General features: G+C 35.9%; 7 protein-coding genes across 9 annotated transcripts in view; 3 read left to right on the top strand and 4 right to left on the bottom strand.

Moving 5' to 3' along the window:
- Positions 1-3,725, top strand: part of LOC122322536 (odorant receptor 94a-like) — a 6,557-nt gene extending 2,832 nt beyond the window's left edge. Inside the window, exons 4-7 of the mRNA XM_043215221.1 lie at positions 2,345-2,596; positions 2,664-3,181; positions 3,236-3,602; positions 3,672-3,725. Coding sequence (XP_043071156.1) covers positions 2,345-2,596; positions 2,664-3,181; positions 3,236-3,602; positions 3,672-3,725 — 1,191 coding nt within the window. The remainder of the gene's footprint in view (positions 1-2,344; positions 2,597-2,663; positions 3,182-3,235; positions 3,603-3,671) is intronic.
- A 983-nt stretch (positions 3,726-4,708) lies between these two features.
- On the top strand, positions 4,709-5,920 carry LOC6568013 (odorant receptor 94b). The gene is made up of 2 exons (XM_001993916.1): positions 4,709-5,803; positions 5,867-5,920. Exons 1-2 carry the CDS (start codon positions 4,709-4,711, stop codon positions 5,918-5,920), a joined length of 1,149 nt encoding a protein of 382 aa, XP_001993952.1.
- A 13,486-nt stretch (positions 5,921-19,406) lies between these two features.
- LOC6568014 lies at positions 19,407-34,863 on the bottom strand. 2 transcript variants are annotated; one of them, XM_032739891.1, is made up of 5 exons: positions 34,724-34,863; positions 29,741-30,097; positions 27,304-27,393; positions 22,588-22,759; positions 19,407-20,769 (listed from the first exon to the last, which is right to left on the bottom strand). In XM_032739891.1, exons 2-5 carry the CDS (start codon positions 30,059-30,061, stop codon positions 20,165-20,167), a joined length of 1,188 nt encoding a protein of 395 aa, XP_032595782.1. In that variant the 5' UTR covers positions 30,062-30,097; positions 34,724-34,863; the 3' UTR covers positions 19,407-20,164. The 2 variants fall into 2 exon arrangements, with proteins under 2 accessions (XP_032595782.1, XP_032595783.1); XM_032739892.1 differs by lacking the exon at positions 19,407-20,769 and adding an exon at positions 20,915-20,978 and having other exon boundaries at positions 34,724-34,828.
- Positions 34,864-36,534: 1,671 nt separating this feature from the next.
- Positions 36,535-39,199, top strand: LOC6568015. 2 transcript variants are annotated; one of them, XM_001993918.3, is made up of 4 exons: positions 36,535-36,839; positions 36,915-36,983; positions 37,743-37,865; positions 37,923-39,199. In XM_001993918.3, the coding sequence occupies exons 1-4, from the start codon at positions 36,669-36,671 to the stop codon at positions 38,502-38,504; spliced, it is 945 nt and encodes a 314-aa protein (XP_001993954.1). In that variant the 5' UTR covers positions 36,535-36,668; the 3' UTR covers positions 38,505-39,199. The 2 variants fall into 2 exon arrangements, with proteins under 2 accessions (XP_001993954.1, XP_032595842.1); XM_032739951.2 differs by lacking the exon at positions 36,915-36,983 and having other exon boundaries at positions 36,561-36,839; positions 37,923-38,875.
- A 6,172-nt stretch (positions 39,200-45,371) lies between these two features.
- Positions 45,372-50,782, bottom strand: LOC6568016. Its single transcript, XM_043215220.1, has 3 exons — positions 49,283-50,782; positions 48,140-48,301; positions 45,372-46,622 (listed from the first exon to the last, which is right to left on the bottom strand). The coding sequence occupies exons 1-3, from the start codon at positions 50,780-50,782 to the stop codon at positions 45,690-45,692; spliced, it is 2,595 nt and encodes an 864-aa protein (XP_043071155.1). The 3' UTR covers positions 45,372-45,689.
- Positions 50,783-59,260: 8,478 nt separating this feature from the next.
- LOC6568017 (estradiol 17-beta-dehydrogenase 11) lies at positions 59,261-61,759 on the bottom strand. The gene is made up of 6 exons (XM_001993920.3): positions 61,577-61,759; positions 60,814-60,969; positions 60,578-60,745; positions 60,446-60,518; positions 59,478-59,784; positions 59,261-59,414 (listed from the first exon to the last, which is right to left on the bottom strand). Exons 1-6 carry the CDS (start codon positions 61,730-61,732, stop codon positions 59,330-59,332), a joined length of 945 nt encoding a protein of 314 aa, XP_001993956.2. The 5' UTR covers positions 61,733-61,759; the 3' UTR covers positions 59,261-59,329.
- A 5,965-nt stretch (positions 61,760-67,724) lies between these two features.
- The window catches only part of LOC6568018 (epidermal retinol dehydrogenase 2), a 4,554-nt gene continuing 1,346 nt past the window's right edge, over positions 67,725-70,932 (bottom strand). Inside the window, exons 2-7 of the mRNA XM_001993921.3 lie at positions 69,791-69,946; positions 69,547-69,723; positions 69,411-69,483; positions 69,163-69,340; positions 68,063-68,188; positions 67,725-67,989 (exon numbers count right to left, since the gene is read on the bottom strand). Of these exons, the coding sequence (XP_001993957.1) occupies positions 67,902-67,989; positions 68,063-68,188; positions 69,163-69,340; positions 69,411-69,483; positions 69,547-69,723; positions 69,791-69,946 (798 nt within the window). The 3' untranslated portion in view covers positions 67,725-67,901. The remainder of the gene's footprint in view (positions 67,990-68,062; positions 68,189-69,162; positions 69,341-69,410; positions 69,484-69,546; positions 69,724-69,790; positions 69,947-70,932) is intronic.

Below are 70,932 nucleotides of genomic sequence, written 5' to 3'. Positions count from 1 at the left end.
ACAAGAGTTCAAAGGCATTCAGTTCAACGCCACCCATGGCGTTTGATTATGCGCACCATTAGCGGTGTAAGTTGCGGCAATGAGTTTTGTGGTTTGCAACGTAGCTGAAGTTGCCGCTGCTCCTGCTGCTTGCATCACAGCATCCTTGCAACCCAGTTGCCATAAGTTTCCATGGACGGCGGCAATAACTGTCGTCGCAAATGTCGCCAGCTCCAGTGCCAAAGTCGATGTCATCGCTTTCGAGGTATGTGTGTAAGTGTGTTTTTATGCAAAATGCGCCCAGGCACACACACACACACAGTCGCACACTCACACACATGGGTAGATAGTGGCAGAGTCTGTCGCATATATGATAGCTTTTGAAGCCTTACACTATCCGATGATATTGAAGTGTCGGGCTCTCGCGTTTTGCGCCATTAAATGCCCTGATTGAGTGCGCAAGTGTTTACTGAATGAGCATTTTTAGTCTGCTGCGCTCGAAAGTATGCTCAATCACACTCAAAACAAAAGTCGACTCTATTGCATACATTTTAGGTTGCTGTTTATCTATTGTTATGATAAATTATGATAAATATAGCATAGAAATTATTAGTTTCACATTGTAATTTCAACGCTAAGCAGCACGGAAGCAATTATCGATGAAATCAAATCTTGATGAGAGATTATATTCAAAATTTAAAATTTGTAGCTCTTCTAGTCTCTGAGATCTGATTCAGAATACATATACCTTATGGGCTTTCAGATGTTTCCTTCTGCAAAACTTATAACATTTATATATAGATAATAAACCCTTTTTTACCCATTTTTAATGGGATTAAGGTATACAAATAATTTTAGTTGAATTTCGTATTTGAGGAGGTTCAACTTCCATTCAAATAAAAATCGTTAAAAACTACAGCAAATCAAAACTGTACTCAAAACTCCTCCAAACATACTATATCTACCAGAAAAACTGGTTACACTTAAAAATATAGTAAACGTATCAATTCTACACAAATATTACTAATTCTATGGGTTGCTTTAGCTGTGATTAGAACTTTTAGAAATTGTTCAACCATGATTTCCGTTCAACAGAACGCCCCCCATTTTGTTGGGTGTACAACAACGCTCGAGCTGTTCTGCAATTCTGAGATGTACGTGGCGTCGCCAACAATTATGTGGTGTCTATTCAATGCTTACCGCATTACGCGACGGCAAATAGTGCAACAGCATGCCATATAGATAGCCAAAAACAAGTCCAATACCAATGCCAATGGGTCCTTGCAATAATTTTTGTGTCAACGAGCCTGAATGAGATAGAATGTGTAAGCAAGTGAATATAAATATATATATATATAAAGAGAGAGAGAAATGTGTGAATGTTGTCTGGTTTGAGGGACGGCACGTACTTGTGGAGAAAATGATGCTGATTATGACGCCAAACATGAAGATGGCAACGACATCATTGCACGTGGTCATCGCATATATAAGTGTGTGTATGCCGCTATTTAGACCCAAACGATCCTCTTTCAGCTTTAGCATTACGGTGACAACCACATTGGGCGAGACGGCTGTAATGACCAGACTTAGTGTGACAAAACAAACGATGTGATTAATTTACATAATCGGCACACTAACTCATTCAATACTTACCCCAGCGCAATGCCCCACAGCCAGGGCATCGACAATGTGAAATAGGCCAAGACAGCGATTACGGCCACCTCAACGATGGTTGGCACCAGCGTCAGACGCATAATCATAAACCATAAGCGCCTAAATGCGCTGCCATCGAGTCCCAGGCCAGCCAACAGCATAATATTGATTAAAGCCATTTCTCTGCAGATAGCCAAAAGTTCAACTTAATATTTACGAAAATATTTCAAATATATATGAAAACGTACCTTAAAAATAGTTCAAATCGCTCATAGCCAGCGAAATTGGCAAAGCCAGCATTTGTGTAGATGACGCCAAAAAAGAGCATGCCCAGCATATCGGGCAGATGGATAAAGCCAACCAATATGCCCGAGATTTGTGCACCGACAAACAGCAATACAATCCGCATGATGACCGTATCTGGTGTCGCATATTCCGGCAGTAATGCCAATGCCAATGTCCAAAGTCCCAGAAATATCATCAGCAGTGCAACATGCTCGGACAGAAGAGACCAATGGAGTACCAAGTGACGCCACCTTCAAGTATTCAAATCAACAAAAACACATTTGAACAAACTGTTTGAATCTTTGTCTAGACAACAATAAGCGTAAATTGTCCCTCCGTGCTGCCGTGCTGATTAATTTATGAACATCTAATTGCCGCTAATTGCCTCAGGTTACCACAAAGGACTCTATAAAAACACATTGCACAGTCCAAACCAAGACTAGAATCAAACATAATGGAAACCCAATCGCAACGCACACAAGGCATCAATTTTATCCTGAGTGTTATGCAAGTCTGTGGATTGTGGCCATGGCCAATAAGAAACAAAAGTGATTCGTATCTTTTGGTGTTTCTCAAGAGAAACTTTCGCTATTTCTTGCACTTGCCAATAACATTTACCTTCATTGGACTAATGTGGCTGGAGGCATTGGAATCAAACAATTTGGAGGAGGCTGGTCAGGTGATCAATTTTCTTCGATTTTATATTATCGATATAATATTAAAGTTGTAATCTATCTTACATAAAGGTACTCTATATGTCCATCACCGAAATGGCGTTGATTATAAAAATACTGAATATCTGGAATCGCAGCACAAATGCCAGGCAATTAATGCTGCATTTGCAGGACTCGCCCGAATATGAGTTGCGATCAGAGGAAGAGGACAACTATTGGCAGCGGGAACAGCGTTACTTCAAGTGGCTATATAATGTGTATCAACTTGTTAGTTTAGGCGTTGTCTACAGCAGTTGCGTGGGAGTGTTGTTCCTCGAGGAATATGTGCTGCCATTTCCCTACTTTGTGCCATTCGAGTGGCAAAACGAGCATGGCTATTATTATGCCTTTGGCTACAATATGATCGCAATGACTTTGACCTGCATCGCGAATGTATCCCTTGACTGTATTGGCTGCTACTTTTTGTTCCATGTCTCCTTGCTGTATCGCTTGCTGGGCACGCGACTAAAGGCGTTGAGTGCAGTGCATGACGAGATGACATTTAATCAGGAGCTGCGTTGCATCTTCAAGCTGCATGATCGCACACGCAGGTCTAAAAATCAACTTGGATGTCGTATAGTAATTAAAGTACATTTTCTTTGCAGATTAACTATCGAGTGCCAGGCGATCGTTTCGCCATATATCCTTTCGCAAATCATTTTGAGTGCGTTTATTATCTGCTTTAGCGGCTATCGGCTGCAGCATGTTGGCATCATGGCCAATCCGGGCCAATTTATATCAATGCTGCAGTTTCTCAGTGTGATGGTTCTGCAAATATTTTTGCCCTGCTACTATGGAAATGAGGTCACTTTCTATGCCCATCAGCTGACCAACAAGGTCTACAACACCAACTGGATGCAGTGCGAGAAAAGAACGTGCAATTTACTCATTGCTTACATGGAGCACCTAAAGCGTCCAGTGAAAATTCGTGCAGGTTATTTCTTTGAAGTTGGCCTGCCCATCTTTGTGAAGGTTCGCTAAGATTTGTCATTTTTGGAAAGATTAATACTTATTTCAATAATCGTTTTATTGTTTTTGCAGACCATCAATAATGCTTATAGCTTTTTCGCCCTTTTGCTGAATTTCTCCAAATGAACGCTTAGAAATATTCTTAACATTTACTAGACTAAGTTGTTTTCTTGTTAATGCTCAAGTTTTAAGCACTTTTCAATAATAATAAATACTACTAGAGTAGAAAACCACTGTTTGTTTATAAATTGAAGCACACATTTGTAAATAAATAAATAAATACTGGTAGAATTCACAAATCAAATCCGTAAGGGCTCTCAAATACTTACAAATAAATATAACAAATTATGGAATCTCAATCTTTTATTGTTATATCGAATGTAAAATTGTTCGATTTTATTAAATTACAAGTTTGTCGAACTTCAGCATAGTTCTTAGATGGGGCTTCAACTTTCTGAAAAATGCCAAGGGCAAAATGAGAAAATGAAATCTGAATTCAAATCTCAAACAGATTTTCAACTGTTGACAGTTGATATCCCTGCAAGAGTTAGCCATAAACTGAATGGAATTCAGAGCCAACATATTTGAAATGTTTCGGATAGCCACTTGCGTGACTTGTTCAATAAACGAATGACAACAAATTATCGCAATTATTATGTCATCGGTTTAATTATTGTAATTGCGTTGGTTTTAAATTTGTAAATATGTGCAACAATTAGGTACAAAAAAAAAATAAAAGGAGAACAGGGCTGGGCTACATCTATACAAATCACGAACGAAATGAACTAGTTCTTTGGTAGCGTAACAATAAAAAGCAATGGAAAAACACTCCAAAGAGGAAGTGCTTCAACCGTAGAACTAGGAACCAGGAACTAGAAAATGTAGAACTTGGGAAAAGGTGAAGGGTTCGAAGTTAGCTTCTACACATATACATAAACATATATACATATATACATATATATGTTTATATATATATATATATATATATATATATACGTAGTAGATAGGAATTATAAAATTTTTATGAGATTCGGTCAGAGGAAAGTCTATAAAAGCAGCTCCAATTTTGACAGCGAGCCTATAACTGAGTTTTGATAGTTCGACTTAAGATGACAGAGACAGAATCAAAGGACCTCATATCCGGAATAGGAGCTCTCCTTCAGATCCAACGCTGGCTGGGCATTTGGCGGTGGAGCGATGGCAACTGGCGGCAATTGAAGAGTATTTACCCATTCGTATTGCATCTGCCATTGACCTTCACGTATATAGCACTTATGTGGCTGGAAGTTATTGTCTCCGATGACTTGGAACAGGCTGCGAATGTTTTGTACATGTCACTGACAGAGTTGGCATTGGTCGTGAAACTCATCAACATTTGGTATAGGGGCGAACAGGCGCTCAACTTTATGAATGCTCTCGATAGCTATGCCAAGTGTAATTTGCCAAAATCCGAAGATATTCAGTTTTGGCAGCGAGAGCAGCGAAATTTTAAGCGCATATTCTACACGTATATTGGAGGTTGTACGGCTGTTGCTGTAACCGGATATTCGGGTGTTCTCTTCCAGGATACATACGAGCTACCGTTCGGATTTTATGTGCCGTTCGAGTGGCGGAGACGGGAGCGTTACTTCTATGCGTATGGCTACAATATCCTGGCGATGACATTGTGTTACCTTTCGAATTGCCTGCTGGACACGATGGGCTGCTATTTCATGTATCAAATCGCTGTACTCTACAAATTGTTAGGTCGTCGTTTAGTTGCCTTGCGCGATATGCCGGAGAATGTGGCAGTGCCGGAATTACGCTGCATCTTTCAACTACACAGGCATATTCGCAGCCTGACAAAGCAGTGCGAGGTCCTCGTGTCGCCCTATGTCCTCGCCCAGGTGGTGCTCAGCGCGTTAATCATCTGCTTCAGTGGGTATCGCCTTGTGCAGATTGGCTTTCAGGGTAATCCGGGTCCGTTAATCACCATCGCTCAGTTTGTGGCCGTGATGATACTTCAGATATTTCTGCCCTGCTATTGCGGCAACGAGGTCACACTGGAAGCGAACCGACTCACAAATAGTGTATTCAACACCAATTGGTTGATGTATTCCGTATCTACGCGCAAGGTGCTCAACTGCTATATGGAGTTCCTCAAGCGGCCTGTTAAATTGAGAGCTGGTGGATTTTTTGAAATCGGATTACCCATATTCATGAAGGTAGGGTTATCAAATAATAAGCGGCAACAACCGGAAGATTATAATTTATTTTCTTGTCAACAGACCATCAATAATGCCTACAGCTTCTTTGCTTTGCTTATCAATCTGTCCAAATAAACGAAATGCAGTACTTCTAGTCAACTGTTTACTAAACTTCAATCATTGTTATATCCACATCTAAACACATCTCTTATGCTAATAAATGGATTTTAAGGGGGCATCGATACAGACAGATACTATTGTCCAGCAATTGTTAACGCAATAACTTCAGAGGAGGCAGCAGTCAAATGTAGCTTTAAAATACTGTTGAATATAGAGTTTAGCAAGAACCATTTATAACTTTAAAATATATGCTATTATAATGAATGTTTCCAGCTCGGAAGGCATGAAAGCTGGAGGAGTCTAGGTATTAGAGTTGATGGAAATGTACAGACTCAAAAGGTGCGAAACAGATCTAACTAGATTTCAGTGCTTGAAGCCTCTGATAATAATAATAAAGCCATAAGGGTTGCCGAAGATTTGGCCAGAAGGAAAGCCTATCTTTGTAGCCGTTAGAGTGTTTTCTTTGAACTCGGACATTGTCCGCAAAAAAAAACACAACGTGAAATTAAAACTGTGTATTTTATTACAAACTGAAGAAATACGGATTTCATTTTAGTAATCTATGAATCTTTGAATCTATAAAAATAAATCTCAAACAAATTTACTTATTTATTTTACAGAACGTTTCCAACATTTTGATTTGTCAGAAGTTTGTGTGAACAATATCGAAACCTTTAATTAGAGGCTTGTTAGCAAATCAAAGCAGACAGCAAAATATATTTTTAGCCATTAGCAGACGGAGACTGTCTCAGATAGACATGTACAATGTGAACTCTAAAGAAATGAGGAGATTGAAACTGGAGCATATCATTGCATACCTGCATATCGAGAGAAACACAATAGATCCAACCAATAATAATAAATATTGCCAGGTACAACAATCACACTCAACGCTCGCGCAGCTTGGAAGAAGGTGCCACCACAATAAAGCTATGCAGGCAGGCAGTGCATCAGGGGGAACCACTTAATTTTGGCCCCAGACACTGGCGCAGACTGTGCTTCCTGCTGTCGACAGTGGCCGTGACGACACTGACACTGGCGACAATGGCAACATTGTAAGCACACACACACACACACACACACACACACACATACACACTAACACACATACAATAGAAAATACAATGCGAAAAATGCAATGTAGAACAAAAAATAAATAAAAAAATATAAACAACAAACTCAGCTCAGCAACAAAAAGATATGCGAAAAACGCGTGCAATCCAAGTGTGAATGTGGATTTGGATGTGAATGTGAATGTTGATGTGAATGTGAATGTGGAGGTCTGCTTTGTCTGTGCCGGATATGCATTCAAAAGGGTTAAGCAAATGCGCATACAAACACAGACGCACACACACACACACACACACACAGACACACACACACACACACACACACAGATACACACACACTGACACACACACACAGATACACGAGTTTCGCTGGCCAGGCAAAAATGTTTGGGACCCGCCCCTGGCCCCTTATATGCATTTCACTTACCATTTTGGTCCTTTGTAGTGCTCGCAATGCGCTGGATAACCCTTTCCATTGTTGCCACTGTCTTTGTTGCTGTTGTTGCTGTTGTTGTTGCTGTTGCTGTTGTTGGTGTTGTTGGAGGGGACACCGGCAGCGGGAGTATTTGGCGGTGTGTTTGTTGAATTTAATGATGTCGGCGTTAAAATGATTGCAGTTGTTGCATTTTGTTGTTGGCCTGTCTCGCCCACATTCCCGCCGTTGACTCCAGACGACCCAATATTGCAGTCCTCGGAGATATCCTGTATGTCTACTTTAGTGTGTGTTGGCCCTGTTGGATTAGCATTAGCACTGTTGCCGCATAGTGTCAACTTATTCTCACTCATCGCCGTTGTTGTTGTTGCCTCTCCCGATTTGTTGTTGTTGTTGCTGTTTAGCTGCACTTTTTGGTGCTGCAGCTGCGTGCCTGCTGCAAGTAGTCGACAGGTTTAAATGTTTTAAATGTGTCTGGATGCCACCTTTGTGGGCACGTATTTACACTGCGCGAAAAGCCATGAGCTAAATTCGAGTATAGGCTAAATTTAGTTCTAAGAGAATTTAATATTGAACATTGTTATTTAATTGCTGATTTATTGCTGACCTATTTTTATAATTGCATTATGTATTTCACTGCCGATGGCTAGAAATCAAGTGAATTTTATTTTCGTATCCCGTTGTGGGTTTAAAAAATAAAAATAAAAAAACAGCGAAAGACATATTTAAATATGCTTATTTAAGCAAAAGTCAGCTTACATTTCACGATCAAAGGAAATGTAAATAAAATATTTTTAAATAAATTATTTAAATTCTTTACTTAAAAAAACTTGAGCACTTTGAATTAGAACTAAATTTCTTTCAACTGGAAAATTTGGATATATTTATGAATATATTTTTAAGAATATATTTTATAATTTTCTTAAAAAAATTTAATCTAATTTAATTTAAAGTTGAGATCCCCCTGCGATATACGCCCTTGTAATTACTTATGTTAGGGGTTTTCATGATAACAAAAAAAAGGTTTTTGTAATAAAATTTGGTAATCTGGTTCAAGATTAACGCTCTCTATTTTATATCTCCCAGTGTATGGATGAATGTTTGCCGCAATTGCCGATGGGAATCTCAATTATGTAGCCTCATTGTTACTGTGTTCTTGTTGCCACTTGCCACTTGGCTATATATATATATATATATGCATACGTGCGGAGTCGTTGTCAGAAGCAGCATTTATGCCACTTTGCTTACTGCTGTGCAGCTCATGCATAACTCAAGTGGCAAAAGCATCGACACCTGCACAATGTCAAAGGAAACGTCAGCTCTGCAACCTGCTTCCCAGATTCCTTCACAAAACTCCCTTCGCCTGGCAACTATTACATTTAAATTGTAAAATGCAGCCGCAACAGCCGTTATGCTCAAGACACACACACACACAGGACTCAGAAACGTTGCAAGTCGTGTTGTCGCAACGATAGCGCTGCCGATGACAAGCCAAGCATTGCCACAAAAGATTGACAATCGCTGATTGCGCCGGAGAGTGGCAACAACTGAGATGGCGCCAGAAAAGTTGACAAGACAACCAGGACCAAAAACGACAGGATGTTGTCCTCGGTCTGATTTTGGCTAAAGTGCTAAAATTGCCCACCTGTCTGCGATGTTGTCGACGTACCCATAATTGGCATTATTGCTGGCAACGACAACTTGCCACCTTTTGTGGTGGCAATCATGTATATATATATATATATATAGAGAGAAATATTGCCAGTTATTGTCTATTCTAGGCGGATAGCTGCCACTAAGTATTCATTTTCATTAGCTCAAGGCAAATATACAATTAGATTTAACTTGCATTTGCATTTCAAGAATATTTTTCACATTTCGCAGAATTAGTGAACTGCAGCTTACTTTGTGTAATTCCCGCTTGATTTAATCAGACCGGTTTTTCTTTTCTTCTTTTTTTTTTTTGTTTGCTCCCCAGTATGTTTTGGCAAAATAAAATTGCTCGCAATTTGTCACCAGGCAGCCACATGTTAATTGTGTGTAAATATTTGGTGTTAATTAGCGCCAATTTTTTTCTTTTATTGCACGATCACGTGTCAATAATGGATCACCTGCCAAAAAATAATATTGGATACTGATTGTCCCAAGGTGTGTTGATTATTCCAATTAGAGCCATCTGAGTGCAACAGAACGGAGACAAAAAGTAATTGAAATATTAAATTGATTACCCGTTAATCGTTTACACAAATTGTGTAATTTACAATTATGGAAATTTCTTTTTCTTTCCCTTTACGAATAACAGGTAACAATAGCCCATATTGATAATTGGGTAAATGCATAAATTATTATGATCAATATTATGTATATACTTAACTACATTTTAATCATTTCATGTTGCTTTTTATGCATTTAATGATATTTAAAACAATTTTAATAGCAAACTATGAGAGCTGTAAGACTTGTTAGCAATTTTTAATTGATTATTTTTTTATATACATTTTTTATTTAATTTATTATTTAACATGGGAAATCACTCAATGTCTGGGAAACCCTTCACATTAGCAGAGTTACACAAGCTTGTATTATTATGAGTTTATTCTTTGTTCTACCAATGCTCTCGCACATATAACTTCTAGTTAATTTTCACAAAAATCACTCTCATCAAAGACTATAAAGTAGTATCTATAGTATTAGTATTATTATTTCTATAGTTTATGATTTTATTTACCACTCAGTTCGCTGATGCGACGAAATAACAACTGCGTGTAACGAACGACTTTCCGGCGACCTACCTCAGCGAGACGATGAGATTTAATGAATAAGAAAATAAAAATTTTGCTTATCTCAAATCAGATGCTCAACCGGTGGCAGTCGACAACTGACAAAGAGCCCCATGCGAATCATTTAGATTTCATGGGAAGCAGCGACCGTCTCTATAGATATGGGAGAACTTTTACGCTCCTTAATGCAAAATCTTACGCTAATAAAATAGAAATAAATATTAACCGTCCACGTCTCCCTCTCTCTCTCTTACTCTCGCTTGCGATCACTCTCTCTCTTTCTCTCTCTCTCTTTCTTGCGCAGAAGCTCTCCCTCTCTCTCTCTCTCTCTCTCTCGCTCGCTTGCACGTGTGCCACTAGCAGACTCTCCAACAGTCGATCTTTTTACTTTGTTCATTAAGACATGCAGCGACTGCGAATGAAAACAAGCAGCGACGAGCGCATGTTAAAGATATATTAAATAAATAAACGACTATTTGAATATCAGCGCCAAATTAAAGTCACATGCATATAAATATATATATATATATATATATATATAAATATATATATAAATATACTTCTTAATTTATAAAATAAATATAAAGGTTTTATACTAAAAGTTAGCGTCATTAAAAAATAAAATGGAATTTCTAAGAAATATAAACGCTGCATCTTATTCGATAATCCCAAATATAATTTCTGTTTTTAATAAACCCTAAAGTTTAAGCTATAATTCGCTTTATATAAAATACAGTAAAGCAAAATAAATAAAATTTCTTAAAAGCAGAAATGCTTTATCGGCAATCCCAAAAATATAATTTTTTATTTAAAGTTTCCCCAAAAAGTATGTTTTTAATAAACAAAAATGCAAGCCCCTCTTTGAGTTACCTTACAAATTAAATTCGCCCTGAATATCAGATCTTTATAATATATTTTTTTTAACTTTTTAATTTAAACAGAAAGCTTAATGTATTTGACTATAATTATAAATATTACTTATTTGTTTAATAAGAATTTATGCAAACAATTATTGTTCCAAACTTTAAAATAGTTTAACAACGTCTTTTAGCAACAGAAAATCGTTTGTTTTCGAAATAAGTTTTCTGATATCCTTAAAATATATAGCGAATGCTGAATACTACCTTAATTTCTAAGTGTACCCATAATTGAACATCATACGATGGTTCTTTGTGAACTTGTTAACTTGTATTTTGAATAAAAATAAAGCATCAACAGTCAATTAATATAGATACTCTAAATACGATTATGGGCAGATCACACAAAACGTGTCACAAACTGAATGAAAACATATAATTTTAACAGCAAACAGAATCCATTTAAAAAAAAAAATAAAATGAGAAATAAATAAATATATAAATATAAATAACATTATAAATGCCTGACTTTATCAATTGGTTTGAGTTGTGGCCAAAAAGAGGCAATTAGTTAAGATGCTGTCGCTTCGCAGTAAGAGCACAAGGCAATATCCGCGTTAAAATGATGTTTACAAGCATTTTGCTTATCAATTAATTAGCCATAATCAAGAGTAAATATTTACCAATTCAATTCGGCACGGTTCAGTTGGACTGCTCTTGGCCCTACTATGTATTATATGTACATCAAATATTTACTGGCTCAATTTGAATTTGTGCGTTTGAAGTGCAACAAATATTTAACATTGCTTAATTAATTTTAAATGTCTCCGCCACGCTGAACCCCGAAGGTTGAACAGTTGGATTGGGTTAGGTTGGGTCGCCAACTCGCCGACTCCAACTCAAGACTACTTTTTGCGCATTTCACAATTATGAATAATGCGGCGCATTTAAAAGTTTTGCGGCAGGACCTTTTCTATATTTTTTTGTTCTGTCCAGACTTCTTTGCTTGCAAGAAATTTTGGGCATAAATTTCACAAGGTGTCAGCAAAGATAGTGGCAACAGGGCGTGTCCCACACCCAACATGGCATGAATGGGGTAAGATGGTGGCTTCCTCGGTTTCTCGGTGACAGCAATGTGCATTTGAATGTTTTCTTTGTGTGTGTGTGTGTGTGTGTGTGTGTGTGAGTGTGTTGCCTGCAACTGTGATATTTCACATTCATGGACTACACGCAAAAAATAGTTATGTACTTTTGGGAATGGTGCAACTTGCCAAAGTCATTATGGCTTTTTCAGTCGCAGCAACTTGAGGAAGTACGCTCCTGAAATCTATTTATTTTTATTTGTTCTTTTTTTTTTTTGATTATTTTTTGTGCACCTACGGCTGGAGAAATACTTTGGGTATTACTTTTGACAGAACGTTCGCTTTTGGCCATTTAAACTTGCCTTATTTAACACAACTGGCCAAGATGGCAAAACAAAGAAAATATTTGAAAACTTTTTGCATAGATGAACATAAATTGTTAGTTTCAATTATTGCAAAACTTTACACACAAATAATAAAACTAATAAACGAATATTAAACAAAGAGAAAGAGACAGAGGCAGAGAGAGAGAGAGAGAGAGAGAGAGAGAGAGACTGAGAGAAAATGAGACTTTTTAGTTGCCGACAATCGTTTGGAATTGTTTTTCATTTTGTTGGTTGCAGTTGCATTTGATAAGTATTCTCTGCATGTTTACGAAGTATTTCCGAGAATATCAAATTGCAGTGCATCATTGAGATATGATTGCATACACATTTGATTCAATTTCAATGTGCGGCAAAGCTTGAGAATTTCTGACTTCAAATAGTAATTTTGCCTTAACTCCATCAGACCCAGGCAGAAACCAGGCCACCCACAACACAAACTGGCTGCCAATGCTTATTTATAAATAATAAATAAAATATAAAGCGATATGGAGCACACTGAATGAAAAACAATTTCGAAAGTGAAGCACATATGCTTGCCGCAAAAGTATCTAAACAACGTCGTACTAAATAACAGCAAGTAAGAATGCCCTCGACTAGGAGATACCCTCAAGTGAAGTATCAAGCTTACATCTTAGATATTCAATGCAAGTCTTCCTTAAACGATCTTGATGAAATTTATACAAATAAACCAAATTGTGCTAAGGTTATATACCTTAAACGTTTAGAAAGAAAAATTCTTAAAATTGTGGATTTTATTGATACAGGAAATCGATTTATATCGATCAAATGAAATAAACTTGATCTGCCTGTGGTAAAGGAGAACATCCATCTCAAATCGATTCATCTGTTACATATATATATATATATTTATATATATATATATTTGTGTATATAATATCGAGTCGAATATGCTGCCCTCTGCAACTTCAATATACCCTTCTTAACCAACTTCAATGGTTTAAGGATATAGAACGCTATTTAATCGCCGTTCCTTGGTAATTGGCTGCTGCACAGGTATCACATTTAGTGGAGGCAACTCTCGTAAAATGAGCTGACTCCGCTTGTGTGGGGATACACAAACAGTGCTACAGGGCTATAAGCGAGCCTAAGCAAATGGCTTCAAAGTGAAACCGAGTGAAAATCTACAAAAGTAGAACGAATGCAAAGTCGAATGAAATGTTGAGGCAGACGCCTTGACACTTAACGCAGGTTTGTTCAAATCTCTGTGTGTGTCTGTCTGTGTGTGTGTGTGTTTGTGTGTGTGAGGGGCTGAAAATTGTCCCATTCAGTTGGCATAAGCTAAGCCAAAGACCCACACCCAAGCCCCATACAATCCACATTCACGTGCAGTCATTTATAAACGTTGCAATGCGGCGTATACGTAATATTCATATGTGTACTGGGCTGGCATATATATATATATACATATATATATATATATATATGGATATGTTTATGAGTGAATCGTTGCGTTGCCACGCTTCATTTATAAATGGTGGATCTTTGTGCAATGCAAATCGTATTTCTTGCTGCAGTTTTAAGTAAACAGAAATGCGACAATTTTCTTTTTTTATCCTTTCTTAGTCAAGCTTTTCATTTAAATCGCATTCGGTAAATAAAGTTGCATTTAAGTCTTTATATACATCAACTTTGCTTAACTGAACTGCAGCGAAATCAGTTGTAAATCAAGCCTTCTTTTTTCTTATAAATTATTTATAAAACATTTGTGAAATGCATTGCGTCTTGAATAAACAAAATTTATCTGCATCAAATTTAATATATTTGTCATAATAACTTCAATTTTGCATATGAAAATATCGACATAAAAACATATATATATACTTTTTTGAGTCTCAGCACATTTTACTGAATTTTGACTCTGTATTCCGCATGTGAAGCACATGAAAATGTGCAAGCCAAAAAGCAAAAAAAAAAATAAACAAATGCCCAAAAATAAGAAAAAAAAACAGCTAACTGAGTTAAGCAACGCAGTGTATATCCTTACACACTACAGACTGCAGCTACTCACTTAAAACATTATAAATTATTCACTTTAAAAATCAACAAAAATAAATAAATAAATACACTAATAACAGAACTAATTTTTCCAATGATTATTAAAAATTAAATATGATCAATAATATATTGAACTTAATGCGTTGCAAGTCATGTTAGTAAATTATGTTAGCTTCTGAAAGGGCATCAAAAAATGAGATGCGAAAGCAATGTAACAATAATAATAATAATAATAGTTGGTTTTGCTTAAAACAACAAATGCCTCACATCGTTCTTTCGCTGGAAATATGCGCGGCTGTAACAGCAAAAATAACCTTAGCAAAAAGTCAAATGAGAATCATAAAAGCTCTGTTCACAAAAGTGCGCAACTAGCAGATACCACGTGTAACAATCAAGTTAACTGGTATATATATATAAAATATGTTATTTCCATTTTATGGGCAAGACGCGTCTGCCAAGCATTTAAAATATTTCACACAAGAGTCAAAAAAAAAAAATTAGAAAGAAGAGTGCGTTGCGGAAAAACACTTTACGCCCTGAGTTGCTGTGCATGGAAATTTTGAGATGCAGCAAAAAAAAAAAACGGATCTGAACGACGGCACACAAGAGTCAAGGATCAGACTCAATTTGCTGCACCAAATGCTGAGTGAGAGGCGAAAACTTTCAATAAACACGCGTTTGCCTCTCGGTGTGTGTGTGTGTGTGTGTGTTGATGTTTTGGGTGTGGAGAAGCCAACAAGGATGGCCAAAAAGGACGTAAGCTCTGACATCGAACGGGAAATGTGTGTTGCTTTTTGCCAGTTGCAATTCGCCATTTGGCATTCTGGCGCCGATGTCTTGTTTTGTAAGCAGCTCGCTCTCATATTTGCATCTGTATGTGCAAGTGTGTGTGCGCAAGTGTGTCTGTATCTGTGTGTGTGTGTGTGTGTATGTGTGCTTGAGCAGGAAAGTCATTTCCGGGCAAAAATAATTTGGCTTTCGCTAACGTTGCCAAGCGTTGCATTCGCCAAAAAATATTTATATGCACACAGTCTCTGTTTCCTGCTCGTGCAGCGATTCAGTTGAAACTGAAACTATTTGCTCAGATTTACTCTGATTTTCACATATTTTTAATCGATGCTCTCCGAAAAAAAACATTACTAATTTTATTCAAATACAACTCAAGTAAAAAATAAAGTAGAAAATCCAAATCTGAAGAAACTTTTCTAAATTGTAAATATTTGTGTATGTGAAACTGTCTTAGCATAAGTTAAGGGCAACTGTACAATTTTATATATATCCGTTTACTATTTAAAATTGTTTTGTTATTATTTGTTTTCTGTTTATCACACACTTTACAATGATCAGTTATAGCTCAAGAATTATTTGTATTATTATGCACCAGAGTAGGTACAACTATCCACTTCTTAAAATAAGAAATTGAATTTGAGAGCGATTTTTTGGTTATCCCCTTAAGTAGTTAGCTTTTTTAATCGGGACCGATTGTTACTCTACTCTACTCTAAATTAAAATGTGAATTTTTAAGTATTTAAAACGATTTTGAAGACTGAGTACAATATATTCAAGTACGATGTATATATACGTATAAATATAAGAATTATTGTTATTTACAATTATGCTTCTGTAAGAAGACCTTGATCACTTGAAGCAGATTTCTACTCTAAAAAATCCTCATTCAACTTTGATTAAAATATTTATGTATTTATAACGTTTCGGATTACTTAATAAAATACATTCAAGAACTATGTATTTTAAATAACAAGATATTTTTGTTTTTCGGCTTTCAAATAATCCTGATTCCTAATCGGTACAGATTTCTACTTTTCAGAAACCTCATTCAACTTCAATACAAATTTTAGGTGCTAAAAATCGAAGTATTTAGAACAACATTCTATTATTTTCAAATTCGAAACCAGTTGTACTAAAATTTAGCACATCCTGTTTTCTCTGTTTGCATACACATACAATCACATACATACACACATACACATATATGTATGTACGCAGATGTTTTTTTGTTGAGTCACCATAGAAATAAACTCACCATTCACATTCGCATTATCATTAACTGAGCTATGTAATTTACCCTTGGCATTCGGGGATCGAAGAGGTGGCAGCGGACGCTTATTGGCTTCATTCTTAATCCACAGCGGGGCTGCATCGCTCAGCAAATGTTGCGTCTCCGGCTCCAAGTCGCTGAGAATGCTCTTAGTGACAGTCACACTGAGGCGACGCAACAATTCGGTATGCGTTCCATTCGATTCAGCTTTCTTCGCTTCCCTCGCATTGTAAAGTTCATCGGGAGCTTTTTGGCGATAGGCGTTCAAAGTCGGCCCATCGATGGCCGCCACAATATCGTTGACCTCTAAATTTGAGTAGTATGTTAATAAATAAATATATATATATATATATGTTTTTATATATAAATTAATTAAAATAAGATTGGATTCAAATTGGTTAATCATTGACTGACAACTGATAATATAAATAAATGAACTCACCACTTTCGCTGTTCATAATTAGCTAGAAAAGCAACAACAAACGACAAGCAAACACATGCAAACACATATGTATGTATGTATATGCACTTGTGTGCATGCACTTATCTAAAAGCGTCAGCTGGACGAATGTGACGCAATAAACAAACTGATCGATGGGCGAACGTAACGAAACAGAAGCGTAGACAATAAACGAACTTGACGACGCAAACGGAGTACCGTTAATGAATGCAATTGCCACTGAAAATGCCGGCTTCAAAGTCTATTATAGCTTAATAATAATACACTCTTCGCTCTAATCTTGTTAAACAAATTAATTGCCAGCCGAATTCAAACAAATATTGCAAGCACAAAATGTACATATTTACAAACAATATAGATACGTATGTACATAGGTACACATGTACCAAAACGTGTAGACACAAAGAACGCGGAAGAGTCGCCGCTTTTGCCGTCAACGTTCATCGACAACTAATTGCCAAACACACATAAACAAACTACTTACGAATAGAGAAGTCAAAGAGCACAACAAGAATCCCAATTGGCGAATAGGCGGCTAAAAGCATACCGTGTACATTTAAAAATGAGAGCAGCGCAAATTTTCTCAAGCGTACATGGATAGACCACTTGTCTGCTTGATAGCAATGCTTATGCTCTCCTCAACAACAAAATTTAGAGGGTAAGTCAAATAGAGAGCATAAGCGATTGACGCAGAGAGGGGCAACCCTATAGTTCTACAGCTAATAAAGATTGCGGAAGGCTGACAATATACATACATATGTATTTAAACGTCTAGGTACATTTAAATATTTAGTAGATCAGCGTATATATTTTCAGTTTGATAGGTCACATTTTGTTATTCTGTACGTATTTTTAATTTGTACTCACGAATTGTTCGCCATAATTTAAACACTGTGTAAACATCACTTGACAACTCGATACACACACACATATATAGACAAGATACAAACACTCATCGCTGACAACTGCTCGTTTTGTTAAATATTGCAGTAGCAGTAGGCACATGTTTACCCATGTACATGTATGTATGTAAATATATATAAATATATGTGTGTGTGTGTATATGTGTATATATGTAAATGCGCAATGCCAAAAAAAACATTAATTTGCGTGCATGTCAATTATCAGCCGGCAACGGAAAGCTTTTTGTGCTTTTGTCGTAGTTGCTGTTGATGTTGGCTTATGCAAATAGAGAGATGCATGGAAAACAAAAAAAAAGAATTGAAGAGTGTGGGGCAGGGGAGGGGTGGTTACCTGGCATGCCAGGCAAGCATATTTCTAAATGCGTTTAATAATTAAAAATTCGGCTGACTTAACAGATTTTAAATTGCCTCTGCCATATTTGAAATAAATTTTATGCTACGCGCCGCAAAAAAAAATGCAAATACAATTTACAAAGCAAACACTTTACAGTGAGAGAGAGAGGAAGAGAGTGTGTTGGAGAGAGAGATAGAGTGGTGAGTTTGAATTTATATTTGCAGCAAAATCAAATTAAACACATAAGTTATGCAAATTATTTTTAATTGACACCATGCACTTTGGATTTGATATCTGCATATCTGAATGTTTACACCCTAATCCCATTTGAAATGCATAAAGGGGTATAATGGTATACACATACATATATAATATGTATAACATGGAATAAAAGTTTCACATTTAAGATCAGTTTAATTTAATTTTTATCGATAGTTTCAACCGTTTCGCGTATATCGATAGACATTTAAATGAAATATACAACCCGTTGACATATTGTTGATCAACTATAAATTTAAGCAAGTTTAAACGATTTTTCATATTAATCGTATTGCTCGGTTCGAGCTTGCGAATAAATATATGTGAGCTGCCTTATTTTATTAGAGCACTTCCATGTGCAAATCTCGGACAGAAAATTTGGCAAAAAAAAAAAAATATGCAAATATATTTAACAGTTGATTTTAGAGATTTTCGTAGTCGAGCTCGACTGGACTAAATAATTTTGTGAATATGCATTCGGCTTGTTCCACTTTATCTATCAGCTAAAAATCAGGACACATTTGTAGCCTATCTATATATATATGAGAAATAAAAGCACTTCCGTGCATGCTTCTATTTGAGTGTGCAAAGCTTAATAAAAGAAAATTATGCAAATAGCCACTGGAATATATTTAAAACTCGACTAATTCTTATTGGTTTACATATAAATTTGATTTTATTTCACTCTATTTATCAGCTAAAAATCAGTACACATTTTTTTTATCTACATGAGAAATAAGAGCTTATCTACAACTTATATTTGAGCGTGGAAAACTGCATAAAAGAAAAGTTAGCAATTAACAACTGGAATATATTTAAAAGTCGAAGGCGAAAGTGATTCTCATTTGTATATTGCATACGGTTTTATTCCACTCTATTTATTAGCTAAAAATCAGTACAGTATTTGTTGTTGCCTATTTATCTACTAATATCAGTTGGAATGCTATTTTCTCTTAATACATAATAATTTCAAAGGCGGTGCAGCAGTTCCTCGCCGTGTTGGACAATGTGAGACATTCGCCGGTGGCGCTGGTCTCCTGTCAGCTGCGTGTTTGTGGCTGAGCGGTGCCAAGCCACTTGACTTGACTGCATTCCGACTCGATGATGGTCTGAAAGTGTTGCGCCTCCATTTGCTGTGCCCCCGCCACTTGCCACACGAATATAGCATAGTTGTCAGCCTCAGCCTCAAAATTTGTGTGTGTGTGTGTGTGTGTGTGTCCCACTCAGTCGGAGAGAAGCCTGCGTCTGTTGTGGCCCCAACTGGACATGCCGAAAGTGCCACAAAAGTGCAGCTGACATTTTATTGATGACCCGCTAAAGAACTTTGCTCGCTGTGCGCTGCTCTCCTCTATTTGGTTGACTGCTGATAAGATTGCCGCATTATTGTTGCTGTTGTCTGTGGCAATACCAGCAGCAGCAACAGCCGAAGTAATTTCAGTGGCTGCAACACTCTGCCACAAGCGCTTTTCGTTGACCGCAGACTCCGTGGTCTATTTTTTTTTTTTGACGGTTGACAATTTGTTGCAAAGTTTTGCCGCGTTTCTGCTGCTGCTGCTGCTGCTGTTGCTGCTGCATGATTTCCCAGTCGTGCAATGATAATTTTAATATTGTTGTTGGCCTTTGCCTGGCTGCAACACCTGCCGCTCCACTCGCAGACGCTGTTGGCCATTATTTATGTTTGCAACTTCATCGCTGTGCAATTCGTCTTGATCTCGGCCTGTAATCTGCCAACTTTTCTTACTCAACTTTAACTTTGGTTTAACGAGCATATTGTTGCTACTGCTGTTGCTGCTGCTGCCGCTGCTGCTGTTGCTAATGTTGTTGTTGCACTGCTGCTGCTGCTGTCGCTGGGCTGCAACGTTGACATTATTTTTTAGTATTTGCACACTTTGGACATTTCCCTCCGGCCTGCCCGAAACTTGCCTAACGCACTCCATTTCCAGCTCCAGCTCCTTCTCTAGTCCTGTCTCTGCTTCTGCTCCAGCTCCGGCTGCAACTCCTTCCACATCAGCAGCATCATTCATAACTGAAATCACTGCGGATTGCATCTGTCTAGCTGTTTTTCTTGACTTTTTGCTGGTATTTGATTTGGCCAGTGCCATTTTTGGTTGATTATGATATTCATTTGTGCATTTGTCGCCGCTTCTGTTGTTGTTGCTGTTGCTGTTGCTGTTGTTGGCCACATCGGTAGTTTTGCTGGTCTTCACTAGAAATGGAAAGAACACAGCAATGGAATACTTATTTCAATGTATAACTCGAGCACAAAAAAAGCAACAAACAATTTGGAATCGAGCTACGCACTTGCTTAGTTTTGTCTGTTGCTGCTGTTGGCCAGGTTTATAAACACAAAAGTTTCGTTGCAATTGAAATTGTCCCTTTCAGCTCTCTGTCTCTCTAGTCTTTAGCCGGCAAGCACTGGCGAATGCGACAAAACAAAAACAAGTACACATATAAAGAAACACAGTGAGGCAAACAGTTGTTGATGATAGAGAAATTGTGTATAAGGAATCCTCTCTTAATTTACAAGCAATAATAGGCACTAAGTGCTGAACGACATGGACATGGCAAAAATACCAAGAAAGTTCAACAAGTAAAACAGGCAACAAGAATGTTTCTTCTATTTGATTATGTTGCAATTGTTGCAATTGTTGTTGTTGTTGCCGCTTGTTACCTACGTTGTAAACTTTACATTATCTGCAACAGTCGCCAACACCACCTACTCTAGACCCTTATGGAAATGCTCAGATTGAAAGAGAAAAAAATAATGATAGAGATACGGCAAAGTTCTTTGACAGATAAACTTAACAACTTGTGCTCCACTCGGCAGCGCTTGGCTAAAGGAAACCATGTCAACTAATATACCCTGCATAAATAACAAAACTTTTCTATGGCTAAGTACGCTCATAACCAGCAACTGACATGCACAACAATTGTAATAGTTCACCTATTTTTATTCTACACAAACTTGTTCAATTCAAAGCAACAACAACTCAGTCTGAAAGATAATGCCTAGAGTCTAGACTCTACAATAAGCACCTTGGCAACGAAAGAAGAGCAAAACTTATGCAATTTGTGCAACGTAATTATTGTAGAAAAAAAAAAAACAAATTCCACAACAATAAAAAAATCATCAACAATGAAAAGTAAGTATTAACTCAAGTGGCAACAGGCGATAGGAAATATTTATGTTTATTTAACCAATTAAGTGATACTCCTAAAATAGGCATTTCTCGTTTTTAAGCAAATTAAAACGAAACCCCTTAAATGAAAGACCGATAGCCACAAAAATGCAAATTTTAATATTTATGACTCGCCTTTTTCGTATTAGTGAAGCAAATTAATAAATTAAAAACGAATTTGAAATATTTTTAGCATTTATGGCTTATCTGTTTCGTAGATTTACTCTATTTTAATCATTAAAACAAATAATTTAAAACCTCTTAAATTGAAAATTCTATTATTTTGAATAAATTGATTCGATTGAGAGAAATTGATTTGGGACAGGCAATAAATAAGACATAAAAAGCGAGTATTCTTTAAGCTCGGTTTCTATACCAAATTACTTTGCCAATTGCAATATAACTAAGACTTCTCAAACTTAAGCAAAACATTGATACCTATTTAATTTTATTTTGAACTGCTGTTGCTGCTAAGGTAAAACTTTTGAACAAAGCCCTTGACAAATAGCGTTCCCCCTCGAAATTATACTTATTTTTATACACACTTAATGTTAAGCATTGGGTTCCTAAAGTTAAAACTTTGCTCAAAATTGAAAGACATTTTCATTGGCGTGAGACTTTAGGAGGAGGGTCCCAGGCTGGGGACACTGTACTAATGACAACGCTAATCTAAGCACCATTTTAGGCAGATTACAAGGCAGATATCCCAAAAGTTTGTCCAACAACTGACGCACTGAAGACATATTAATAGATTGTGCCAGCAACAACAACATTTGCCACGCTTGCCTATTGCCAGTTTTGACCATTAAGAAGAATGGGTGGCAGTCGGTGCTACAACTACTTACCACCATCACAGGGGAAATTCTCGGCCAGCAGCGTGAATAAGTTATCCGACAGCAGGCAGCGTCCCCGTGGTCCCAGCGGCACTCGGCAAACGGGACACTTTACAGACCGGTTACGGCAATTATTGCAAAGTACGTGTCCATTGCAGCACTGCCAGCTGGGTGGTTTAATAACCTGATATTCACATTGCACCATTGCAGTCCATTTTGCCAAAGGCGACACAACATCAACATCAGCAAAATGCCATACAAAAATTGATTAAGATATGAAAATAAGCAAAAAAAAAAAAACAGAAAATTTATTGTAATTAAAAACAAATATAAAAAATGCATGTACTTAAAATGTTGTACATAAAATCAGATATATGACACTTACGGAGAGTGTCTGATTAACATGTAATGTTCCTAGAAAGTGGAAATGCAAACCATTGTCTACAAATAAAATCAATTCGGAAATTCAGAAAATAATTGTAAAAAAATTTCAACAACTCAATTCATGAGTTATGAAAATGATGAATTATTATTGTTTTGCAAATGTATTTGTATGCGTAAATAATCTAACCAACTCGATTGCAGCACAATTAACAGTCGTAATACCATTTTTGCTAAAACCTTACCTATTTTGTATAATCTTAAAATGACCAAAGCACTTGACAATCTTTTATTATTTGATAGTTTTTTTGCAATCTCGATTTGTATGATTTGTTATGAAAAACACATCAAAGCCGAATACTCTTACGTGAAAGGGACATGAAGTTGCCATATAAATTGAATATACAATTGAAAATATATCACAAGCGGATTTCAAATAATACAACCGTATTTGATGCGGGCACAAAAACAGTTGTGCGCTTTTCAAGCTACCAGTTTGAACCTACAAAAACGTGCAATCTCAACCACACACACACACACACACACACACACACACACACATACACATACTCATACACTCATAGAAATCATGAGGATTATCTCAAAAAATAAAACAAATACAAATCTATACAGAAATTCAATTGATGCATTTTGCCTGAATGGATATTTATGTATGTATGAATGTATGTATGAATGTATGTATGCATGTATGTATGCATGTATGTATGAATGCATGTATCTACATACGAGGTTTCATAACGTTGTGCACATGGGCAGCTATAAATATGCAGCAATAAAGATACAATTTTGTGCAGCAGCTTGGATTGTTTTTCCCATCATTTTTTACAAATATGAAACTGAAGTATTACAAATGTAAAGCAATTTGCCAGCAATCATTTTTTGTTTTTTTTTTTCTCTTTTGTTTCTTCTGTTTTTGTGTGTCCAGCCCGCATTATAATCGCACAAAATCGACAAACTCAAAATACATATAGATACTGCATCTTTGAATACAAATCCCAAAATTAAATCAAAGATGCTTTAACAACTATCAACTGTAATTTAACAACTCGTAGTAAAAATATTAAAATCAATTTGAGTGTTTAAAAGTGTATACAAAATAAATAGCTTTTCGAACATTTTAAGCAAATTCTGTTGATAATTTGATAAGTTTGTCTTTGTCAAGCATAAAAAAAATGCAAATTTATGCATTTTTAATTGAATTCAGTCTGGAATTGTTTGGTATTCAAAGTCAATAGGAGATTGGCAAAAGAGCAGCCACAGTTTATCTCCGCGAGAATATTTATTGGATTGAATTTAACATTTGATCCAGCAGACATATGTACATATGTACACACACACACACATACTTACACACACACACACATACTTACACACACAAATGAGCGAATGTAGGAAAATGTTTTCTTGGGGTAGGAAAATCCCTTAATAACTTAATGGACTTGTCTGTTTGCATACGCAAATAGCATAACCAATAAACACATACATACCTCAACTTATACATATGTGTATGTATGTGTATATGTGTGTGTGTTTGTGTCTATGTGTGTATATAATCTCCATTTATATACTCTTAATATTATGCAATTTTCGTGCCTTAATAATCATTGCCAAAATATGATATTGAAGTTTTGTCTGGCAAAGCAAGACACATTCCGAATTGAATACAAACTTCATCCTTCTCTCTCGCTCTCGTTCTATTTCTGTCTTTGTCGCACTCTCTTTCCCTGTCACCCATTTCTGCATAATCTGATTTAAGGTTAATAAACAAATTATGTATGCAGTGCTGCAAAAACAGGAGCCAGCTGTCCTTCCAGGCAATGCCTTCAGCTTAGTTGACAGCTGCTGCTCCAATGGAGCCAGCGAGTTACACTTATTCACTTAGACACTGAGAGAAAAACCTTGTTCGAGCATCAAGTGCAAACGATTTAAAATTCATAGCATTCGTGTGTCAAATGTCGAGTACAATGTTCATTCTAGTTTTGCTTTAACTTGGCAAAAGAGACTAATTAAGTAGCATAAATAATTTCAAGCATTTTTTCGATACAAGCACAAAATATACATGTTTAAAAAATATTATATTAAAGAACCTAAAATCTTAAACTAATCTTACTTCATTAAAATTTCTTCTTATCTGAACCCCAAATAATTTTTGTTATTGTCTTTTCAATTATTTAAAACTAAATTCAGCACCTTACTTTTTTTTTGCAAAGGAACAATCTAGCTTGAATAGCAATAGTTATTGCTTTTCAAAATCTGTGGATGCCACAAAACGTTCTATAAAAATATTAAACAATCATATTATTCCACAAATATTAAGCTACGAAAAAATATTTAGATGTCATCAAATTAAGTACGCTCTACAAAGGTTTGTAACCTTCTCAGCCCATCTTTCGAACGATTGTTCCTAAGGCAGCTGTATGAAAGTCTATTACTGCTGATCAAGAGTATATATATCTTATATATATGAAGGGTATACAAATGCATTTCCATTTATTTAGTTTCTTAAATTTACTCAGTTTGTTTTTCAGAGTGTACATAATTGTGCGTCCCTCAGCAGCTTTGTTCGAGCGACAATTGCAGCTTTGAGTGTGCGTCCGTCTGCACAAGTTTGCTACCACGCCTCGCGTCCTTTGCCCCAGGATGCTTTATTTATGGTGAGGCCGGCATCAAATTCTTACATATTACATTCCATCGGACGATAACTTAACAATTTAAGTGGAAGGCAAAAAAAAGGGAAAAAAACTTGTTCATTTTGTTGCTGTCTAATTAATTAAAGTTATGTGTTTGCTGACAAGCTTGCCATAAATAAATAAATTTACAGCTCAGCTTAGTTCAGCCAACCACTTTTGGCATTTTACAACTGGCCGCAGCTTGAACAATTTAAATTGAACAGCTGGGCGACTTTTGTGTTTGCAGAGCGTTAATGGGGAGCAGCGTCCGCAACAAGCAAGTGATTGAATGACCTGGCCATGCCCCACGTGCCCCATGCCACATTCCATATTCCACATTCCACATTGCCTGTCATGATGCCTAATCGACAATATTTGACTTTCAAATTCTGTAATCAATCATGCCCAGCATGCTCGATATATTTCACCAAAGTGCCGCCAGTCACCAGGACAAAGCTAATCAAATCACATGCAATGGCAAACATTTATCAAGCATACGGAATATATAAATATATATATATATATATAAATGTATATACATATATGAATTTTGGATATGTACACATTAAAATAAAATGTTAAAAATTGAGTGTGTTGCGATAGTGTGTGCCTGACCGAAAGATATCCTGTTGCTGTTGAAAATATCGATGTTAAATGTTGTCTCTTTAGCTGGAAGATCGATATTTATCGATTTATATTGATCTGATTGAATTATTGACAATTATTCAAAAATTATAAGTTAAATTTTATCTTCTTGAGAAATATGCTCGAAGAAAAATTAAATATATGAAATATAATATTGATCGATATTTGTAACTAAAGTAAGTTATCGATCCTTAAGATATGCATGTATGGTCGATGAGGATGCCTTCCAATGTACATAAATGCTTTCTACGTATTTTTCAATGGGTGCCGGATATAAAAATTAAATTGCCTACATAGATATATATGTGTGCATACATTTTTACAAGCATAAGTTATATTTGTCCGGGTGCACAGCACAACTAACGGGTATTAACTAACAAAATCGGCAGTTATTTGTAGTCATGACAGCGTCAGGCTGTGAGTAATTGTGTAAACAAAACCACAGCAGCAGCAGCAGCAGCAGCAGCAGCAGTAGTCTAAGGTCGGGTGCGGGGGCGGAGGCGGAGCGTGTGGATGGGTTATGGGTGGGGCACACGCAATCAGAGGTACAACAGCTCGACGTTTCAACTTTATACACGGTCAAGTGATTAGCAACAAACTTGCTCAGCAAAATCAACGCAAAGCCGGAAGAGCAACAGTGACGAGGGGATCTGCCCGGTATGGCAGGCATATGACGTTGATGGTGCAGGCGGCTCACAAAGGCAAACAAGCGGCAACTGCCAACTAAGTTTTGCCATCACAGTTGAGTTTTAGTTGTGCTGAGTTAGATAATGACGAACTAAAACTAAAAGCCAGCTACTGGTAACTAACAACCCACGTTGCAAGCCAAAACAGTCAACAGTCAAGCGACAAGCGACCTCATCGATATGCAACACACATCTGCTTGGCTAGAAGAGAAGACGACGCTGTCGAGGCTGCAGCAGCGTCCACTTACCTCAAGGCATACATAAATTAAACAAAATAAAGCAAAATCAATACATATATATGTTTGAATACGTATATATATGCTTACCTCACAACAAACAGGACACTCCAGTAGTTGGGCAATATGTTGCAGGCATGTTGCAAACTTTTGCAGTGACTGTTGATTAATTCCATGCTGCTGCAAATATAGTTGAAAATAAAAACGAAATCTCATTTAATTTAAACTCTTGCATTTTGCATTATGTTAATTAAAAACATGTTTTTTCTTTTAAGAGTACAAAATTCAGTAATTTAACTTTTAAAAAATTTTAGTTTCCTTTTTTAGTGTGATTTAATGATAATTATTTAAATATAATAGTTAAACTTGACTTTCAATAATTGAAACGGAATTTTTTGTTAAAATAATGGCTAGCATTTCCTCTGAATATTTTCTATTAATAAAAAATACATTTCTAGAAAATATAATAAAATGGTTTTCTGGTTTTCAATGCGTTTTTTCTGATTTTTTTTCTGATTTATAACGCAAATCTAAAAATGATGTTCATAAAATTAATTCGAATTTTGGCTTTCACTGAATTGGAAATTTTTGTGCGATTTTGTATCGCTGAAATAAAATGTGTTTATAAAAAAAATCGGACTACAAAAATGTATGCAAAAAGGTTTGATTTTCGAATATCTAAATGAAATTTGCATATGGGCCACAAAACGTGTGAAATGATTGATTAGTTTATGCTGCCAAATGATGACCCCAAAATAAAAACGTTGATTTCATTAACAGGTCCAGAGTGCGTTATTGGGAAAAACACTCAAACTATTACTGATTGCATATAGATCAACATGTATGTGTGTGTGTGTCTATAAAATGCTGGCACAAATGCCAATTTAGACACATTCATATATGTGTATTATGTGCTTGAACAAATAATCGCTAAGTCCCACAAACTGACACTAAACCATAAGCATATCCATCAGTATTGATTGCAATTTATTTGAATATGTTGTGCTGCAGCGTGGAGGCAGTTAGTCATTGGGAGGCAAGTAATCCGGTGTGTCATCCATTTTTGATGTTTACATCGTTGCCAAATATTTGGGTCAATTGAATTTGTAGTGATGTACTGCACACACATATGATGTGTCAAATGTAATAAAATGCTGTGTAATATGACACCTCGGCAAGGATGCAGTCATAGATTATATTGCAGCATTGGCCAAAAATCAGAGCCAAACATTCAAGAAGGATGGATAGATTAGTTGGCTAATGGGTGTCGGTGTGCCTAACAAGCTAATTGACAGCTGAGTATTATGAATAATAAGTGCTTGAGGCAGAGTCGAACTGAGTGCTTAAATGATTGAGTGATATTGCATAAGATTATGACATTGTATTATTATTCGAAATGCAATTAAATTGAATATTCATGACAGCTTGCAACATTTAGGCTAATAACTTACTAATATTGAAACACTTTTGTTTAACAGAAGTTGATTTGTTTCTGTCTGCATTGTTTGCAAAATTAAATATTTGTTAAAGTTGACCCAGTTGCAGAAGTTCAGGTAATTGTCAAGTTGACGAATCAACAATGCGCATCGAGCAACTTGCAACATGCATGTGGCAGGAGGCAACGGGCAACGGGCAACGCGCAACTTGCAACAATACACAACCAACGGCAAGCGTAAACATATCGTGCGTTAAAATGACCCAATTAAGCAACGCTGAAACTCACTAACGAGCCACTGTTTCAGTGGGTGAAGTGTTTGCAGCACAACTTGCTATATATATATATGTATATATATATATATATATATATATATATATATTACTTGATCTCTGCAACGTTTTTAAAAATATTGTATATATATATAAATATAAAAAAAGCCAACCTCTCGAAAAAAAAGAATTTGTTAAAGCAAATCTTTTTAATATACCAAGTTATTTTGGTCAAAAGTAACCAAAACAAAAAAGTGGCTTTTGCAATATTTTTTAATAAATACGTGCTGAGTTGGGAGTAACCGGCTGCGGAATACTCTGACAACAGGTGGCAAATAACCATTTTGTGGTGGGACCACTGAGTAATCGTCAATGTGCCCTTTGAAGTTGATTTTTATAACTCTAAAATTGCAGAGATTATAAGCATAAGTCTGACTTCAATCTTCTGAGGAGGTTCCTAGAATTCTACCTACAAAGTTTGGTAACTTTAACTGGCTAATTGCAGGGATACATAGGTTTCTTTGTGCTGTAGTGGATACATCTAAAAGATGATCATACCACTCTTTGCAGGTGGCTTCTAGGAATTAGCTGTCATATATCTTTCAAATTTGGTGACTCTTGCTCCCAAAAAATATGTGGTTTTATCGATTTACACAATCAGGTTTATCGGTTTGGGAGGCTGCATAAAGTTTGACCTTTGATAGCAGAGTATAAAAAATGTAGTTGGAAAATATTTAATCTCTCATATAATTTATGTTTCACCAACTGCATTATGGTATTCAATTATAATTCTTGGTGCCGCATAATCTAAGTTACTTACCACAGCGTGCGCCGCCTCCATGGGATCATCTGTGGCGGCAGTTAAGCCGGGGCTGGGCTCCTGTCGCCACATCATCAGGGTGACCTGGTCAGCGCCAGAGAGCCAATGTTCGCGTAGTCGCGTGGCCAGCTCGCTGATTCTCATGCCGAGGACATCTCGGCCGTTGAGCTGCAGCAGTGTGTCACCAATGCAAACGCCGCCCAACTGCGCATTCGACTCCGCCTGCACACCGCTGACCCACGGATACGGGTCCCAAGGTGCACGACTCAAATTTAAGCCTAAGGCGCCATTGGGCGCCTTTATGGTGCATTGCTGCAGCATTTTTGTACTTATTTTTGTTTTTCTTTTGTTGTTCAGCTGCAACACAGAAGCGAGAAAGTTGAATTTGACGATTTTGATTTTGATTTCAATTGAATAATTCGCTGTTACTCGACTCCACATTGTGTTGAAGTCTTCAAGGGCGCACGTTTCAGGCATTTCATGTTATTTATATGTCAGACAAAAGCCTACGCACAAATACACACACACACACACACACACACACACACACACACACACACACACAGGCACACCCACCGTTAAAGACGACGCTGGATAACATAAATTTTGGGCCACTTTCAACACTTGAGATGTGCCCCAGACGTGCACAGACACACACACACACACACACACACACACACACACACACACACATACGCACGCACACACACAGAGACCCACATGCATACGTAATTATTATTAACAGATATTCACACACATGCATATTATTGGCATACCCTGTAACCATTACAATTGGCTTAAATAGGGTATCATGAACAACAGTGTGTAACAGAAGCCTGCACTCATTAATTAGACAGACTCTAAATTTAGAAACTCTCTCTAAACAAAATGCAAAGAAATTAAAACAAAAAATATAAACAGACAACTGAGTGATCAAAAATATTTATGATCATTGGACCATAAGCGTAGAAGTTATTTGGGCATCAATTTTATATTATAAATTGAGAGGATTGTGTTTTTGTAAATGAAATCGAAACAAATAACGGACTCAATTTTCAAATATCGCGGTAAAATTAAAATCGACATGGAAACTACAAAAATTCTTGGTGAAAACCAGTTTCATAAGAAAAACTGTTTACTATTTTTTAGAAATATATTTCTCAATAAAAAAAAAACGCCTTTCTAAAAAGTAGAAATGCAATTAGAATTCAAAAAATAATTATTTAAATATATTGTCTGAATAATAAGAAGAGCTAAGCTTGTAGTTAAATGTATGTTGATATTTCTACGGTTCAGTGGAATTTTCTTTTTCTGAGTGTCAACTGGAAGGATGACTGCTAGTCGTTCACAGTCGACTCGTCAAACTTACGAGTTGTTGAAAATGGGTGGCAATGTACTACTTATAGCTAAGTGGGCGTGTCATCGACACCCAACACCCCTGTCAAGTCCCACGCTTCTGCATGCCTCGCACGTACGCATCGCTTACGCTTACGAAAAGAGCTCAGTTGACGGGTCGGTTATTTTTGGCGAGGGCACTGGACTTTGATATTGGCACTTATAATGTTCGCACCTTTCGGCAGCGATTCTTTTACCTTTTGGCAAATGGCGTCGAAACAAAATTAATTAGCAGGCTGTTGAAAGTTGCAGAACCTGCCAAAATGGGCCCACCCAAGAAAACTTTTGCCAACTGGTTGTAATTAAGCATACGTCGCGTTCACCAACGCGTTCACAACCAAAATAGCGTTAAATGTGCGCACATACATCAAAAGTGGTGGCAAAAACTTTTGGCATTGCATTCACTTCAATAGCAAAGACCGCACAACGAATTAAATCAATTAAGATCACAGTTCTATATATATATATATATATATATATATATAAGTGTGTATATATGTATAACGGTAGAAGTTCGCCCCAGCCGGAACTGTATGAGATTCACATAAAACGCCGTCTAATTTCATGAATGAGTTGTGCGTTGAGCGCAAGTTCAAGTACATCAAGTATACGCACTGAGGCCGTGAGGCTGTGAGTCTGTTAGTCTGTGAGCAATATCCGCGAATGTTTTGTCGTCAATTGCCATGGCAGCATAGAGCGACACTATTTTGTTGTATTTGAGCACTTTCACATATTCGTTGTCATTAATTTGGATTCGTATTTGGTCACCTCTCTTTATGAATTCCCAGCAGTCATTTTTTTTTCACCCATCTAATCAGAAAACAATTAGTGGAACGCTTGTCGTGGGTGCTCAACTTCAAGATACCCTTTGTTCAGTTTGTGAATTGCCTTAAAATCGCAGATGAAATAAGCTAAATTTTATATTAAATACTTCTGCTTGGCAAATGTACAGATGCGTTCAAAAATAATAGCAGTGCTGTTGGAAAGAAATTGAAAATAGAGTCTCCTTAAAAGCAATGTGCATTAAAGTCTCAACAAATGTAGACAAAAAAATTCTTTTGAGTTTTAACAATTGAAATTGAAAAAAGAGTATTGAAAATGAATGAGATACTTATTTTCAAAAAACTAAGAATTATTAATTTATGGGCCGCAAAATATGCTAATAGCATTTACAAAAGTTCACCATGCCCTTTTTTTTGGCGAATTTGTAATAATTAAAGGGTATAATTAATAATAATTACATATTTTGCAAGCGGAATCATTTGGAATTCGAGTGGGGAGCTCGCATCCGTTTAGAGGGTCGCAGATTTGCAACTTATAATTGATGGAGAGACAAACTATCTACTATACTTATATATATATATATATATATACACACATACACACATACAGGCGGATACAGTGAACTTGATTACAGTGAAACGAGTGCCCACTTCACTTCTGACTTGGCTGGCATTGGCCATGAAATTCGTTGTGTGACGTCGAAAACGTTAAGTATCCGGAGTCGAAAGGCAAAGCGAATGGCAAAAATTGTATTGTAACCAATCGAAAATGAAGCAAATTAAAGCCATGGCTAATCACATCCGTCTATATGGTAAATCATTAATATTTTTACAACACTCTTTCGCTTTTCGTTGATTATTTTTAATGCCTAGAAAAATCACACAAGAATTGCGAGCGCAAGTTATTCAATTAGGAACAATTAAGAGGACCACAGCAAGTAAATGGCTAATCACATTCGCCTATATGATAAATCGGTGATTGTTGTATAACAATATTTATTTATTTTTATTTTTTTTTGCTAATGATTGCAAATTATTTTTAATGAAAAGAAAAACCACACAAGAGTTGCGAGTCCAAGTTAAGAACAATAAAGAACGTAACAAGTAATTGGTAAAACACCTTCGTCTAAATTAAAAATCACTAATTATTTTACAACAATATTTCGTTTGTTGCCATGATTACATTTGTTTTTTAAGGCCAAGAAAAAACCACAAAAGAATTATTTAAAAGTTTCAATTAACAGCAATAAAGAAGTTAAGAAGTAAATGGCAGTTGACTACCACTTCGTTCTGCTCCAATTATGAATTTGATTATTAAATAATGCAACATTCACCGTTTTATTTTATATATACAGATATATATACAGATATTTCACGACTATTCTTGGCTTGAGGAAGCAGCAGCTTCGTTAAACGTACTAATCAAAGACGCGTGCGGATAATCACTAAAGCAGCCGATAGTCAACAAGCGCTTCAACAGCTGTGCGCTTTTGCAATGCATAACACAGCAACAACAACAACAACACTATCGACAGCAACAACAACAACAACATATTTGTACACAAGTGCATACATAAGTACATTAGTCTATGTGTATGTGTGTTTGTGTGTTTGTGTGTACAAATGTACAATTAACACTGGTTTTTTTTACCGCTTTCGTTTTCAGCCAATAGCCAACAAGGCGAGACAAAAACAACCTCACACACGAGAATTGCGTCACAATTACACAAATGCAACAGCAAACGAAAATAACAACAACAATCGAAACTCAACAACAACAAAATAACGAAATGTACGACAGAGACCCAGAAACCCCAAACCCAAAAAAACAGCCAAAAAGTTGCCACCGCAATCGCCATCTACTTCAACAGCAATTACACAAATAAACAATAAACAAATACACACATTTCTGTATATATTTACAATAAATTTACATAAATATGTGCATACACATATTTATTAAAATAAACATATAAACCTACCAGCTTCATCAAGTGAGTAAATAAATAAAAATATTTGTGTTTTTTATTATTAAAAATTATTGTTATCGATTTAAGCATTGATCAAGCTGCTTTCAGGCTTTAGTTTTTTCTCTAATACGTCTTTTAATGCTCTTGCATGGTATATATATATATATATATATATATATATATATATTGTCATTGCTTTGATTTAACAATTTTGTAAATTTGCAACACTTAGTTGTTCCTACGCATTTTGCAATTTTGCAATTAGGCTCAGGGCAGCGATTAAGCACACTTCGAAAGCTCTCAGATAAATGTTTGTATATGTTTTTTAATTATTTTTGATGACAGATTACATTTATCTTCTATTTTTTTTTTATTTCGAACAACTTCCTTGTTTTGAAAAACTACAAAGTCTTGCTTCTTACGATGCGATTAAGTTTCTTTACTTGTACAGCATTAGTAGATTGGACATGCTCGCGATTAATCATATCAAGTTATTTTATACTATATATACATAGATTTTTTAATTCTTAAGCTGGGTCTTAGATTTGTCGTGTTTATTGTTTTAAATTGTTATTTTTTGCTATAATCGTAATTTCAGTCGAGCTTTGTTTGGTTGGCCAACGTTTTTCTCGCTGTGTACAAAACCTTTTGTGTTTAGCCCTTGCCGTCGTTAAGGTCGTTTGAGCCATTACAAATTAAACACAAATTTAAATTGCTCGCATAGCATTGAAGATAGAGTCAAATAAAATGATAGATATGAAATGCTAAATATGCATGAGCTGTCAATGGCCCTTTGGCCATACACAGCACCCCCAAAGCAACTGACTTCAACTTACATATTTATGTACTAGTTATAATTAGTATGGACTTGATTCACGGCGCCCGTTAAATTAAAACGCCGGCACCGCACTTCCACTTCGCGATCACGGAACTTGCGAGCGACACCTGCGCAAACTCAAAGAGCTCAAAGCAAACTGCGGCATCAAAGATCCAACAAATTACTACCAAAGCCACGCTGACCTCAACTTCAAAGCGCCATCTGCTGCAAGCTTTGGGAACACTTATTGAGTTGAGCTTTTAAGCCACACAATTTCTAAGCACTTTGTGTGTATTATTATTATTATTTGCATTTATATTCGTATGTTTCTTTGTTTGATTGATCAATTTTGCTTTTTCAATCGTTTTATAGCACATTAAAAAAGGCAGAATATTAGGTACACTCGGAAGAAATCATTTCTCAATTCTCAAAGTTGTAATTTTTATTTTTTGTATATTCATTTCTGGATTAATAGAACAAATTTTATATTTTATTATAAACTCACATATTGAAAAATATGCTGCGTTTCTTGGCCATTGTGGTAATTATTTTTTTTTCGAGTGTACTTTCGATAATTTGAAGTTTCCCTAGGCGACTTCACTTGCAATTAAGTAGTTGTTTGCCTTCTGGTCAAGTATTCGGGTATCGATGGAATTAATAAAAATTCATTGTTGTTGTTTTGTTGAGCCATGAAGCAAGCGTTTTGAACTCCATTCAACTCAAACCATTTTGATACACTAATTGAAAACATGAAATTTGATGTTATGAGCTTCATAAGTAGCTGTTCTCTTGTTAAATTTGACAGCACCCCAACGATAAATATAGCTGCTGTTGGTACAACACCCAAGGCGAAGAGCAATCAGCAGCCATAAAGCCAAATGTTTAGCTTTAAATTTCCTCGATTAAATGGAACAAAGCACAATTGAACGAAATTAAAAGCCTAAATCAAAACTAAATTTAGCTGAACCGGACCCATTTAGAAGCTACCTTGTTGCCAAATGAGTTCTACAATAATAGTCGATTTAAATGCTTGGTTGGCCTAATCGGCTCGTGCCCGTTTCCCAATGAATCGAAACCAATTTAACTGCGTATCGAATCAAAAGTCAATGTGTTTTCGTTATTTACGATTTGAATTGCTTCTAATAGTGCAAATACTTACCAAATAATCTTTTTTGTTATTCTATAAATGTATTTGTTGGGAGCCGGCAATAAAAAGGTAGCTGGGCAAATAAGTACATTGATTTCGAAACGTAAATTTATGTGACAATAAAATTAGCTTTTTAACAGAGAAAAGTTTCCTTTAACGACATTTTTTGTACTTTTAAAATATAGGTTTTTCAAATGAGTGTGTAGGTTATATGTATTTGTGAGATTATCGATTGAGGGCAAGCCTTTTTACAATAACGAAGTGCGCAATTTGAATGTGAAAGTCCATTAATATATCATGTGTCAACATACTAATTGATAAAGTTCATTTTTAACACTTGCCTACTGCCGTATTGATGAAAACACTCAACATGGTGTACAGTCCAATTGTGCAAATATTTTGAATCATATTTATTATTCCAAACCCCATGAAAATATCAAATGGTTTGCTTATGCTCTTAGTCATGCAACTAATTCGCTCTCTTAGTCTAAAATGCTCAATTTTGGTGGCAATAGCTTTTGAAATAAAAATCTCCAAAATAAACAGCATGGCGAGTGAGCAAGTCTGCCGTGATGCCGATGCTGTGAGCGTCAGTTAACTTGGCTAACAGAGAGAAACTGGCGACCAACTCTGGATTCCGACTACGAATCGCTTGCTTAGAGTACAAATTTCAATGGCAGTTTGTTTGTGGGGAGCGCGCGTTGAACACGTCTTTTAATACTCCGCAGCGCAAGTTTCTTAAACATAACAATAAATAAACACCAACAAAATATCTAATACAACATTCGGACAGAGTTGAGCTCCATACACGTGTACAATGCAATCGCATCAAATTGCACTTGATCCCAGTCTGGATGAAGAAGGGGTCCCAAAATATCCAAAATATCAGAAGTCATCTGTGCGTCTTTTGAAAATACCACGCGCTGCCCCCAAAATTGAGGAGTATGGATTTCGCTTGACGCGCAGCAAATGGGATCCATATCCGTGGGTATGATGTCACTCCAACTCTCTATCCAACAATTTTTGTTTTGTTCAACAAACACATTTCATTTGTTTGATGCAGGTTTGTGAAGTGGCCGTAGGCACACCTGCCTCGCTTTGTGGCCTTAAGGCCGGTGACTGCATTCTCAAGGTCAGTTGGTTTTTGAACAAACATTTTAAGAAAAAAATCAACTGTGGAAAGACCAGAGACATTTATCATTGTGTTGACAATAATTATCTTATCAGTTCACTCATCTTAATTGGATGGAATGTGTAGCGGACAAAAGACAGCATCTTAAGTCATGTAGAAAATGATCATTAACGCTCTTTTATTAGGTATTATATTGTTTAATATTATAATGCAGTAGCCATTAACATTTGCCTGAAATAAAATATTTCTATTACATATGACAGATCTGCGATGAGGAGAATATTTTACATTTATAAGTAAATATGCAAAGTGAGCACACTAAAGTCAATGCAAGATTCGGGTTAAGCTAACAGCTTTCGCTAACAGAATTACACCCGTAACAGTTGGTAAGCAGTGCACTGCTTGACGCAAAATACCCATCAAGCAGTTTAACGGAGCTGATGATTTATGATAATATTTATTGAACATTGAAAACGACTTTTCAATATAAAACGACTTTTCAATAAAATATGTAATTGTAAAACTTATGTCGAATAAGAGGGGAGAATATAAATTGAATAATGTATGCTCACGCATTAAAGTTATTGTTTTCAATACCCTCAACATATATATTTCTGATATAGACCTGTCAGTTAGTCCATCTGAATATGTAAAAGTAAAGATTTTATATAAACGAGTCTACATTGGAGGAAGCGGGAAGATTTCCAGTTGATCCAAATTTATATATAAATATTACTCAATTTTTGTTGTTGTTTTCAGGTTAACGGCATAGATATAATTGGTCTGCAGATTGTCGAAATAGCCCAAATAGTTAAAAGCCAAAGAGATGAAGTAACTTTTCTGTGTTGGAATAGTGAATGTAAATTCGACTGTGATGAAAACGTAAGAGATTTTCTTAGATTCATTCAAATACATCGTTTAATTTCGAATATTTTCCAGAGTATCTGCTGTGTACCCATGCCGATTACTTTGAAGCGCCTGGTCATTATTGTGGACAGTATCCTGAAGGTTATCGAGTGTCCTGTATGCAATGTGACGATTACACCGCCAGTTCTGCAGTGTCAGAATGGACATTTGCTCTGTCTCGATTGTCGCATCCGAACTGAGAGTTGTCCAATTTGTCGCGGCTTCTTCACACCCATTCGATCCTCCGTCGCCGAAGATATATATTCGATTATTGTATTGGCTTTCAAGCATTGCCGATCGACAGTCAAATTGCGTCAGAAGCTATTCGGTGATATGGCTCTAGTAAAAGTTCAAACCTATGACTCCTGTCTGATGGCCAGCTGTCCAAAAACTTTGAAGCAACGCAAATATCTGTTACCACCAAATAAACTTCTTAACAAACTGTTTCAGACGCGATCAGATTCGCTTGAACATGAGAAACAACTGAATGCTCTAGCGTTGCTCAAAGGATCGTATGAATCCCGAAAGTTGTCCATCGAAGAGAAAGATGAAAAGGATGTGCAAGTGCATCCAGGCGAGAACAGTGCCAACAACCTCAAATCTGAGGATACTTGATATAAATTCAAGATGTCCAGACTGCATCTATTTGTCTCTTGGTTGGTGGTCCAAATGCACATTGGTTGCTTATTACTAATTAAGCCTCCAATTAATCAAATGGCTGGGATATATTAATTAAATTATAATCAACTTTCAACGAAGTCGCTCTTCAAATAATATCCGTAATAGGGTTTTCTTGAAAGAAGTACAAGTAGAAGACTGCTATCCCTTTAGAACAGTCGGTGCTGAGCTTCAGCAATTCTTTTACTGGTCAGTAGTTTCCCTTAGCCATAAATCCTGAATTTTCTGCTAATTCTAGTTCGTCACAATATAGGGAACTATTAATTTATTTCATTGACATATTTATGTTTCAAGAAATTCATTTATTTAAAGGCAAAATTGATTTTATTTAAAAACGTTAAAACTCTTTTTTTATTATGTTGTAAAATGGTTTGGCTTGCGCTTAAATCAACGACATAAACAAAATATATTCTCTAAAAATAAAAAATGGATTGGGTTCGAATCATAGCTTGACAAATTTTCAATGTACATATATAGAAGACAATAAACTTATTAAATCAACAAATTTCAAGAAAAAAGTTAACTAAAAACAACAAAAATGATTTCCAAAAAAATTGACTTAAGCTTAAATAATGATGTAAAATGATTTGTTTTGAACTTAAATACAAGAAATAAACATTAAATATTCTGCAAAATGTTAATATCAAGTTCCAGAAGCAGAGTAATAAAGATAATACTTGAATAAATATTTTTGCCTACTAGAGTTTTGAGAAAATAAATCAAACACTCGCTGTCTCTCTCTGCCTCTCTCTCTCTCTCTCTGATGTCTGCGCTCGGCAGCATTATCTTCATTACTGGACTAATTGTATATAAGCGCGATGCTTTGAGAAATCAGAGCTGCTAACTTTAATGGGCTTTTGAATGCTTATTAGTTTTACGCTACCCACTTGAGTGGCAGTTATACGTTTATACTAATTAAATTAAATCCAAGTTGCGCTGCTGAAGTTCCTTATCGCACCATCCATCATCCATCACACAAGGACCCAGTCCACAAACTAGTGCGCCAAGGACCGCTGTTTCACAACTAACAAAGTGCACAAAAGCAAATGATAAGAAGTTCGTCTGCAGTGAAGGACACTCTTTGAACTGCGCTGCACAAAAACTCAGCTCAAGTACATTTTTAAATAGACTCGAACTTCACAAACGCGAACCGCTATCTATCACAAAAAAACACAAAAAACCCAAAAAATAAAGAGGTTAATGAGTAAATCTGAAAATATATATAGATCTATTCTATCGAAATTCAACGGTAGCATATAAAACGCTTTAATGATAACTGACTATTGGAGACTTGAACGCTGATTTGATGGCCGTCGCTTGGTAATCTTTATTTCATATTAATTTGCAGCCAGTGGCAGTCACGATAATGACTATCCCATTTATTACAGCGTATACTCATCAATGCTGATGGTGTTGAAATTAAAAAAAAAAAAGGAAAGCAAAGGCAAAGGCAAAGGCTTGGCTTTAAGTAAATGACATCAACGTGAAAGTGTCAAGGAGGCGACAATATGGCGTTGTCGTTTGTTGTCAGCAACACTCACTCACTCAGTCCGGTCCGGTCAGGTCAGTCCAGTCAGTCAGTTAGTCAGTTAGTCAGTTGCTCATTGGGACTGGTCGAGCGAGTAGACCGCACAATTTTCTGTTATGCCTGGTGCAGCGCCTGCTCAGATTAAAACGTCATCAAAACCGGAAGTGGCAGTTTAATTTAAGCGCGTTAATTGAATTCTATTTTACAGCATGGCGTCGTCGTCCTGATGCGGAGATTGATTTTCTGCTGATGCTTTGTGATTCAGCTGCTTTCATCGTCCTGGCACAATATAGCCCATAGTCGTAATCATTCCCCATGGCGTCATCAGCACTGCATTCGACCAGCTTCGGCAAACTTTAATTACAGACTCTCTTGGATTTATTATGCAGGCTCGTGGCTCACGTTCAGCGTAACGAAACCGAGCAAAGTCCTTCAGGGATGCCACAGGAAATGCTGTAAATGACTATTATTGTTACATTTTCGCACAACGTTATTTTCCCCCCATTTTCATCTTCTTCGACTAGTTTGCCACTGTTTGTATGTATGAATCCGGCACACTTCCTAATTGCATTTCATTATCAATTGGAAAGAACTATTGAGTTACCGCACTTTCAAGTGTTGTAACGGTTGCGACTGCAATTAATTTGATTACTTTTGCTGGAGCACAATGAGCCCAAAAGCGCTTCAAACTGCACGCAAATTAATATACCAGAATTAAAAAAACAGAATCTTGTGTTTACTAACCATTTCTAAATCATAATAATTATTCCATTTCGAAGAACTTATATTTTTAGCATCACTAGCTAGTATATATACTTTGGCTATACTATAAAAAAAATACCAGTGACTTAGAATTTGGAAAATCTTTTTACTTGAAATTTTGTTAATTATTTATTTGAAATGTCATTGTTAAGGTAAATGTTTATTTCAAGACAATTAAAACTTTCCGACTAATTTCGAAGTACTTGCAATTTTTTGTTTAGTAAACATAGTCTCCGGAACTGAGTATCCATGACCAACTTGACGAAAGTATCCTAAACTCAGCAAAGAATATCCAACTGGCAACAACGCTCTTGCAGGGCCTTTAAGTGATTATGAGATATACTGTTGTCTTGCAAAGTTGAAGTTTACGTTAAAGTCGAAAAACATTGTGGCTAGCACACAAGACCAGGCACAGTGCAACAATTTTGCGAATCTTTTAATGACGCAGCTGTTGCCCAAACGAGCCCACACAGCCAACAACAATCTTAGAAAGTTTGTAACGTGTGGTTGTCTGCGCTGCCATTGCTTTAGTTATAGCGCTCAGTACACTCAAAATAAAAAAAATCACCTTGAATTTGGCCGTCTCTTAAAAGCAGAGTTTTTCTTATTTTAATTCCAGATCTAAAATTTGGAAAAATATATTTCATTTTTCTGATTTTCCTTTTTAAATCTGTTGATTATTTTGTTATTTAAAATCAGCATTTTAAGATTTCACTTATATAAGACATTTTAAACAGCTTTTAAGTTTTTAATACTTTCTGCATTTCTGATAGGTTTTAATTTTCATATCTAATTTTTAGAAATATTTTTTCTTCTTGAAGAAATAAATTTCTGAAAAATATAAAAGACAGTCTTAAGACACCTTTTCAAGGTGACTTCCATTTTAAGGAGATTTTCTAGAAATCAGAGAGATTTTTTTCCTGAGTGTCTTGGAAATGCTTTTGTTGTTGCTCTCGAGTGCGACAGCAGCGAACATGTGCGGTTGTCATAAATATAATAACAAAAGAGCATTTTAAGCACACTTTCCCGTCAGTCTTTCGGTGCCGTAAGCCTTCTAATTACGCCCACGGAACAACTTTTTGGTTCTACGATATAACCACGTATAGGTATGTCTGAAAAACAAAATAAAGAATTTTTACCTTTACATACTTATTTAATGCATTTAAATTGTGCATTGCAGAGTTGAATTATTGAAAATAAATGAAAATATATTTTTAAATAATTCACACGTTGTCAACATTTAATGAATCGAAAATGAAAATAATTTATTTAATTAAAAATTAAAAACGTGTTCTCAACCGATACGCAAGTCGAAATCACAGTGTCCATTTTGTGATGATTTTATAAATTACAAAATATGTACCATTTCGCGTAAAGCCGACAAATAAAAAAATATAAAAAAAATATGTGTCTGATGTCAATGTACAAACTTAATTACAGCTCGGTTGAGCCAGTTAAGTGTTGTTCGAATGCTGTTCCCATCCACACACGGTCTGATTAAATTAAATTGCATTTATGTGTATTCTGTATAAAGAGAGGGTTGCGTATACGCAGAAACTTATTTCAAGGGACATTGATTTATTATCAGCATAAACAAAGGACCTTTTTAACACGCCCACTCATTCGCAATGTGAGTGACATATTTCAATTTGGTCACATTTATTAATTAAATCATCGGGATTTATTCAAAAATGCACATAGCGACGGCATTGTTCGACAACGGGTAAACTGATTTCGCGCCATTAATAATAAAATTTGTGAAATTTCTATGCTAAATCGAATAGCCGCCAAATGTTCAAAAAACTTTAAGCATTCAGTGCAATTACGGGCGAGAAGGATTCGAAAATCCACAGTGTCGACATAAATTAAAATTTCATCGATTAGAAAATTGTAAATGCATGGAATTTCAACGTATCATGATGTGGCAATCTGCCGATTTGCATAATTGGCCGTCACAAACGACAAACGCACAGCAAATACAACCAAATACTGCGACACCGAGGTCATGGCGTGGGCCAACCAGAATAACTGTGCAGGGCGAGGCGCCACATAAATATCGAAAACACCCGTGTTGCAAGGATAAAATGTTGGCCAACCTTGGTTGCCCGGGCCCAGCGCCGTGGTAAGACCGTTTTTAATTAAAACGGCAAAACAAACCAACAAGTGAGAGTGCACTTGTTGAGAATAATCGACTGGCAAATAGCCTGTACATTCAAAAATTTTCTACAAAGTTTCTGTGGTTATTCTGAAATCCAGAAAATTGGTCAATCTATATAATTTATAATGAGTAGCATGCACTTCGAGCGAAAATTATATTTCTATATTTAGATATTATATTTCTCTTGTGAACATAGAGTCCAGTTTTTAAACTATTTATAAGCTGCAGAATTTATAATCAAATTTGGTTAATACGCTCAGAAATGCATTCGTTTTGAAATTTATAAAACTGCCTTAAGATGAATATCGGTTAAGCCTGTAATTACTGTTCAAGAAAGATAAAATATACCAAAAATGCGGTTGCCTGCTTTGGACCGTTTGCTGATTAATAAAAACAATTTTTAGCTCGTTTTGGCATTTGGCATTAATTTAGTAACGCGTAGTCCGCATTTCCATAAAACTTGACGGCCTCAAGCACAGAGCTTGTATGCAATGGGACTGCGGATGCGTGTTCGTAAATATTTGGCCCCATGGAGTATTAATAAATAGTTGAACTGCATCCACACATTTCCACTGCAATTTTTGCGCTTTAACCTGAAAACAAAAACCCAAACGGGGAGGGGCTTAATCGCCAGCCACTTGTAGCCACAGCGTGCAGTCCCGTTCTACGGGACACTCAGAAAAAAGATCGTCCTTAAATTTAGAAATTCCCCAAAAATAGAAATCGCTCTGAAAACAAGGAAAAATGCTCTGATTTTTTTTAAAAATAATTTTAAATATACGAAAAAAATACATATTAAAATTAGAAAGGCTTTTTCTATTCCCTAATAATAAAAACAAATATTTCTAAGAAGTACAGATGCAATGGTATTGTTAAAATTGTAAAAGTAATTTTACAAAATTCAGAAATTTGTAATCAAATTACAAATTGTCTGTTATCTGCTTTAGATGCTGTATATCCCGTAAAATCTTAAGCTTTTTTTTAAATTAAATTATAAGTAAATATAAAAAAACAATAAAGCTAATTTTCTATGTACACATATTAAAATCAGTCTGTAAATTAGACATTTATGTATATGGAACTAAAAAAAAAAAATGTTAAAAGGAATAAACTTTTTTAATAATAAGCTCAGTTACACTTGGCGCTAAAAGTATGTCAATTTTTTAAAATACAGATCGATTTTTTTGTGAGTGTATGTACTTGTAGTTGTATGAAAAGCGAAAGGTCAAAATTGGGCTGCTGCTGCTCATGTTTTATGGGTATTTTCGTTTTGCGCTGCATGTTCTGCAGCACTGCTTTTAATTGCTTTACATTTTGTTGTTTATATTTTCTCTCTCGCTCTCGCTCCTTCTGTCTCTGTCTTTCTCTTTCTGTGTCTCCCTCTCTGGTTAGTAATGAAGACCAGTCTCGGTCTGCATATTAACTGACACACTCGCAACGCTTTTAAATGCATAGTGTGGCTCTTTAGTCCCCCTCATCGTTCCGCTCTTCTCTCCAGAATCCTCTTGGAAAGCTTCACTAAGCATATTTAGTGTTATTGTCGTACAACGAAAGCAGATCAACTGTGAATGTTTTTGAATGTGGGAGCCGCAAATTTGGAGCAAGGCTTCCATTGTCTGTCATAAGCATAAATGGTTATTAATATTAAAAGTGTTCATTTCACAGATTGTTCGCCGGCTAACAACATTGTTTGCCGGCCTTGTTCGTTGACGCGTCCAACCATTAACTACTTACATTAACACGCTGCACGTTGGGAAAGCACAAAAAATGCATACAACATTAAATGGAATTGCACATTTGAGCCTCATTAACTTAAAATCCAAAAAAAAAAGACCTCAGCAGACAGCCAACCAAATATAGCGAGGAGAAAAATTTACAAAATTCAGATATAATTTTTCATAAGCTTTGCTAAAAATGTGCTCTGCAAGTAATGTGTAATACTATTGCTGCTGAAAGCTAATAGAATTTTTACATTTTTCAAACAGAATTTGTAAATTTCTGCCATTTTCATATAAATATAAATGACAAGATTGAATTTCAAGTATCAAAGTGAAAAACTTAAAATAGCAGAATAAATTCTAAAAATACCATTTTTTTTTTTTGCATTTTTACCTTTTTGGAAACATAAATTTGAGCCAACTCCGGATTATACATAATTTAATTTAGATTTTTGCTTTGAAAGAATGTATAAAAAGATTTGTAAAAAACCCACTTTCTTTTTATTAATACAATTTTAATTTTATATGGGATAATATCTTAGCGACTTAATTAAGTTGAATCCTAAAAAAACAATATGCTTAATATTTATCTCTATATATATAAATATATTTGAAATATAAGCATAGCTAGGCTTAGTATTCATTGGGAAGACATATTTCTAATCACTGAAGATAATCAAATGGAGGAACGTTTAAATCGTGTCTTATTTGTGTTGCATAACTTATTTTCTTATATTACAATTTGATGTGTACAACAAACGTACCCAGATAAAGAATCGGCTAATAAGGCTTAGAATTGAAAAATAATAGACTATATACAAAAACTAATGACAATTTACAGATGATAATACAAATTTGTACTTAGAGTAAATAACGCTGAGATCTTTGGTGGAAATATATGAATATTTGGCAAACAATCTCACTTAAAGTTAAACTATAATAAATAAATCTATGCCTCAAATAAATTGAATATCATAATTTTCGAAATCATTGACGATTTGAGAATTTGTAGCTGGGCTCTTTGGTCTGTGCTCCGCGCTGGGTGACTCGAATGCATCCGTTAGATACTTTCGCACATATTCGAATGAGACGAACTCATTCAATTGACACTTATTGTCCGTTGTATTAAAATCAGTGCTTAAATTGTGCTGTTCCGTTGTTGAATTTAGCAGCTGTTCCAGATCATTAAATTTATGAATATTATCATGATTGCAGCTGTCCTGATTGTTGGTTTTATAATTGTTGCTATTGCTGGCACTGCTGCTGCAAGTGCTCAATGTATCCGTTTCCGTTACGGAATATATATTATTTACATTGTCACCTTCGCCAGCTCGACTGTTGTTGTAGTAGTTAAGCCCGTCATATGTAGTCGTCGCTGCGATTGTTGTGTTGTTGTATCTATTATCGTGACAGCCAATTGTTGTTGCAGTTGCTGTTGGTGTCGCCTCATTTTGGTTTTGCTCAATGATGACAATGCAATTTGACAACTCATTAAATTTTATTGAATTGTTATTAGTTGCAACATTCTCATTGCTGCAGACATAGTTGCGGTCTGTTGTTGACGAAGTTGATGCCACCACTTCCCTCGTTAGCATATCCTTATCCTGGCCACCACCCAATTGGATCAAATGCGCTGCCTCGCTGCAACTGCTGCTGCGCTGTGTACGCTGCTCAACGGGGGGTGCACCAACCAACGGTCCCCTTGTTGATAATGCAGTCGATTCGGAATGGCGGCGTGTCTTGCCCGACTTTTTGTTGCAGGACGTGGATGTGGCGCCACCGCTGGCAGATTTGCGGCGCATAAGTCCGTGATTTTTGACATGTTTACGCAGGCTTGAGGGATCCGTGTACCGTTTGGTGCAGCCAGGCAGCTGACAGGCGTAGGGTTTCTGTTGGGAGTAAAGAATCATAAGAATGCCATATTATTATTCGCCTGATTCAACTGAGACCCTAGCTAGATGCACCCTTAAAGTATGCAATTGATTTTTGCTACAGTTCCAGGCACTCACACACTCCTTGTGCAGCCGCTGACGTAGCGAGTGCCTGGCTTTATATTTGCAATGTGAAATCATTTTTAAATGCTGTGCCGCATGTTGCAGTTGCTTGCACTAGGCATTGTCCAACATTACCACACAGTCCGTCTACACTCAGAAAAAAGAATGCACGCAACGAAAAAAAAAAAACCCCAAACAATTTCATTTTTTTACAAGATTTCCAAAATGAAGAAAAAAAATTTGTCTTTGTTTTTAGAAATAATTTCTAAATATACAGCAATAAAATGTTTACAATTAAATAGAAAACTCTTTTCTGAAATGTACACATAATTAAAGTTTCACACCTCCTGGAAATTATACAAATTTTTTTTTGGAATTTTACGGAAATTAACAATGAAAAACCCTGGATTTTGGAAGGAAACAACTTGCCGTTTCTCACCAACAAAACAAATCAAATTGGGCCATTTTTTTTTTAGCTGAGTATGTTCATCAATAAATACGAAAAAAAATGAGTTAATTAAATTTTAAATTAAGTATAAAAGTATAAATTAAATATAAGATACATTAATTTATCAGCAATGCAGAAATAATAATTTGGCGCATCTTAATTTTTGGTCACACTTTAATCTGAGTGTAGCAGAAACAGAACTAGCAAAAGAGGCTGCCGAAACCACACTTATACGCACACCCACACACACACATGCACTCAGCCACACAACACACTTCAACACACACACACACACACATAGATGCTATTCGCGGTCAACGAATCGTTGTGTGCCTCAGATTGGTTGTTCGTTGCATGGAGCATGAAAGTAACTCGTTTAGTTTATTCAATTTCTTTGCCTGGCATTTGCTGTGCTGCTGTTAGCTGTTAGCTGTTTGGATGTGACTTTTTCCGGTTGTCATGGTTGCCAACGGGGCAATTGCAACAGCCGCTGCTGTTCTATTCGTTCGGGCCAACAACACAAATGCACGTAAGAGCTATAAATCAATCAGGCAACAAAACGCGAAATGTGCACATGTCAAAGAGGCAAGCAACAACAGCAGCAGTAGCAGCAGCAGCAGCAGCAGCAGCGACAGCAGCAGCAACAGCAGCGATAGCTTTTGCCGAGCAGCAGCTGTGCATTTGTACCAAAATCCAGGCAAATCTGTCTTAGTTATTCCGAGCATTTCTCAGCTTAAACTTAAACTTTAAGCCGCATGTAAATGGAAGTTGCTGTTGCTGTTGCTGTTGCGGTTGCTGGGCGACCAATGCTGCTGGCCCATCAATTTCATTTGACACCAGCCGCAAATTGTTTGCACACAAACACACACACACACACACACACACACACACAAACACACACACACACACATACACACATGCAGCTTTTCTTACACTATTCAGAAAGAGAGAAATGAATACTTACCGTATCGTAGTGTGTTCTTTGATGTTTTGCACGATCCGAGCTGTTGCTAAACGCTTTGAGGCAACCCTTATATTGACAGCCATAAGGCCGTTCGCCTGTGTGCGAACGTTGATGAATTTTCAAATTTTCCAGACGTGAAAATGCCTTATTGCATTCCGGAAACTGTAATGAAAAGTGGCAAGAATTTCATCATTCAATATGCTCAATCGTGCTCGCGGCACTCAACTGACATTTAGAGATGCAGTTGCACAGCGACATGAGCAAGCAAATGTTGCAAGAATTTGCAGCACCGTCACCATTTCCTACACTCAGCGAAAAACGCTTTTCTTAGCCAGGCACAATAGGTATACGAGTACATAAACTGTCTATATTTTCTCTTCAAGTGTAGCCACGATAAAAGCTTAACTGCTTTGCGAATCTGCTTTAATTGCCGCTCCGAAGTGTTGTGTGTCGATGGCCTTGGTGTACAATCTTTTTCAGTCAGTTGCACACATCAAAAAAATGACATTTGAAAGAGCATTTGGAATCGGTGAAACTGTAGCTCATCCTGTGAGCCTTTTTGCCTCTACAATATTATCATTGTCGTTGACAGCACTATTTCAAGTGGAACGCAGAAACTCTCGTGAAAAACCGTGTTTGCTTTACGAAGTAAGACCCAAATGGATTTTTTGTTTTGGTTTTTCTTTTCTTTTTTTAATTTTTGTGTTTATGACAATGACATCCGTTCGAAGTAAACAATAATATTTGTATAAATAGCGGACAGTTTGGAATGTTAGTTTCTCTTGACAAAATATTGCTGGAACAATTTTAATGGAATTCTTTCTTTTTTGGATGCAAAAAGATGCACAAGAATGTGGAAATCAATTTTTTCTTTTGTGGCAAAGGCAATTTTTAGACACGTTTTTAGCATATTAAAAATTTAGAAATTTCTTGGGAAAGTTCATTGTTTTAAATAAACCACATTTCTAAGAAATGTGAATAAATGAGATATATTTTTGAATTATTGACTGAGAGCGTTTTTTAATTCCGAAATTTTGTTGTGAAAAATCATGGAAAATTATTCTTCTTAATCAGATTGAATATATAAATACTTGGAAGTTCATTGAATAAATTGAATTAATTATATCGAGATTGTGAGCTCACCGGACACTTATTGGGCTTCTCGCCGCTGTGGACTCGCATGTGGATGAGGAGCTTGTAGCGGGCATTGAATGGCTTGTAGCGTCTGGGGCAGTCCAGCCAGAAACAGGAGAAATCCTCGCCCTTGCGCACATCCACGTGACACTTTTCGATGTGCTCCACAAATATTTGCTGATGGGCGAACTCCATGTTGCACTCGGACCAGTGGCAAATAAGCGAACCGGGCTGCTCAATCTCACCATCAATGGAATCGGCATATTCAGGTCTCCTCTCCAGTTCGACGGGTGCTGCAAACACATCATCAATGTCATTGTCATCCTTGTCATTGTCATCATCGCTGATGTTGGCCGTCAGGAGTTGCTCTTCGCTCAAGGTCTCCACTGTTACAGTTGGCAGATTGTCCAATGCGAAGTCAGACTTATCAAATTTGGACTCACAGTTCTGCTGAACCTGATCGTTGAGCACCAGGGCTGCATTCAGTTCATCCAATTCATCAATTGTCCAAATAACTTTATGTTCACGATTGGGTTTCTCAATAACTTGTGAGATGTTATTTTGAAAATGTTCCGTTGCGTATTCATTTAAATTTCCGTAAACACTTTGATTGTTGTAAAGATTGGAGTAATCGCCGTAGGTGCCACACACCGGTGTACACTTGGGTGTACCAAAAGTGGAGTTCATTGATGGCAACTTTTGCTGTTGTTGTGTCTGTGTTTGTTCCACTTTAATATGCGCCAGTTGTTGTTCGTAAATGTTGCATAATTTCGGTGAGGATTCGCGCACCGTTTCCGCCGGCGATATTTCGCTGAGGTTAAAGTTCAACCAAGCGTCCAAATGTGGCGACGAGCAGGGTGATTGATTTTTTGATTGGCAATTAACTTCATCATAATTAAAGTAATCAATATCCTGATTGAGAGACTCGACCGACTCGACCGGCTCGACAACCTGTGCGGCCATACCACCCAATTGACACCCGCTTGGCCCACTGCACGGCGTGAAGGGTGTTTGTGGCACCTGCATTAAGCCATCGATCGATTCAGTGAAGGCTCCACCTCCACCTCCACCACATCCATTGTCTGCCGTTAGCCGCGCAATGTCCTCCGGCTCGAACCGAAAGACATCCTCGCGATTTAGCTGAGTGTACTGACCCTGCTGATAGGGCATACCCGTTTGCCCGGCAGCAGCACACACAATATCATCCCTATCCCTATCCTGTTCCGGTCCCGTATAGTTATTATAGTCACTAAACACAGAGTTCGGTGTCTCCGTGGCGAAGCATAGATGTGAAAAATCCGGAAACTGCAATTCGGCGCAGGTAAAATTCGTATTATTGGTGAAGTTGACTTTGGGCGCCTGAAAATCATCGTGTCCCTTGCCAACACTGGCACTTAATGGTGGCGACATGAAGGCATCATAGCAAACATTCTCATTGTATGTTTTATTTTTGGTGAACATCTCGGCGCTGTGATTGGGAATGGATAGTGGAAGTTGCTGTTGCTTCATTGTGGAAGACATTTGAATTTTCTATATATATATATATATATAAATATATATATATAGTTTCAAACTGATTGAGTTGCTGTTACATTTAACACTTCCGACAGATATCAAGCACACGCACAATGAGTCTATTGGTCTCTCGGCCGCTCGGCCAGTTGCCAAAATTCGCGGGAAATCCCAGGCACACACACAGACACACACACAGAGACACACACATACACACGGAGACACACACGTATCTATAGAGTTTTCTATTTGAATTGGTTTGCTGTGTCGTAATTATTTATATTATATATTCTTCTTGTGTTGTTCACGCCACCGCGTTGTGTCTGACAATAAACCGTAGTTCACTTGCTGCACGATATTTAAATGCCCGGAACGGTACATTCGTTGGTTGTCCTGAGCTCGGGGGCTCTGCTCACGTCGCTGCTCCCAATTCTGCTCACTGATCACTGCTCGTTGTCCGCTGCTAGCTGCTCGCTACTCGCTGCGACACCCTGTCATGATCGTTTTGTTGTCTTTGTTTTTATTGTTATTGTTGGTGTTGTTGGTGTTGTTGTAATGTCGCTGCTCTTTGGATTTTTCTCCTTTACACGCGCACATGTGCGTCTGCCTTTTTTTTTTAGTTCGTACTTTTAGTAATTCCCCTCTCCACTGCACAGCTCTCTATTCCACGATCGTCGCACGAGCATATAGAAATTATGCGCGAGCAGCTACACAACAAAAAAAAATATTACAAATTTGTAATTCCTTTTTTTTACTTTTCTAATATGGTAAATGTTACTTCAATATAAAAACTTTCGCATAATCATTTCTAAAATAAAATCTAGATCTCATATTTTTTAAACTTTTAACTTTTCTTTCATTAAAATGAAAGCTCTCTGAAAGTAATTTTCACATCATATTTTGCTGTTACACTTAATAACTATTATTGCAGTGAATTGAACTAAAAACATGTTTACATTTATTATTTAATTGCAATTAAAAAAATACGTGTCGTATTTCTAAACACTCAGCTTAATCAACTCGATTTTTTTGGGCGTGTATAAAGTTGGAGCTATGAAATTTGCTATGGATTATTATTGCATATGTAAATTGTAAATATTCATTGCCAAACAACATGAAGTTATAAGAAGAGAGCAATATCCTAAACTGTATACATATTTATATTTACATTTATATATCCAGATGAGCGCGTGACCGGGGACCTTTTTTTTCGAGCCACTGGGCACACATGTTGCAAGTCTGTTTTAGGTTCCAATTGCAACTCGCTGCTCGCTGAACATTTGTCGAATGTTTTAGCACTATTTTTTATTGCCACATAATATTATGTCTCTGCTTCAGGCAGTGCGACAAGCGGCACATTAAAATACAGTGAGACTATGAAGCTATATTTATTAAGGCAACTCATTTCCCAACAACAACAAAAACTATTTCATCAGAGGCATGCGGCAAAATAATGCACACAGATACGCACACACACACACACACACACACACACAGGGAGAGAGGCACAGACTCATGGCAATTGGGAAGAGTGTTGATGCTGATCACTTTGGCCTGTCCCTGGCCTCAAGTGCATGCGACTTCTCCTTCTCCTGCTAACTTCAGCTGCAACTGCAACTGCAACTGCTACCGCTACTGCATACACATATATATATATGTATTCACGTGTATGTGCACAACTTCAACTGCACTCTTTTTGGCTATTTTTAGTATATTATGCAGCGGAGGCAAGAGGCCTGACAATATGTTTTTAATTTGCGCTGCAAAAATGCATTTGCCACACTATTTTTGCAAAATGCAATTTGCTGCATTTAGACACGCTGTTCCCCGTTCAAATTATAAAACTGCTGCTCAATAATTTGATTTTATTAAATTAAAGTTAACTAATAAAGTTATTTACTTATTTACAACATGATATCCTAGCATACTATCTTCCTAAGGAATCGACTCGAGTTGGATAATTTGAAGTTACTTACAATTTTTCTAATAAAGTTAAGATGCTTCATCGATTTCAACTTGAATTATTTGCATCTTTATTTGTAACATATTGGCATCTGACATTTCATGTGTTTATTGTAAGTGGATGCTTTCAAGTAGAAAATAATTAATTTAAAAATTCGCCACTATTTCCGCTACATGACTCAGGTGCAACAAATTTCTAGTTAATGCACAAGTCAAACTAATTAAGAGATACACATATCAATAAAAGACATGCCAATAAAAGACGACATAAATTCAGTCAAGTTTTGCATGTTTTCTGTTGTAAGTGGATGCGTTCAAATAAATAATATTTCTTAAATAACAAACATTTAAAGTTCAGCACTATTTCCACACCATGACTCAGCTAGATCAAATTTCTAGCCATCATTTCGACGTCAATAAAATACAACATTTATTTGGTCAAATTTTGCATATAATTTAATATAAATACATGTACGTATATTGCATTGTACTTAATTAATATTTATGTTTTGGCAAGCATCAAAGGTTGGCGCGCGCTTTGCGCCCAATAGGAGCAACAGCTGTTTGCCTTACTGCTGCGCATTAACTCAATTCAGTAAACGTTTAACACACACACACAACAATTTACCACTTGAGCATTTGCCATTTATATGCATGTTGAGAAAATGCGGACGCCAAGACGATTGTCAGAGCAAAACACACACAATCAAAACACACAAGCAGTCACAGCTGTCCTCAACACGTCGAAGACTATATACACTTACAAGACGCAATCAATCTCCAGACATCTAAATATTAATATATTTAAAAAAATCATTGTTATGATATGGCAGAGCAATGTTAATGATTTGTTGTCCAATAAATAAATCAATAATTATAATGAGAAACACAACTAATGCGTCACTTGTCAGTTAGTTATTTTAATAATAAAGACAATAAACTTCAACTTCAACAAGTTGTAGAATAATGTTAAGAAAATTTGAAAAATAAACTAAGAAATAAGTTGATCAAATAAATAGCACATTTTAAAGAAATGTGTGATTTTTGCATAAGATATTGATGATTTGTATATATATATATATATATATATTTGATGAGTTTGATACGAAATTCTTGGTAATCAAATTTTCAAAGTTTTTTGTACCAAAATGTAAATCGAACCGACTGACGGAGATGGCTATAACGACAAAGTGATGCTGATTAAGAATACATATACCTAATGGCTTCTTTTTCAATGCGTTCAAAAATTCACGAAAAAATATTAATACCCTCTGCCGGAGCATAAAATGACGAAAAGTTTGGAAAAGTGCGACAAATTACATCATTGTTAAATTTAGTGGACCCGGGCCACAGCCAAGTAGTCGGACGCCACTTGTCCCAAGTGTTGTGACTAAGCTGACGACCAGACGGAATATTGATTTCGTATACCCTGTAGAATTTTGAAAACAAAAATTTTGCATTCAATTTTAAGTGTGAGCATTCTATCTTATTTGATAATTCATATATTAAGAATATATCTCTTATAACGATAAAAGATTTGTGGTGTGTATAAAATTATTTTAATAACAACTCTATGCTATTTCATATATGGCTGGTTACAGGGTATATGCCTGCTGGTCACTTTCGACTTGAGCAGTCTTAGCTTATTTTTGACGATTTTAGTGAATGACGTGCGACGATGTCTGGGTTTCTGGGAAAAAACCTAGCCATTTCCGCTGACAAATAAATAATTAAAGATTTAACGCAGCGATGTCTGGCAAATAGTGGCAAAATACAAATAAAGTGATTAACAACAAAATAAATAATAAAATATATTTAATAAAAGTCGTACCTCACATAAATTAAAAAATTAAAAGTTTTCTGAAAATTAATAAAATGAATAAAAGTGATGTATTTGCATTTGAACTGTATTGTTTATTGCTTACAAAATGACGACAAAATATTAAACAGAAATTTAATATTTGTATGCTGCAAACAGTGCAAAATGTATACTTGTTTTTTATATTTTCAACAATTTGTGCAGTTTACGCGAACAGCGCCCGTTTGACCACAGCTGAATTCGCTGTTTGTTCAACTCGCCAACTTCACAGTGGATGGAGTGGGTGGTGGCGTGGTGCGTGATGCACGCACGTCTGCGGTGATGAAAATTGGTAAATAAAATACAACAAGCACAAAATGCACTTGCCGAAATAGATTTGATATGCCATTATGTATCCTATATTAAATACATGAATATTAAATCTATTTGCTCATAACTTCTATGTTTCATTTAATTGTAAATATATTTTTAAAACTAAATAAAAAATAAAGTAACAAATGCTTCTGCAAGAGCATAAAGTTCTACTGTATTAGGCTTGGGTATCTCCAAGTCGTGCACTCTCTGCTAGAACATTCTCCACTTGTTTGTTGTAGAAATGTTTACCTATTTAATGGGTGCAGCACATCCATAATAATGAGAAACTCCTTTAAAGATCCTTTAATTAAAATGTCAGTCCATGTTTTCCACGCAAAATTGATTGGACACCGCGAATTAAGTCGTCAAAATATGTGTATTAATGATGATATTGGCGTCAAAATACGTGCATTAATGATGATATTGGCACTCACTATTAAAACACTATTAGCATTCAATCAATTTATTCGTTTTAGCTGCCAGCATAACTCAGGCTTGTCCATTGATCAGAAAACCCGTTTAGATAAATGTTTATCGCTTTAGCAGATGTATTTTGTTCACAAGCTACTTGACGCATCGGCCAAACTGTCAACCCCTAAAACACAAATTTCGTGAACTCTCTCTCTCCCTCTCTCTCTCTCTCTCTCTCTCAGAAATATATACATCGTAATCTGAGCTACGACTAAAACTTAAACAAGGCTCATATACATATAGTATACCCAGTCAAATGTCTGTCAAAATGTCAAATGATTGCGCTGACATGCGTGTCATGGTCGCTGTTTTCCTTGCTTGTTTGCTGCTTGATTTGTTTGTGCACAATTATATATGTATATAGATATATACATAGTTTGTTTTAGTTTTGAATAAATTTGTGTTTGCTCTCGAAAAGTGTCACTCTGTCAGACAGATCGCACTTGCACATAGGCACATACTACTATAATGTGCTGGTGCTTTGACCTCTTGACATTTTTACAACTCACATACGAAGTCGAGCTAGAACATGTGTGACTAGTTCAAAAGTTGACAGCAAATTGACTGTATTTATAAACATTTTAGTGCCGCACTGCATAACAAACGGTACAAAGAGCCGCGGCCATGTGATACCAAAACACGCCCCCAAATCAATTTCAATATACTGGTTTTATGATCAATAAGCTGAAACTGGATGCAAGACAGTTAAGAAACTTTACGAGTGAAATCCTTTTGTAGGCGATGCCTACTGTATCCTTTATTTTATTATCCTGTCAGAACAAGAAGCCAGCTGTAATGGATCCTCATAATCAAATATCAGAATATTTACTCTGAAATATATAGTTAAATGCTCAAAGTCGGAGCAAGATCGAAAGGCGTTAGGCAGAGATGAAGAAACGTTTATTTTATTTTATTTTAAAATCAATATTTATCAAAATTAAATATAATAATTTCAAAAAAATTTAATTGAATTTGACAAAAATAAAAGGAATCCATAGAAATTCAAGCACAATTTTAATCGAGAAAATGTTGAACTCAATTCCGATTTCCTTCAGTTTATCTTTCGCTATCTCTCATTCTGTGAATATCACACGCCATGTAATAAGGCTCTTTACTTAGTTCTTATTTAAAAATCTCTATTTCTGAACTCAATCCTTGTGTTAATTAGATAAAACCATGGAAACTCGATCCCAATTGTACTTGAAATTCGAAAATCGATTGTCTTAAATATAAACATACTTTTCAGTCAGCAAGAACTTGATCTCGATTCCGTATTCCTAGACAGCATTTAATCTTTCGCTAACTCGCTCCCTTCACTTCAATTTCTCTCACTTTCTCTTCCCCTGACCCCAGGTGAGCGGAGAGTCAGACTCTTGCCCCAATACGACGAAGGGTTAAAATCTTCCCACGCACTAACAGATAAATATTTACGCCTTCGTCAACAGATTAAAGTCGAATATGTCTCCCAGTGGGGATTTTGGGTCGATAATCAGGAACGGAAGTTCTTCATTTGTCCACAGCCCTTATTAAATTAAAAAGTACGCGTTAGTGTAAAAAGACAAACAAAAACGAGGCGCTGACAACACCACATTTGAGTCTTCAATCAGACAGCCATTGAGGCGTTTCCAGAGACACGTCTGGCCATAATACTTATACAAATATATATATATATATATACATATATATATACAAATTTGTATGTGTGAGTCACGCATCATTATCGCCTCTTCTGATTTTGTGTGAGTCTTGTTTGATGCAGATTTCCCACAAATATTTAAATGATTAAAGTTCGAGCACAGATATTAATTACTAACGATACTCTTTATTTGATTGATTGTGTTGATTTGAGCATTTTCCTTGTTTTGCGTCTTGTTATGATTGTCTTTCAAATGGGTTAATTACTGCCCAAGGATATAAATAATGCAGGCACATCTCATTCTTGGTACTTTCAGTATATATTTTCAATGCTTACAGTCAGCGTTTCATATCTAGTTGCGTTGTTAGCACAAAAATATTTTCAACACTAAACAATTTAAAAATTTGTAGCATATGCAAAAGTAACATCAGCAAAAATGGTTGCCAACTCAAAATGAAAGGTGGAAAATTTATCAAAATATGTAAGAATGTACATGTATACAAATCTTTTGCAAAGAAATAAAATAAATATATAAATGGCGAATACTCTTCAGTTTAATTGAGAACTATGATTCATATGACCAAAGTGCATTTAATTTAAAGACTTTAAAGCAAAACAGAATACTTGAACACAGACCATTTATCACAATCCAAATTAAATCTATATTTTAATATCGGTGTGGACTTTTTCAATATGCCACGCATAGAGTATTAAAATTATAATGCAATGCTGCAAAGTGAATGAAAATCCTGCAAAAGCTCTTTTGGTAAGGACAAATGGTGGACAACGATGGGAAAGTGCTTGCAACATTTTTCTTAATGTGTTGCATTAATTCTGCAAGCATAAAGATAAACAAAAAAAAATGTAAAGCGGATGTTGCAAGGCAGTTGGACGATGAAGAACAAGAATAAGAAGAGATGCAGATTTATAATGCGGTAGCAGCTAGAAAAGAAAATCACTTTGGTTTCATCGCACAAGAAATGCGGCAGTGACTTTGATAACAATTTCTTCTCAGACTGCCACAATGCGAGGCACTTTACCTCTTTAGTGCGGGGAAGTGTTTTTAAACTGTTTCTATTGCCGCGTAAATTTAACGCCTCTGCGTTTGCCCTCCCTTTTTTTTTTTTTTGCTTAAGTGAAAACTACAAAAACAACAACTGCAGAATTAACGCAAGCCGGGCCAAAATGAGTCTATCAAATTTTAAAATAGCTTGCTGCGCGTATTATCGGTACCCTGTACCAAAAAGCGTAAAACAAAGTGGGGTATATGGGCTAAGAACTATTTAATTTGTTCTAAAATTAAGTGGATTAGATTTGAGTTTGGAATTCAGAACTTTATCAAGATCAAGATTAAGAATTTTCGTTCTTTAATTAAGAAATAGTCTATTTTACGCTTTAAATAGTCTTAATTTTAATTCCGATCTGTGTTTCCCTTCGATTAATAACTACAAAAGCTGATTTCAGAATAATTTTTACTTAATTTAAGAATTTGTGTAACATTAAAAGTCTATTTTCAGATCAAGCCAACTCCATAATTAGGAAGCCATTTCTCTTCAGTTTAGATGCAGAGTATTGTGTAGTCGTGATTGCTCTGTGCAGCAACGTTTTAACTTGTTAAGCTTTTTCATTTTGTTAAATATATAAATCATGCACCCTCAATGACCTCATAAAAGCTGCATAATGAGCAACACAGCACGAGCATTGAATCCAGAATACATGCAGTGAACAAAATACAAAAACAGGAAACCAAAACAACAACAAAAAATACCCAAAAACGACAGGCGACAAACGACAAACGACAAGCGACAAACTCGTGTGGCGGCTAACGAGTTGATTGCATGTCATCGCTGCACTCGCTCAGAGTGAAATACAATGCAGCAAAGGATGCCATGGACTGACCATGCTGACCAATCCACAGCAAAGTATATTTAAAACGCTTTTTATGCGAAATGACCCAACAGACCGCTATGAAATTGAAATAATTATCAAAATGCAAGTATGCACATCTGAACTGGTAAAATGTGAAAAGAAAGACGAATGTTTAATATACCGTCATAGACCGGACTTAATCTGCCGACACATCATTTCACATTTTACTTATATGTTTTCCGTATCACGACAGAATATGCCACATTCGTTAAATCAGAAGTGGTGACATATATGTCGACCCCACTGCTTAAAACTTATCTTTCCTATATCATCATGGTTCGACCCAAAAAAAAACACAAAAAAATGAGTATTAAAATATAGCCTCAGATTTATTTCAGCAAAGCTAATACAAAAATAACAAAATACAGTTCGTTCAGGACTGCAACATGTTCAACACCTGAAGTTGCTTACTAGCTAAAAGGAGCGTTATTCTTTCCTGCCAGCTGATGGGAAGCAGGCTGAGAACGAAACGATATATATGAAATTAATAGCACAACATTCGGTACAAATCATATACTTACTATATCACTCGATGCATTATAGCAAGTATAGCTGGCAAAGTGATTTCCCGTTCGCCAGCAAGCATTCCTTCAACAATTCGACGAGCAGCAGCAGATCCGCTAATCACCGGATAAAGATAGTGAATATTGGCTTTCTTGGTCAAATCCAAAACCGCATTATTTGTATCGAGGAACCAGGGTAATACGGTGCAGGCGTGTATATTGTGATGACCACCAAGAGCTAGCTCCATTCGCAGTGAACTCATTTGGCCCCTAACCCCAAACTTGGTGGAAGAGTAACAGCCGTGGTAGGGTATTGGCATGAGGCCTGGTAGTAGCAAAAGAGTTAAGCAAATTAGCAAACTGAAATAATATATGTATTTATTTATATAGTCATAATACGCTACATATTAGCTCTAAATTATTGTATAATAAAAACCTATATATGTAATTGCGTTAGTTGTTTAAAACCCATTTCGATGGAAATCAGTTCAAATAATTGATTCAAGTAAGTTTTTCTAAGTGCTATAAGCAATAAAATAAGTCTACTTATTACATGAATAATAATAAAATGGCAGAACTTATAGCAAAAACTTGCTTTTGATTGTTTAAATAAGACGCTAAGGCATGATCAAAAGCTATGGCAATACACAATCCTAAGCCATTCCATATGTATAGTATAGAGTATTACTTAACAAAGTTTTTTAAAGTAACAGATAAAACAGGACTTCTATTTCACTGTTGCTCATATTTTTCTTATATTATTATTATTCCTGGCTTTTGTTAATTATGATTTAGTTTTATGCACAGTAAAGTGGCGAGACTTATGCAACTATAGATACTCGTATGTGCATACATATATCTGTTTGCCAAACAAATATCAACCGATTTTATTCGCAAATGCGTATCGAATTTAAGTTAATATTGGTTTAAACCTGCACCAAGTCAGCTACTGAGAGGATAAGGCATAAATAAATGGGCATACTTACTACTCACAGAGCTGATGCTGACAATGTACCCCTTGCGCAGCTCCTTCATGATGGGCAGAAAAAGATCCTTGGTCTAAAAGACAAGTAAATAAATAGAGGAATAGCAAGATCTAATTTTGCATATAGGCTCACCCAAAAATGGGACGTGAGGTTAACATCAATCATACGCTGAATTTCGTTGGGTTCAGAAGTCTTGTTCAACAGAATGCCGGCGTTGTTAATCAGAATGGTAACAGGTCCAAGGTCTGTGTTGATATTTGATCGCAGCTCAACAAGTTCAGTGTAATTGGCTACATTCACCTTTGTTCAGATATATATATGATATATATTGTAGCGATAATTATAACCGGGTTTCCGGGCTTACATACCTTATACGCCTTGGCGCGCACTTTATACATCCCTTGAATCTGGTTGACAGTTTCCTTGGCGCCATTTAAATCAATATCCACTATGGCCAAATGACAGCCCATTTTGGCCAATTCAATAGCAATTTCTCGGCCAAGTCCATAAGCACCTCCAGTTACCTGTATACGAAATAATTGTCAACTTAGTGAAAGCGAACAGGTTTCCAGTTTTAATAGGTCAATTAAATTCCAGACTTTATCCTCTTTAATGAGACATGTACCTCAAGTCAATAACAAGCTATGATTTTATCTGATTAATTGACTGCTTTCAAACTGACAGTGCATTTTTATAGTACTTAACCAAGATTTGTAGCTGACTAGATTCGATTCAATGATGGTTCAATAACAGCTAACCCAATAAGTTTTGTTTATGTTGTGCACTCATTGAAAAAGAATAATTGGAGTATAAATAGAGTATAGTTCTTGGGCAAATTTATGTAAATGAAGGCGGAAGGAAGCATCTCCAATCCGATAAAGTATTTATATACTCAATCAGTATTAATAGCCGAGTCGATATAACCATATCGTTCTGCCCGCTGATCACAGAGTCTACAAAAGCCAGCATAGCTCGAATAGAATAGTTCGAATTTAGAAAGTAAATTATATAATATTATAATATATATAATAATAAATACTTCTCGTTTTGCAATAGCAAAAAAATGTAAAATTTTAAGCGCAAAGACTTCTAACTAATACAGAACAATCATTGACACTTTTCATCACTTACCAAAGCAACTTCTCCCATTACACTTTCCATGGGCTTAACAAGCCATTTATATATACAGGTTACTGCAGCTGCCACCAGCAATATTGGAGTGATGCAAATGAGCAATACCAGCGCCACAATGGACTGCAGTTTAATGAACTCATTGCTTATAGACATGCTGGGTCCCCAACAGATTATTGTTGACTGAATAGCTAAGCATGACGACTAAAACTTATATTGAAAGCTAAGTAGCAATCAAGAATACTAAACTCGTTTGACCTATACTACGAGATAATCTGAGCACAACTATCAATTTACAATAATTTAATATTAGAAAATTGTTTTCCTGGCACAGAACTTGATTGGAATGCGATCTTTTCTACATATGACGTACATGTATTTTTTTTTACATCGAGTTTGCAAGTGATACTAAATAGTGAGACAATTGTAGGAATATATAAAAAATGCCTCCTGCACAGATGTCGATGTTGTGTTAGATCTTGTACAAATTTTGTGTATTACAAACAATAACAAACAAATAATAAAAAAAACCAAGATTGCTGCACTTAAAAGTACCCTGTAAACGAATTCTATATACTTTCACATAGACATTTGAGTGCTTAGCAACATGCAGAGGGTATTTGAGATGTGGCAAGTCAGAGATGTGATATTTTGTTCTCTTTATTCTAGTTTATGTATTTTCCATAAAGTGACATTTTTATGTTATTTGCCTGAACGCAAAAGTAGAAATGTATGTGGAGAATACTTACAATGATGAGGTGCTCCATGCAGCATCAGGCTAAGCCCGATTGCAACACTTGCGATGCCAGGCAGCATTAATTTATCGCACCGCACCGCACTCACACACATTTGAGTGCCTCGAATTGGATGGTTTCGGCTGCAGAGGCAACATCAGCAGCAGCAGTAGCAGCAGCAGTAGCAGCAGCTGGCTTTTCTGGCTGTCACATTTCCAGTTCGCCGCAAATGGAAATTATTAAACGCATTTGTGAGTGCCAATGCCGCCACAGTTGCTGCCTTCTATGTGTGTGTGTGTGTGTGTGTGTGTGTGTGTGTGTGTGTGTGTGAGTGTATGCAAAGTCAGCCCTTTGTTTATCTTTTGTAATTCCTCAAAATTCTGTTCAATTTGCTCTTGAGCACCCACAGCTCCTCTTCCGTAGCTTTTTGATTTAGGCATATTTCTACTTTACTCATGATCAAATTCATAATTGTTGGTAAATATTTTTGTTTACGGCTCCCGTACAATCGAGTCGAAAATTGTTGTTCATCTAATAAATTAGTCTACTATTGATTTCATATATTTGTATGCATATAATAAGATTAACATTTTACTCTGAGGTTAATTAAATAGTTGCTGCACATAAATACTTACCATTCATATCTGGACTACGATTTAACTTTAAAATTGTAGCCAACATTTTCCACTGTAACTCGACAAATTGTCTTGTTTTCGGAATTAATTCTTAAGCTTTTCTTTATTTTTATGATAAATATTTGTGCAAAGTACAAATGCGAACCATTATTTGTAGTCAGCATTTTTTCTGCAATTCAGAAAATAGTAATGAAACTCAGTTTCGGTGCTGTCTAGCTTAGAGAATCTTGAAGAAACAACCCGAAAATTAGACATATTTTCCCAACCTTTTAGAAAAATGTTCCCCGGAATTAAGAAGAGAAAAACCGTGGTTTTTAAAAGCCATAACCTATACTTTCTAAATAATCGGAAGAGTTACAATTGGTACTTTTTCGGAATGTACAAAAGGTTAAGTAGTTAATCACAGGCTCTCAGAACTTAGATCAGAGTCTGTTCGAATAGAGTTGTATTAAGCCTGAGCGCCGTAGTTTCCCACGACTAAGGAACTGGTGTCGTAGCAGATGTTGCAGCTGACAGCGAATATGCAAGCGGTGTAGCAGAGTGATAAGCAAGAGTGCTTAGAAACGTGAATGTTAATTACTTTTTTTAATTTTCATAAGTACAAGAATGTAGAGCACTCAAAAAACCAACTAAAAAAATATATAAAAAAATAAATAAAAGAAAGGGTGAGGCAATTTCTCAGCGTGGCTGTCAACACCAATTTAAAGTGCTGAAACAGGTCACGGGAAGCTACAAAAAAACATCACAAAGGACCTAATAGACAGCAGCACTATGATGTCCTGTGAAGCAACAATTTCTTATGCAACACCAACACCAAGTAAGAATATGACATGTGTTTCAGTTTAAGGAAAAAAAGAAAAGAAAAGCTGAAAAACTCATAAAACAAAGCCAAAAGTAAATAAATTAGCTGCACAAAATAGAAGGAAAAAAACAACAACTACTTAGGAACCTGAAACCGATCCTGGCGGACGGACAGACAGCCACCAACAGCAGCTAGTGCTACTGCAGCAGCACACTTGCTGCATCCACATAGGAAAATTGAAAAGTGTCTGTTGTTTGGGGTACAAGGATAACATTTTCTCACGCAACGGCAAACGGCACTTGAGCTGACAGTTGCATGTCATAATTTAACAGTTTGAAATGTGTGGCTTGTTGCAAGGATAATCGAATCACAGCTGCCTCAGCAACACCCAGCTCCTGTTCTTCACTCTGTTTATTTAGCAGTCGGTTCCCTTCTGTCCTTTTTTCTTAATATCTTCGACTTTGGCAGCTACGCGTTAGAAATTGGTATTGACATATTTATACACGGTTCAAGGAACCCAATGAAAATGTTTAGTATCGTATGGATCGCTGCTAGCATTTATACCATTTTACAAATATTATAAATTCCTAGATAGAGTAAAGTAAGGTAAGCAAGGCCATTTATAATTTATTTGAGTGTCTTGTTTGTGTTGATCGATTTTATGAAAGTTAAATATATGAAAAACACACAAATTTATATATTTTAAATCTTTATACCAAACGCACAACCAAACTATTAATTCAAGTCAATAACTGCAAAATTATTTGCATTCACATTGGAACACAAATCCTTAAAAAACAAGGCTATTAAATTGTTGACCACGATGCTAAAGCACTCCAGGAATTAAACAGCAAACGCAGGCACTTGAAGGATACCCTATCAACGCTCTGCCGACTCTGTGATTAGCACAGCAAACACTGAGACAACACACACATACACATAAATATATAATACTGTCAACAGCAGCAGCTGCCTATGCACAATTAAAAGTGAAAGGATAAACACAAACAAATGAGCAACACAAGAAAGGCAGTCAGGACTAGACAGGAACAAATTGTGACTGGCATTTAAGAATTAAATATGCAGCAAGTCACAGGAACAAGCAAGTTTTCAACAAACGACTGAAGCGGAAGTGATCGACGTATGCCATACCCTGTTGCCAGAGGTGTAAAGGACTTTGAATATATTATTTTCTCGATTTGCAAATTTATTATTGCATAAATGTGTTTCTATGTCAAAATTAGTGTTCGTAATCGTTCTTGGATAATGAGTATCCATATCTTTGGATCCATATAACGATGCTTGCTTAGACCACATATAAATCACTTTGCTTGTTTAATAATTTTACATGCACATTTAAAAATTGTGTCTACGTTTTTAGCCCATCTTCGTTTCATGTCTTTAAATAAACAAACAGCTTGACATAGATCATATTATCTATTAATTGAATTTAATACAGACAAATTTGACAACAGGTTCAATTTATTTGTCAAACATTAAAAAAAGTTGTAGTATGGAAGAAACTCAATTAAACCGAAGTCAATTTTGGTAATAAGTTCAAAAAATAAATAATAAAATAAATAAATGCTTTCATTTATTTGGCAAACATTAAAATCACTACTAAAACAAAACCTCTACATATAAAAAACATTTAATTATAACCTCTTTCTCTTACACCATATCCCACCTTGCATGCCTGAAATGTAAATATGTATGTATATATGTATGTATGTATGTATGGCTTTATTGGGTACCGCAGTATGGGGCCAAAATTGATTTATACCTCGGTTGGCCTGTTGCATGCTGCCAACCTATTTATAGTGAGCATTTTTTAGAGTTCACAAAACTCAAACACACATTGACGGTCTCATAAAAGCGCATAAATATTCTATTTCGAGTTGACAGCTTGACAAGTGTGTATGAATATTGCAGTCGCAACGGAAAATATGTTTGATAATAGAAAAGAGTGCATTTTGAAAATAGAATTAATAAAATAAGAGTGTGTGATACAAGACAACATTTTTCGCTTTTGAATATTAGTAAAAATAATAATTAGCAATGCTAAAAATGGCTAAAATAAATTTTAAGTGTGACATTTGAAGTTTTTATTGTGAACTTCATCTAAAAATAGTTAAATTTATTAAATTATGTTTAGCTCGAATTTTTGAATTTACTGAAATTCAGTTGTGATGCTGATCATAAATAAATTAGTTCTTTTTATGGCAGCAAGTATCTTCTTCTGTCTAGGAATAATAATAATAATAATAATAATTTTGAGCTCCTTGCTGTCGAACATAGAAAACATCAAATATAAAAAAAAAAAAATAAAACACAGCTTAACTATCCTGAGCAGAGGGTTGGGACCACATGGAGCGACGAACAGACAACGTCTCGCAATCTTTGCTGCTCATGCGAGTTGGAGTGAGATGGTTGCAGCGGGCACTAGGAGGGCATTGAGAGCTTGAGCGGAAAAAACAAAAACACAAAAAAAAAAGAAAAAGAAACGAGTTGGGGCCAATGACAACCACTAACAAAACAATAGACAAAATTCCGAAACAGTGCAAATCAAATACTGTTTGGAAATATGTACACACATATATATATATATATATCTATACATATATAGATGCCGTAAGAAATCGATGTTATGAGCGAGTGAACTCCGCGGGGGCAAGAGCACATAAATGCAGCTATAAAACACTCGACGAGCCCCCGATCGCCTCGGCGACTGTAATTGTAACCCTAGCACATATGTAATTAGTGCGTTTTATTTATGGATAAAATTCAGTTACGCATGCGCAACGCACACATGAACCGAACAAGGGAAAGGGGCACGGGCAGGGGCAGGGCCCAGGGCTGGGGGTTGGTGTTGGGGTTGGGGTTTTATGAGTGCATGTGCCTAGGATGTGTGTCTTCAGGTGCCTGGGGGTCTTTGCCATTGCGAGCATCAAACAGTGCCTAATGTCATAAATGTAATTTGAATTTATTTCTGAGATGCTTCTTGTTTTTTGTTTGCGTTTGCAGTAAAGCCGACATTTACACTTAAAAAAAATAAAAATTGTGAAAAAATTGATCAAATAAAAATATATTAAGTGTTTATGTATAAAAATTGCCAATTTTATTAAGAAATTTTTTTCAAAATTACATTAAATTCATAAATACGAAATTAATTCTGAACTTAAGTAATTGAAATTTCCTATTTCATTTATAAATTTATAAATTTCAAATCATTAACCGTCGAAAAAGACGTACATCTTTTAAGGGGTATGTCTAAGTATTGCAACAGTTTTTAGCTCTGGCTTTTGTTTATGCACATGTCGCATTACAGCAGTTTGGTTGGAGTGTGTTTCACATTGCAGCGTTCACTTAATCACATTGCCTGCCTGCACTTGAGCCTGTGCGCCATATGGGGTCCTCGGCCAAATAAATGTTGATGGCATTTGATAACCTGTTAAAACTAGTGTGCGCCACAATGCACTTGAGAATACACCTAGAAAAAAATCGTTCTGAAATTTAGAAAATCACCCTTAAATGCAAATCATCGAACAGTAAATAAATTTGCTTTTGTTCGTAGAAGTAAATCATTATTTCCATGAAGTATGTGAAATCTAAAAATACATAATTTTTAATAAGTTCCCTGGAAATGAAACATAACTATTCGAAATTTTAGAAAAATGTTGCCTAGATTGAGGAACAGCATCTTTGTTAAATAAAAATAAATATAAAATATGAACGTTTGGGTATAATTCAAGTCATATTAATATACAACAAAATATATTTTTAAATTAAATAAGTAATAAATTATTGGTATTAGTATTAGAAAACTTTGTAAGCTTCATTATTTCGAATATTTATAAATGTAAGTTTATGATTTATCTGAAACGAGCTTGTGACTTGCTTAGTAAATAATAAGTGTAAGCTCGTAGCGAAAGGAAAAAAGTTTACTAGAAATACATTCAAATACTACATTCATAATACAGAAAAATGATTTAATTGGATTTAGTTTGAATTTTGATTTATAAAAAATAAATAGTACATAATGCTTATATCTAAAATTTATGCTAATACAACTGTCTACAGCTTAATTGAAAACTGGAAAAGTCAGCTAGGTGCCATGGCAACACATAATGACTGTTTTTCTTGCAAATTTCTGTTCATTTCCAGTAAAACAAGTGTGCGCTGCGCACATCGAAATGATAGAGTCGCAACAACATATAATCCTGCCATTTGGTCGGCAACAATCTGAAATAATGTTTAAGCACATTTAGTAAACGAATGTCATGAATTAAGCTGTCAAATAATTAATAACTCTTACCTGAGCAGCCAAACGGTGATGCCGAATATTTTGGGCACATAGATCATACGCTCATTGAAAAGGACTCCCTTAACGATTTTCTCTGCCACATAGGACGTGGGAAGGCCAGGATAAGCGCTGGATAGCCTGCGGATATTAAGTAATTAACTATTAATTAATATGCAAAAAAAAGATTTATTTAATGCTTTTATATTCTATAAATTTAAAATTTAAGTAATTTAGATAATTGAAAAGAATATTTATTAAATGAGAAATATTTGGTTCAAAATTTAAATCAATTAAGTGAAAGTTTAAAATGTAAAAAATCAAATTAACTCAATAAAAAGAATATGTTTAAAATTAAAATTAATAGTTGAGTTGAGTTTTATAAATATTTCTCATTTTTTAATGAAATTATTAGTTAAATTATAATTACTTTTTTAATGTATTTATTTATCGATATATAAATGAAGTTTAAAATATATTATATTAAATATACCCCATTCTGGATTGTGCAGAAGAAATGCTTACTTTTTGCTCTTCATCGTTATGACTTTCTGCACCTATAGCCTTTTCTAATTGACCTTCTTTCTCCAACTAACCCTCGTGGTATGTTCTCTATTATGCTGGTAGTCAAATTACTTAATAATTAACTCAATTCCGCTGTGTTTATGAGTCAAATTCATTATTCTGTTGCCTCCTGACCTGCCCTTCCCACTTTCACTTAACCGTTGTGCAGCTAATTATTGATTACAATACTATTTTAGTATACTCCATTTCTATCATTGGCACCTCAATTTGATATTTCTTGTAGGGGCCATAGCAATATCGTTGAGTATTAACTGACAAACTATTTCTCATTTTTGGCTGATTGGTTTTTTCTGGGCTTACCTCAAATCATGCAAAAAGTTTTAATAGTTAGAAATTGTTTCTTAATTTCGAAAACTAAAATATTAAATTTTATTTTTAATTTTGTTGGCTTTTTACTGATATTAATCGACATTAAATAAATACATAATTTATAACAGAATTGTGGAACTTATGGTTTTGTTATTGTGGAAAATAATAAGTCTTTTGGGTATCTGATTCATATGCCAATTTCTGTGCAATAAGTAGCTTACCCCGCATCGCTTAGCAGTGGCAAATCGCCGCTTGTCCTCATCAAATACGCATTGGCGACTGTTGTCCGCACGTAGTCACAGTCGGAAAGGCGAAGTTCCGCGCGTAGGGCTTCCATGAATCCCATAATGCCATATTTGGTCGCTGTATAGATGCCGGCGCCAGGCAGCGGCACCAGTCCTTTTTGTGCGAGATTCAAATTAAAAAGTAATAAACGATACAAAACAACAAAAATGGGGATTAAGCTAACCTGCTAGTGCATTGACTGCCACCAAGTGACCTGATTTCCTTGTAATCATCTTGGGCAGAAACTCTTTTGTGGTCTAAAATCAATATAATAATCAATCTAACAACAACAATTTAAGCCGCTCGTTCAAGGCACATACCATAATATAAGAGCCGAGGTTTAGCTGCAGAATAGTATCAATCTCGTCGTTTTTCAAATGCGGCGTCGATGTCATTGGCATCAGGGAAGCATTGTTGACCAGTATCTCGACGGGACCCAGTTCCTTCTCCACTCGCACAGCCATCAGCTGCAGTTCGCGTGGCGAGGACACATCATTCTGTATGTGGCCCAAGGGGTCAACTGGATTAAAATTACTATTAAAATCACTTGTTAACATTGCTCACCTTATAGGCCTTTGCTTGGCAACGGGGAATTTTGGATAGCAGCTCCACGGTTTCATAGCAGCCCTTAGAATTGACATCAACCACAGCCACCTTGCAACCTCGCCTCGCCAGCTCCAGGCAAATTTCGCGACCCAAGCCACTGCCGCCGCCTGTCACCTGAAACGGGAGTGGTCATAAATTAATAACATATTCTATATACTTTTGAGAATTAGAATTACTTTTAAGAAACGTAAATCGAATATGAAAAACTGCAAATACATTTTTAAACTACTTTACAATGCACTTGTAAGCTCCGCTAAAAATCGTCCAGAAATTTAGAAATTTCTCCTTTAAGAGAAATTTACCATGAATACTGGAAACCACAAATGTTTCATAATTATATAAGTAACAAAAAAAGTAACAAAAAAATAACACTTTGGGAATAGAACATATTGTTTGCCAATATAATAAGATGAGTTACTTTTGGCGCCAAAAGTTTGTCTATTTTCTGTTTAAATACACATTTAGATAATATACAACTACTTAGAGACTTAATAGGGCAAAAACTGGCACAAATTAATTGGCTTTATTTGAAAACAATGAAGCACTTTACTAACATAATTCAGTAAAGTCTAAATATGCTGCTTTTGATGTGCATCAAATTAACAATAATTGAGTGACTCTTGACCGTAATTAAAATGATTTGACCCCAGTTGAGTGCTGTGCTTGCCACTAAATTAACTGCACAGTCTACAAACTATATTTGAAGGGTTCGTAAAACTATAATATTTATTTATAATTATTAATTTCGTATAATAAAAAACAAGAAGCAATTACATTTGTATCTAATGTACATCTGCAACTATCTAAACAATGAGATACAACGTAACCTATGTATACATTTGTAAATTTGTATGTACATATCTATATGTATACATACATATATGTGTATAAAGAGAATACTTATCTGTATTCTGTATTCTGTAATCTTTAGTTCATTGTTTACTTTTGGCCGTGACATTGCGAAGCTGTGCAAAAGTCAACCGTTTTTAGTTTTGTCAAAGGAACGAAAACAAAAGTGAAGTTGAAATTCGAAATTCCAACACATCAAAAGTAAACCTGTTTTCTTGTACTATGCACTGGTGTTAGTGAGTGGTGCTATC

Source organism: Drosophila grimshawi, unplaced genomic scaffold, assembly GCF_018153295.1.
Source record: "Drosophila grimshawi isolate 15287-2541.00 unplaced genomic scaffold, ASM1815329v1 contig_311, whole genome shotgun sequence".
In the NCBI taxonomy this organism is placed as follows: Eukaryota; Metazoa; Arthropoda; class Insecta; order Diptera; family Drosophilidae; genus Drosophila; species Drosophila grimshawi.
This window is presented reverse-complemented; position numbering and strand designations above follow the sequence as displayed.

Bases quoted from the DNA above. Each gene is read 5' to 3' on its own strand.
- LOC6568013 (XM_001993916.1), top strand. From the start codon at position 4,709: ATGACAGAGACAGAATCAAAGGACCTCATATCCGGAATAGGAGCTCTC. The intron at 5,804-5,866 runs GTAGGGTTATCA...TCTTGTCAACAG, and splicing joins GATTACCCATATTCATGAAG to ACCATCAATAATGCCTACAG.
- LOC6568014 (XM_032739891.1), bottom strand. From the start codon at position 30,061: ATGCTGCAGCAATGCACCATAAAGGCGCCCAATGGCGCCTTAGGCTTA. The intron at 22,760-27,303 runs GTAAGCATATAT...TGTGAATATCAG, and splicing joins AGTGTCCTGTTTGTTGTGAG to GTTATTAAACCACCCAGCTG. The intron at 20,770-22,587 runs GTAAGTAGTTGT...TTCCATTTCTAG, and splicing joins GAATTTCCCCTGTGATGGTG to TGAAGACCAGCAAAACTACC.
- LOC6568015 (XM_001993918.3), top strand. From the start codon at position 36,669: ATGCAATCGCATCAAATTGCACTTGATCCCAGTCTGGATGAAGAAGGG. The intron at 36,840-36,914 runs GTATGATGTCAC...TGTTTGATGCAG, and splicing joins AATGGGATCCATATCCGTGG to GTTTGTGAAGTGGCCGTAGG. The intron at 36,984-37,742 runs GTCAGTTGGTTT...TGTTGTTTTCAG, and splicing joins CCGGTGACTGCATTCTCAAG to GTTAACGGCATAGATATAAT.
- LOC6568016 (XM_043215220.1), bottom strand. From the start codon at position 50,782: ATGAAGCAACAGCAACTTCCACTATCCATTCCCAATCACAGCGCCGAG. The intron at 48,302-49,282 runs GTGAGCTCACAA...TTTTCATTACAG, and splicing joins AGAAGCCCAATAAGTGTCCG to TTTCCGGAATGCAATAAGGC. The intron at 46,623-48,139 runs GTAAGTATTCAT...TACTCCCAACAG, and splicing joins AAAGAACACACTACGATACG to AAACCCTACGCCTGTCAGCT.
- LOC6568017 (XM_001993920.3), bottom strand. From the start codon at position 61,732: ATGTCTATAAGCAATGAGTTCATTAAACTGCAGTCCATTGTGGCGCTG. The intron at 60,519-60,577 runs GTGAGCCTATAT...CTTGTCTTTTAG, and splicing joins ACCTCACGTCCCATTTTTGG to ACCAAGGATCTTTTTCTGCC. The intron at 59,785-60,445 runs GTAAGTATGCCC...TGCTACTACCAG, and splicing joins CAGCATCAGCTCTGTGAGTA to GCCTCATGCCAATACCCTAC.